The 70746-nt window shown below is 40.8% G+C and overlaps 3 protein-coding genes, 4 non-coding genes and 1 pseudogene across 11 annotated transcripts in view; 1 reads left to right on the forward strand and 7 right to left on the reverse strand.

The window, feature by feature from the left end:
• Positions 1-9637: 9637 nt before the first annotated feature.
• RFC4 (replication factor C subunit 4) lies at positions 9638-24177 on the forward strand. Of its 2 annotated transcripts, none has more exons than XM_046658897.1 (11): positions 9638-9872; positions 11310-11459; positions 13018-13096; positions 16193-16272; positions 18199-18318; positions 20532-20675; positions 20865-20985; positions 21662-21787; positions 23412-23492; positions 23568-23684; positions 23769-24177. In XM_046658897.1, exons 2-11 carry the CDS (start codon positions 11329-11331, stop codon positions 23862-23864), a joined length of 1095 nt encoding a protein of 364 aa, XP_046514853.1. In that variant the 5' UTR covers positions 9638-9872; positions 11310-11328; the 3' UTR covers positions 23865-24177. The 2 variants fall into 2 exon arrangements, with proteins under 2 accessions (XP_046514853.1, XP_046514854.1); XM_046658898.1 differs by having other exon boundaries at positions 9663-9725.
• Positions 23938-30261, reverse strand: EIF4A2 (eukaryotic translation initiation factor 4A2). 3 transcript variants are annotated; one of them, XR_006888257.1, is made up of 12 exons: positions 30140-30261; positions 29284-29329; positions 29068-29200; positions 28650-28789; positions 27699-27867; positions 27456-27565; positions 27083-27226; positions 26636-26773; positions 26299-26388; positions 26003-26082; positions 25440-25546; positions 24583-24721 (listed from the first exon to the last, which is right to left on the reverse strand). XR_006888257.1 is itself a non-coding variant. In XM_046658895.1 (11 exons), exons 1-11 carry the CDS (start codon positions 30166-30168, stop codon positions 24577-24579), a joined length of 1224 nt encoding a protein of 407 aa, XP_046514851.1. In that variant the 5' UTR covers positions 30169-30260; the 3' UTR covers positions 23938-24576. The 3 variants fall into 3 exon arrangements, 1 of the variants encoding a protein (XP_046514851.1); XR_006888256.1 differs by having other exon boundaries at positions 24584-24721; positions 25436-25546; XM_046658895.1 differs by lacking the exon at positions 25440-25546 and having other exon boundaries at positions 23938-24721; positions 30140-30260.
• On the reverse strand, positions 26135-26272 carry LOC124238795 (small nucleolar RNA SNORA4). Its single transcript, XR_006888395.1, has one exon. It is a non-coding gene; the product is annotated as a small nucleolar RNA SNORA4 (small nucleolar RNA).
• On the reverse strand, positions 26451-26582 carry LOC124238791 (small nucleolar RNA SNORA63). The gene has a single exon (XR_006888392.1). It is a non-coding gene; the product is annotated as a small nucleolar RNA SNORA63 (small nucleolar RNA).
• Positions 26864-27041, reverse strand: LOC124238754 (small nucleolar RNA SNORA81). The gene has a single exon (XR_006888361.1). It is a non-coding gene; the product is annotated as a small nucleolar RNA SNORA81 (small nucleolar RNA).
• On the reverse strand, positions 28891-28957 carry LOC124238757 (small nucleolar RNA SNORD2). The gene has a single exon (XR_006888364.1). It is a non-coding gene; the product is annotated as a small nucleolar RNA SNORD2 (small nucleolar RNA).
• A 6969-nt stretch (positions 30262-37230) lies between the features above and the next one.
• LOC124238650 (G protein pathway suppressor 2-like) lies at positions 37231-49211 on the reverse strand (annotated as a pseudogene).
• A 10288-nt stretch (positions 49212-59499) lies between these two features.
• Positions 59500-70746, reverse strand: part of KNG1 (kininogen 1) — a 20409-nt gene continuing 9162 nt past the window's right edge. Inside the window, exons 6-11 of one of the 2 annotated variants that reach the window (XM_046659894.1) lie at positions 64937-65021; positions 63890-64062; positions 63494-63601; positions 63291-63377; positions 61750-61827; positions 59500-59740 (exon numbers count right to left, since the gene is read on the reverse strand). In XM_046659894.1, coding sequence (XP_046515850.1) covers positions 59660-59740; positions 61750-61827; positions 63291-63377; positions 63494-63601; positions 63890-64062; positions 64937-65021 — 612 coding nt within the window. In that variant the 3' untranslated portion in view covers positions 59500-59659. Of the gene's footprint in view, positions 59741-59822; positions 61828-63290; positions 63378-63493; positions 63602-63889; positions 64063-64936; positions 65022-70746 lie in introns of those variants that run through there. The other variant, XM_046659892.1, reaches the window with a different exon arrangement.

The following is a 70746-nucleotide window of genomic DNA, read 5'->3' on the forward strand; positions in this document are numbered from 1 at the left end:
AAGCCAATTTAATGTATTTTACACACACAGTTGAGTAAGCAGATGTTAAAAGGAATAAGTCCACCACACACATAAAGCCTTATAACCATGTCCTTATATGTATATAAGTGCATATATTTGATCTTATTTTTTTCCTCTCATACATTCAGAAAACATTTCTGCAGTCCTGGCTCACTGGCCCCTCGCATCGTCTCCCACTTCTCTGCCCCTTGTGCTGTGTTCCCTAAGTGCCTTGACTCTGGGTCCGTCCAAATTTCAACAGCCAGCTCTGTTAGTACTGAGCTGAGCAATATCAGCACGCCCACCATTCTCCGTTCTTCCACTTGTGCACCACAAGAGAAAAGAGATGAGCCCAGACTGCATAAATTGCTGGGGAAAACTCACACATCCCCAGGACAGCAATGGCATTCTTTGTTCAGGTGTTGTCCCAGCTATGAGAATGACACCGGATGCTGACCTCCAGCAGCTCCTGCCACCTACACCAGCATACAGGCCACACTGCTCAGCCCAGCATTTGAGGCCCACCTCCCTCTCTCAATCTCATTTCCTTCCACTCCATCCATAAACCTCTCAAGCTAGGCTCCCAATCATCACTGAACGTGCTCCCTTAGAGGCAGCTCAGTGGTTTTCAGGGGTTCCTGGGTCCTCCTTTTATTACCCACGTGACTGGCACGAGTTGCTCAGTCTCAGGGATGGGCCTGCGGCCTTGATTTCTGTCCTAGTGCTCTGGCCCTCTGCCAGGCCTGGGGCTTTGCCTCGATCCCACCCCCCGCACTGTGCTGCCCCTACAAAGCTGCCTGCTGCCTGCTGCCAGCGCCCTTCCCCGGGGGCCTGATCTTTCTCCCAGTCTCCCTAGGCCTCCTGGTCACAGGGGTCAGGCCTCAAATGAGGAGGCTGTCCCAAACCACAGTGCCTGCTTCCCTCCTTGTCTTGCGCTGCTGTGTCCCACCCCTCGGGTTGCGCTCTACTCTTCCCTGCCCAAGCCCTCTCTGAGTCTGTAACTCCCTCTGGGCACAAGGTCCCTTCCGCCCAGCTGTCTCCAGAGGCCCTGTCTCCACATCCCTCAGTGGCTGCCAGAGTCCCTCCTGTCATCTTTGAGACTTGTGTTGCTGGAGTCCCTCTGTGCCTTGCCCAGAGTTATTGTGCTCAGCAACCCCAGGTTAAAGGTGGTGAAGAAATGAACCGGGGTGGTAATGTCGTATGTGCCAGAGCTTTGTAGAGTGCTAGACAGTCGTGAGGTCCTGATATTCCTGATCTCAGAACCTTTGAGACCTCCCTCCCCCGGGGCCTGATGCCCCCGAGTCTGCATTTGGCTTCTGAAGTCTCATCTCATCTCAGGAACCAGTCCAAGGCCCCCACTCCTCCTCCCTCGCACAGTGCCCCGAGGCCCCTCTGAATTCCTAGAGCCCTCGCTGTTGTCATCACTCCCAGTGACATTTCATCAGACCCTCCTTAGTGAGCCAGGCTCAGGAGACCCAGTTCTGCCGCGGAAAAGTCATGTGAAATTGATCCTCTGTCTGCCTGTCTGTCAACAGAAGGGGCTGGAACAACCCTCTGGGCCTATCTTTCAGTTCTGAGGTTTTATGTGTGTGGACTTTTTTCTCCATATCTAAACTTTATGCTTTTAATCCCCACCACAACCTCGATCACCGTGCCAGGCTCACGGGGAACCCTATAAATGTGTTTCTGGATTGATAACTGAGTAACAGTTTTGTCCTACTGATACGGTAAAGTGATTTTTCAATTTGGATACTCCTAAGGTTACATTTTCTTTCCCCATCTCATAACAACTGGATTGTTTTCTGGGAGAAATTTAGTTAGAATATTGAATTGTAGTCAAAGGCCACTGACCAAAACCTCCATATTCCACAAATTCAGATTCCCAGACACCAAACCTAGAGGTTCTGATTCAATAGGTTGAGGCAGGGCCTGGAAATCCGCACTTGTGACAAGCCCCTCAAGTGATTCTGAAGCTATGGCCTTGAGTCACCCTTTGAGAAACATTATTCCAGGGAGTAAGGACTTTTTCGGACAATTTAGAGTATAGAAATTCATTTCTGGGGGCAGCAAGTGAGGTTTTCTTCCTTTGTGGGGAAAATGTTAGTAGGTCTCCTTGAGAGATGGTGCTTTGAGGGGAGAGGAGAGCTTCTCACTGGTTTATGGATGTGGCAGGTTGGACTTTGAGCAATGCAGTAGCTAGACCAGCCCCTGCTGACAGACTCATGCACAGCGTCCATCTCTGCCACCACTGATCTCACTGTACCAACACGAGGGTGGCCCAGGGCAGAGGCTGGCTGAGGACAACTGGAAGAGTCTTTCTGTTTGATTGGTTGATTAGTGCCTCTCCCATGGGAGATGCTGTCTGCTGGGCATTAACATATATTACAAAGATGTTCACACTCCATGCCCAGTGCCTTGGTCCATTTGCCACATGCCTCTTCCCCACACACCTTCATCCCCAATCTTCCAGTTTTTTCTCCTTTCAAGTCCCTGAACAATTGACCAAGCTATTCAGCACTGCCTACAAGTCTCTGTGCATCCTTGCCTCGGGCCACTTCTCTCCCTTCACGAAGCGGATGACCTGATGCACTGTCTGATGCTGTCATTAGGAGAATACCCCCTCACTCCAGTCCCTGAGGGCCAAGCCTAGGTGAGGCGGCAAGACACAGCTGTCCATTTTAGTCTTGCACCCACAGACCAACTCACCCATCCACAAGCCAAGCTTAGCCTTTTTCCTCCTCTGTCAGCTGCTCATGGGAACCCTCCATGCAGTCTGTGGCAGGCAGACTCTAGGATGGCCCCCGTGAGCCCTGCCTCCACATGTTCACTCCTTGGGTAATCCTCCCCCCTTCAGTGTGCGCAAGTCTTGTGACTTGCTTCTAATTAATGGAATTTCAAAGGTGATTGGATGTATGTCACTATGTGTATGTGATACACTGCATCTGATGGTAACACCCATGTTGCAAGGACACTCACTGTGCCTTGTTGGTTTCGAAAAGCAAGTGGCCATGTTGTGAGCTGCCATATGGAAAGAGACATGTGACAAGGAGCTGAAGGGGGCCTCTGGCCAACAGCCAACAAGAAACCAAACCCCTCAATATGGAAGTCTGCAAGGAAGTGGATTCTGACAATAACCACGTGAGCCTGGAAGTGAATCTCCCCTCAGTTGATCCTCAGATAACATCACAGCCCTAGCCAATGCCTGGATTGCAGTTTTGTGAAAATCTGAAGAGGAGGACCCAGCCAAGCCATGCCCCAAGTCCTGACACAACAACTATGAAATAATAAATACATGTTGTTTTAAGCCGCTAGGTTTGTGGTAATATTATTATGCAGCAATAGAAAACTAATACACAGTCATAAATGTGAGCTGAGAGAGAGGCACTGGTACAAAGTGGTTGGTGACATGGGAGCCTGGGCCACCTGCTCATGCAGCTGTCTTGTGTTCTCTGGCCCTGCACATGGCTGTTCCCAGACTTACCACTCCCATCTTCTGATGGAATGCTACTGGTTCCACCCAACCTTAAGGCTCGGTGAGTTTAACAGAACCTGATGGACAAATCTGGACACTTGGTCACATGATGTCACATGGTTAGATGCTCAGTCTCTACCAGGGCCGAATAGCACCTAAGGACCTCTTTTCTGAATGATTTGCTGCTGCAGGTGGCATAGATTTGTGTCAGGACCCCAGGGGTTTAGGTTATGATTCTGTTCTTCTCCATGTGGCATCTTTTCTCACCCAACTCTCATACCATGGTGTCTCCCTGGTTGTACAGCACACTGGTTGTATTGCCCAAGCAGCAAGGATGCTTGCCCCTCCACCTGAATCTGCTACAGAACCCTTTCCTGCTGGCAGTTTTCCTTGTCATTAACAAGTGACAGTAGTATTTCTAAATATGGAATATGCTACCTCCAGAATACAAAAGGCCTGACAGGCATTGTGCTTTCTTCTTCATTGTGTGAGATGTAAGATAATAATTTGTCCTAATTTGGTGGGGATGGGAGGATATGTCCCAGCTTGCCCCAAACTGGATCTCTAAAAACTTCACTGATGCAGTGACCCCGACTCTTTGTTGAGCTTTTTTTCTGCCCTCTGGAGTGCATGCGTCTTACCTAGTCTTCCAATGTATTTGCCACTTCTTGCTCATGTGATCATTTATTAACCACAGGGTCTTCTGCAGAATGTCCAGATGGTCCAGATCCTTAAGACTGTATTATGGCAGAGGGCAGATTTAACATAGCTCAGAGGCAACACTGTGAATGTTTACTGTGTCCTGTCCTATGTGGATGTAAACTTCTCTAGTCCTTCTTCCTGATGAGGATAGAAAAGAATACACTGATCAGACTGATGGCCATATACTGTGTATCCAAGGCCATTTTAATCTGATGTAGCAAAGATACCATATCTGGCTCACAGCTGCAGTTGACAGGCTATGACTTGATTGAGTTTAGGGTAACCCACTGTTATCTCCAGGATACATCTAGTTGTATACAAGATGCCATACTGATGAATAGAATAAGCATATGATGAGGACCCCCAATCTTGCCTACTTTAGGTGTTCAAGGTAATATTTGCCTTGCCACTACGTATGGTATTGTTTTTGACTTCCTATCTTGGCTGGGGAGCGTAGGGTGGTTTCACAGGCTTTTACTTAACTTTCTCCACTATGATAGCCCTTACCACACAGGCCATGAAACCAATGTGGGTTCTGCCAATACAATACCTAAGCATGACCATTCCAAGTGTTCCTTTGGGAAGCAAGGAAAAGACCAGCAGGTGAGTCTGTGGAGCCACTGGACCTACCATGAGCCAGACCATTTATTACTTGACTCCTTTCCACCTACTCCAACATAGGAGTTAGGACGATGCTTTGGGTCCCTGGATATCTCAGCTCAGACCTTGTATCCAGTAGTCCTTGAAAGGTTTTGTATTCCTCTTTCCCTCAATATATAGTTACATGAGTAAGTGTCTTCGGGGAAGGACTGAGGAAACCATTGTGTTATATTTTTGCCATGGTGTTTGCAGGGTCCTTTTTCATGAGGACCTAGCTTCTCCATCAGTCAATGGGATTTGGGTGAGTAAACTAGCTCAGGTCTGGAAACTTAGAAAGTTATTATGACTTTTTATTATCATGGCTGCAGTCAGCCACCTGATCACCCATCTTTGATTTATTTTGGTTGTATAGATTGAGCAACACTCTTGTTTGCTGCCCATCTATCATGTCCCTCATGATGCTGTGCTGTATAAACCACCTCCCCAGCTCTGAGAGTCAGATCTCCCTAACTGCCTCTGACATTGCCACTCCTGATGACAAGTGTACCTACCTTGCTTTTGAGATTTAAGCATTTCCATCTGGCCTCTATTATTTTGGAATTCTATTGTCCCCATCAGACAATATTAGAAAACTCTGCTCTGTCCCAGCATCTCCTACCAGCAGCCTTGGTACAGAGGATGGCCGATCCCTGAGCTCCTTAACAACGCTGGAGCCCACCCCCCATCAGCACATTCATTGTCACTTTGGACACAAACACTGTATCCCAAGAACAGAGGGGGCTAGTGGTTTTGGCCTTACATAGTATGTCTCACTTCTCTGAGTCTTTTGATTGCTTCCCTCAGTGTTTATCACTGCAGTTCTGCCATTTCTACTTTACTTAGTGTGGCCATTGCTTTTTCCAAGCTTCTAGGGGCCAACCAAATACTGCCACCTGGGGTCTTTGCCAAAATATTAAATCCTGTGTCATAGGCTTATTCTCCCTTTTCCAACTTTATTTTCTGTCCCACTTCATCCAGCACAGTCCTATATATGCTCTCCTGCTTTACCAGTTCATGTTGCCCAGTCCTGCAGCTCCTTCAGCAGATAATCCTTTTCTACCTTTAGCCAGCCCAGCATTTACCCAGCGGGGCTACATTGTGACTTAATCCTAGCTATCACTCTGGCAGTCGACAGTGGAGAGTACGGCAGACCATCAGGGAGTAAGGGGAGATATGTGTTGTCTTACAGAAACCTCTACATCATTAAGCTAATACATGCATCCCCAAGAGAGAAACATGACCCTTTAACAGGGAAGAATGGGCTATTTCTGTAGATCAACAGCGTTCAGAGAAACATGGAAATTTAAGATTTTCAAATGCATTGACCCAGATGACTCCATTTCAAGTCTCAGCGTCTCGAATTTTTCCCATCAGGGCCTAGACCTTGGTGTAGCAGGCTTGGTAGGGTTGAGAGTTTAACCTTCTCTGGAACTCTGCTATTTAGTTGTTAGATCTGGCCCACAGATTTTTTTTGCCCTCTGGCTGCAGGATATGCAAATAATTTTATATGCTGCCCAATAGACCCGCTGGCTTTCACACTTAGTCTGATATTGGCAATTAATCACCTTCAGTTTTTCATTTTCTTTCTTTAATGAATTAATGAGGGCCCCCCCAAATGACCATCCTATTCCAAACTTCTTATAATTACTATTTCCTAAAACTCCTGAGATATTGCAGCTGTGGGTGCACTCCCTTCCACTGGCATCCCATTCCACTTTGCTGCTGATGAAGGTTTTAACAATTGCCACGGTATTCCAGGGGATCTCGGTGCTTCACTACTACCCGCGATGACAATTAGCAGCAGGCTGGCAGGTGATCCAACTTCAAAATTTCATCTTGGAGTGTTTTTCTAGGACCACTTCTTGTACCAACACTCATGGGTTGAATTCCGTAGGAAACAGAGTCTGAAATTTTGAGATTTGCATGCAGGTTTTTTATTGGGTGGTATTCAGGGGACCAAAACATGAGAGGAGTCAGGGAAGGGGAGCAGGACTGGGCAGAAGAAGTCATACTGTGATGCAGGCAGAAGAGAGATCTGGAGCTGGGACAACCTATGAGTTGTGCCACATAAGCCGAAGAGGCTAAGCCTTTATTCCCCTCCTAGACTAGTCCCTGGAAGTGGGCTGCCCCCACAGAAGGAATATGACTTTGGACAGTGTCTCTATTTGGCGGACGACAATTGCTGGAGAGGACTCAGCTGAGAGCTGTCAGCTGTTGACACTCCCAGCAGCTGGGGGAGTTAGTCTCAGTCCTGAAAGGTGGCACACCAGAGCATCCACTACATCAGCATTTCCTGATTTTACAATTGACACTGCCATCCACTGTCTAATCCTTCCCACTCCTGAGAGCAATTTTTAAAAATTTTCCATCCAAGTCTTTTCCTTTTCTAGTCGATCCATAAAACATAATCCAGGTACAGTTCTGCCTTGTCTGTTTCAAAGGGCAACACACCAGGTAGAGTTGTATTCAACTTTTGAAAGCTCTCTTTTAACATGGAAAAACTTCCCAAATCTCCACAAACCAATCATGGCCCAGTGGTTAAGTTTGCATGCTCTGCTTTGGCAGTTTTGCCAGTTCAGATCCTGGGCGCAGACATGGCACCGCTCAGCAAGCCATGCTGAGGCATCCTACATAGTACAACCAGAAGGACCTACAACTCTGTACTGAGGGGCTTTGGGGAGAAGAAGGAGAAAAAAAGATTAGCAACAGATGTTAGCTCAGGCGCCAATCTTTAAAAAAAAAAAAAGTACTATAATAGTAACTGAGTACCCATTAAAAAAATAATAATAAAAGCTATTATAAATTTAACTGGTTTAATCACATGAGCACCCATGCACAGTACAAAAAAAACGATATGTATTTATATAATGACCTTTTTGGTTCTGGTGACAGAGACAGTGCTTAGTGCCACATGAACTCATGAAACACCTGGGTCAGCTTGCTACCTATAGATGCGTTCAAGAATGGAATGGCTGGCTGAGGGGGTAAGTAGAGGTTGAAATCCAGCCCAACCTCTAATCATCAAGTCCTTCACCCCATCAAGAGGCTTAATATACTGGAGGAATGTGGCACTTTTTCTAAACCAATTGCCCAAAGGGGCTACCATTCAGGTCTCTTTTTCTACTTAGGATTAAGGCATCTCTATGCCAGCCCTGGACCTACCCAGTGACTAATTACAAGCCTAACTCTAGAGTCAGTCCTGGGTGTGGATTCCAGCTTAGTTTGCTGTTTGCTGTTAACCTTAGCCATCTAAACCTCAATTTCCTTATCTATCAAATGAGATTATTATACCTCCTGTGTGGTTGTGGTGTTTGTTCAAGTAGCAAATGAACACCATCTACCTGAAAAGATCCTTGTTTTATGAACTTTATTGCGGTATAATTTACATGCAATAAAATGTAAAACATTAAGTGTACATTTTGATGAGTCACGACAATGTAAACCAGTGATCAGACAGGCAACCTGTCTGCCTTTTGTACCATCCAGAGATTGTATCAGGCCCTGAGGGAGTTAGAAAGTAGCATAAACTACGCTTAGTTAATCTGGTTAACCTCTTAATTAGGTTAGGCCTGGGGCATATGTTTTCAGAGCATACTACTTCTGCATAACACATCACATTGTCTGTCACTCTCCTAGGCTGTAAAGCTACTGAAGGCAAAGACCTTCCAGCTTGTTCCCTGCTGTATCCTCAGCACCTAGCAGTGTGCGGGCATTTGCTGCAAGACTCCATAAGCATTTGTTGAAAGACAAACGCATAAACATGTAAAGTTAACAAGAAGTATCATGTTGAGTTTGTGTCAAACAAAATTTGGAGTCATTCCTTTAGAGAAGACCCAGGTCAACTTTATGGGTTAGGGTAATCAGTAAAGGCCTGCGCAGAAGGTAGCACTTAAGATGGGTCAGATTTCAACAGGATTTAGAAAAAATTCAGAGCTAAGACAGCAATGGGGAAAGATAAAAGGGGTGTCCTCAGACAGCTGCCTAGAGCCCACAGTGCACGTAGCTTGATGGGGTTAAACATTATTTTCAATGTTCTAACTTTTATCGAGCGTCTGCACCACCAGATTTCTGGACAGGGCTTCGAGATTAGAAAATGACCACAGCTGCACGGCAAGATCCTCCCCCCTCAACAACGGGCAGACACTACGTTATATAATGGTATAAGCCATAAGCACTCAGAAGGGGAAGGAAAGGCACCTTCTTCAGACGTCTCTGCCCTTAAGGCACACACGGTTTGCTCCGCGACGAAGAACCCGGAGGGGAGGACAGGGATCTTCAGGGTGGCCTCTTCTGGCGAAGGATCAACTCCACCCTCTCCAATCCCGGTCCTTCTCTGGCGGTACAGCAGGTTGCAAGCCGAACTGTGTCGCAGCAGAAATACAAGTGAGACGCCCCATGACTATCAGTGAAGCTCACAGTGCGGTACAGGTTGTATCCAAAAAGAGAGTGGATCATTTGAGATCTTTGGTGGTCCACGGAACGCATGTCTCTCCAGCCGCCCTGGCGGGCGCGCGGTCACACGTCCTCCCAGCCCACGTCCGCTGAGCACTCGGTTCGCGGCCCAGCGTCTCCTCCGGAACGGGTGCGCTCAAGTGCCCTTGACCTGCAGTCCCAGTTGGAGGGACGCACGGGGACAAGGTGGAACTGTGTTTACACCTCCTGAGTTATTCCCGCTCCAGTGTCTGCATTCCCAAAAGCCTGTGTCGCCTCATCTGTTTAAACACAAACCTGCAGCAGCAAACGGCTCCCTTACAAGGCGCGCGCGGGGGCCCGGAAGTGACGCGTTACGTGTCCGCGTACTCCCGCCCTGCCCTGCGCCGGCCGTTCCGTGGCGGGAACAGGGGTGACCGTGCAGACGGCTCCGGTTCTAAGTGTCGCGGAGGCTTCCTGGGCCTGATAGTCTCAGATTGGGGTACGGAGCTGGGACTTCGTGACCATCCCCCCCTTTCCCTCTCCCGGAAACCCCAGGAACGAGCCGGCGGCGTCCTCGCTCGGGAGACGAGCTGCTGAGAGGCCCAGGCAGTGTCCGGGAACGCGCGCGAGGACGTGGGGATAACAGGTGACGGACCAGCCGGAGAAATTGCGAGGGTTACCTTCGCCTTCCTCCATTTCTGCGGCCGTGATGCCCCTGCGATGTCTTCCACCTCCGTCCTAGCGCGCACAGGGGCCGGACGGGCGCCCCGGCCGAGCCACCTTCTGCTACCCCTGCCGCGCCCCTTCGTGCTCAGTACAGCATCTTTCAGAGCCCTGCTGTGGGCTGCAGTACGGTTTAGCAGCCGGTGGCAGGGATACAATAACGTTAAAAACCTTGGCGCTTTACAGATTTAACGATATATTTTATTTATTCAATATATACCCATATGGCAAGCACAGAGCTATGTGTTTGCCCAATTCTTTTTATTTAATTCAATTGCCTTATGCAATAGGCCTTAGCTCCTTTAACAGAAGGGGAAACTTAATCTCGTAAATGATAATTTAGTCGCTGTTCTAGATATGGGAGAGGGGAGAAATACAGCAGTAAAAAACAAAGAATTGCCACTAATGCTGGGAATTTTCAGGCAAACTAATGATGCATTTCTGTCTCTCAAGACAGCCTTCTGCTGCCCAGAAGAATATTCACCTGAATGTTAATAGTGATTATCTTCTGCGTGAGATTTTGCAAGAATTTTTAAAACTCCTCATGCTTTTCTGCCGTTTTGATTTTTTCAGATAAGCACGTTATCAGAAAAATAGCTGTTTCCATTTTAATAGAGTCCCCAGCCCTCCCTTCCCCACACAAAAAGGCCTCTGACATTGGGGCTGGCCCGGTGGCCGAGTGGTTAAGTTCGCGCGCTCCGCTGCAGGCGGCCCAGTGTTTCGTTGGTTCGAATCCTGGGCGCGGACATGGCACTGCTCATCAAACCACGCTGAGGCAGCGTCCCACATGCCACAACTAGGACCCACAACGAAGAATATACAACTATGTACTGGGGGGCTTTGGGGAGAAAAAGGAAAAATAAAATCTTTAAAAAAAAAAAAAAGGCCTCTGACATTAGCTCTGCCAGTCAGACAGGCCCTGGAGTGGAGCTCTAGGCCCAAGAAGAGAAGTGGAGCTTCTCACTCTGGTGCTGGCGCTCCTAATTGCCGAGTCCATTCCAGGGTCTAAGTTAGAGCTAGGCCCATGATTGAAATGGAGGAGACTATAGAGGCCCATAAACAGTTGGGCCTTAATGACATCATATTTATCAAAAAGTTTGGAACTCTTAAAAAATTTTCTGATGTAAGATTTATCTTTATTCTCTAATTCCCTCATTATAAATAGGTTCTAAGTTCCTGAAGCACTTCGGCTTCTTTTATGTCCCTGTAGCCCTCAGTACAGTGCGTTCAGAGAGTGCTAGGTCATGGATGATGTCTTGATTTAGTAGTTATTGAATATCTGTGCACAAGGTTGTGTGTGCTTTCAGGCTGTACCTCCTCATAATGTTTTCAAAAGAGCTTTTCCTTTTCTGTCTTGCAGCGGTCAGGGTGAAGTAACCATGCAGGCGTTTCTAAAAGGCGCATCCATCAGTGCTAAACCACTGATGCCCAAGGATCGAGGAGTAGCTGCCACTCCCGGAAGCAGTGGAGAGAACAAGAAAGCCAAACCTGTTCCATGGGTGGAAAAATAGTAAGAACTGTCGTGTTTTTGTGGAAACAGTTTTGAGCACTTTTATTACTTAGGGGGGATGATTTTCTCTGTTTAGATGTTGTCTTTGAAAATCACCCAATTATGTAAGTCGTAGAATCTTGGAACCGAAAGTTACCTTAGACTGAGCCAGTTTAATTCCTTATTTTATAGATGAGCGGAGGTCTTCTCTGTAACTCAGGACTATGGTTTTAGCGGCTGGGGGACAGCAGTGAAGAAAACAAGGTTTCAAAAGTTGTCTGTAAGCTCTTGGTTAGGAGTTCTACTTAAGTCTAAACAGTCTGTTCCCGTTTTCATTACTGATAGGTGGAGATTGTTGAGTTTTTGTTTGTTTATACATTTTTGGCAAAAACAGCACTCGAAGTAGCACTTAACCTTCAGTCAGCTAAGTAATACTATGACAAGTAGTTGTAACCCCTGGGATAGCCTCAGTTATTACCAAGGGTTTGCAGATTACTTATAAGCCAAATAAGGCCCTCGTATGTTTTGTTTGGCACCAACAATGCTTTTAAAAATAGGAAATTTTGCATAAAAATCTAGATTTTTTTTAATTAAAAAAATTATACAAGGGGAAACATAGATTTTCAGCTTCTCAGGAAATTAGGCAGCAGGAGGTACAAGTTCTCACATGACAACAGTTAGGTGGACTTGAGTACTGCTTCTCATTTTGGGAAGGTCATATGTTCCTCAGTTCACCACAGTCCCTACTTTTTCTCTTGCTTTGCACTCTGCCTTCTTCACTTTTGTTATCTGCCTGGCCCCTGCAGGCATTTGAATATGAGACCCTGCTTTATAACATACAGTAGTTTTCCTAGAAAACATGATCTGACATAAAATGCCTGCCTGGCATTGACCTGATTAATTAGAAAAGTAGGGATCAAAGAAGAGCTTTTGATTAGTTAACTAAGCACAAAGCCTAATCTTAGGATTGGGAGCATAACTTTGTTCCAGCTTCTCTTAAAATTACTACTTAATGATGTAAGATGAAAATTACATATTATTACACTTCATATTGGTTAAACTTACTTTGTCAGCCTTCAATGAAGTGAATAGGTCTGCTTTTTTTTGTGTATTTGGGTGATAGAAGAAATTGGTATTAACCGATGAATGACTTAGTAACTATATATATGTAACCATATTAACCAAAATAGTTAGCTATCCTGAGCTTACTAAATGGTTCTCCCTTTTCAGTTTAGGTTGTATGATCTTGTCAAAAATCACATTACTTTCTAAGCAAGTGTTCACTTTAAATTTTTTACCAGTTGGCCTTTGTGGTATAATAAAAAGTCCTTTTGCTTAATTTTTGTTAGCATAACAGATGCAAACTGCATTTGGAAAAGTGAAAAATTGTCTCATTCCTTCGGCATGTATTTGTTTAAGGTAAATACAAATAGGATTTCCACCTATTTTCAATCATGAAAGTTTCTCATTTCATTACCAAGATATGAGAATTATCATTGGTATTTTAGCAAAAGGAACACTTGAGACTTTTCTGTGGCTACTATAATATACTAAATAACCTCTCTTTTTTTTTTCCCAGTCGCCCAAAATGTGTAGATGAAGTTGCTTTCCAGGAAGAAGTGGTTGCAGTACTGAAAAAGTCTTTAGAAGGAGCTGATGTGAGTAGCAGATGATGTTTAATGCCATTTAGAGATTTAAGACTTAATTTATTCACCCTCTTTCTTCCTTTAGAACCTCCTGCCCCATTTAAATACTATGCTACATAGTATATAATAACCTTGATAACTATTTTAACATTGATTGATTAATTCAACAAATATTTATTGAGGATCTCCTATTCTATCCTATGGCATTATTATAGAGTACTCAAGTATAGACCATTGAGCATACTGGATCCTTTTGCTCATGAGCTTTTATTTTGGTGGGGAGAGACAGAGAATAAACATGTAAGCCAAATAAGAGAATTATAGATGATGATATGTGCATATAAAGAAGAGTCAGAGGTCTTTGAAAGTATAATGGCTAATCCTAATTTTCAGATTTGATTTGGAGGCTGGCCCCGTGGCTGAGTGGTTAAGTTCGAGGGCTCTGCTTTGGCAGCCCAGAGTTTCACCGGTTCAGATCCTGAGTATGGACACGGCACCGCTCATTAGGCCATGTTGAGGCGGCATCTCACATGCCACAACTAGAAGGACCTACGACTAGAATATACAACTATGTACTGTGGGGCTTTGGGGAAGAGGAAGAAGGTGAAAAAAGGAAGATTGGAAACAGATTTTAGGTGTCAATCTTTAAAAAAAAAAAGATTTTGTTTGAACTACAACACACAAAAATTGAGCATTTAAGTCTGCTTACAGTGTAGTGTCTCCTGCTGTGATATATGGGATAAAATATCCCTGAGTGACTTGCGTTTTAGATTATTCAGAGACGAGACAAAACCAGATGAAGAATTAGCAATTTAAAATTGTATATGATAAAGTGCTTTAAGAGCTCAGTGAAGGAAGGAGAGAAGTTGTAGATGAAAGTGGGATGTGGTTTCTGCTTTATTCCCAAGATTTGCTTCCTTACTCTCAACCTGGCTGCTTTAAATTAGAGGTTCTTTTGGTTTTTGCTGTTACCGTTCTCTTCCTGGAATTACATTACAACAGCACATATTTTGAAAGAAGTTATAAAACTATTTAAAATCTTTTTCTTTACCAGTATTTGTTCAGATTTGCACCAAATACCTTTACCTTTTAATTTTATAGTAGTATACAGTTTTAATTGCATAGTAATGTTTACATAGATGGCAGAACAAAATCTATTTTAATTGCTAGTATTCTCAACTCTTCAGGCAAACGTAGTGGGGTTATGATCCAGTTCTTGATTGTATACCATCCAGCTTAGGAGACTGAATCAAGAACTTTTCTTCTTTAACCTCTTGTTTAGTATTTTGTGTTTCTTTTCAGACTAAGTTTTGTAAAACTTAAAGATGAAGTAATTTTTTTAATTCTGAAGAGGAAAGGAAAATACTTCATCCCTTCATTTACTTTAAAAGGTTTTAAAGTAGAATTGTAATAGATTTTTTTCAGAAATCAATTTTAAGAACTGATATTCCATGTACAGTTCTTGAATGCACCATGTATCATACTGTCGTATAATGTACCGTTTAATAATTTTACCGTGTGTTAAAGAATTGATGTTATTGTTTGTGATAGTGACCTGGATGAATCGTTACAAATATTGAGGTATGCATGGATCAAAATAACCTTAAAAACTTAGGAGCCTAGGACTTTTTTTGTTTTTGTTTTTAAGTAGTGAATCTCACAGTCTGGATATTAACCTATATGTTATCAATGTAACAGTAATAGTCTTCTAATGAATATACTTATATGTTGGTTTATTTATTTGGCACATATTGAGTACTACACACAATGCTGAGAATACAAATGTGAATAGAACAAATAAATGGTTCTTGACCTTCTTAAGCTTACCCTCTAGTGAAGTAGACATGTATTTTACAATTAAACCCAACTATTAAATAAATAACAATAGATAAATGCAAATTGCATCAAGTGCAACAAAGATGGATGAGAGAATAATGGAGGAGACTCACTTTAGATTGGGTGGTCAGGGAAGGCTTCTGACTTGTGAGGAAGTAGGAGTTGGCCGGGCAGGAAAGAAGAGTGAGACCCCAGTTCATGGAGGACGGCATGTGTGCAGGCCAGAAAGTGCTTAGCTGTTGGAGGTGATTTAAGTTGGAAGCTAGAAGGTGAAAGAGGTGGCAAGCAGATCGTGGACGTCCTTGTAGGTTATGGTAAGCAGGGTTGGTTTGTTTGTTTTTGTTTTTCTAAGTGGAGTGTAAATAGTTTTAGGTAGCAAGCCAGGTGGCATCTGGTTTGAATGAAGAGTGAACAGATGGGAAGGGGAAGGGTTAGGCAAGAGTGGAATCAAATAAGCCATCCTATCTAGTTTCCTATGTGCAGTGATGGCCATGTGTGAAAGCACATACTGAAGAATGTACAGTTTCGTAAAGGAGCTCATTGGAATTCAGTACATTTATTAATCTGTACCACAGATCAGTCACCTGCTTGATAGGGGCCAATCTAATTAGACTTAAGGTATAAAAGAAGATAGCTAATTATTTAATCTTATCCTTTCTTCCTCTGTTGACTTCTCCCTGATACATGCAGGCGTCCCTACAGGGTGCGTAATCATGATGTGGAGCACTGCCTGGCACTTAATAGATGCTTAGTTTTTAAAATTTTTTCTTCTTGGAATTTAAGCTCTTTCAGAGCCCTAATATATCTTTTTTACTCCTTTTTCCTCAGTGTTGTCTAAATCCAGTTTCTTTTTGGTCTCTATCCCCTTTGAAGCAACTGACATCTTATAAAATATAAAATCTTTCCCAATCCTGAGCAAAGAGGTGGCATAGGGAACTGACAGAAGCCTGGGATTCCCTTCAGAAATAAAGCTTTCTAATTCCAGCTTTGAAAATTCTACCTAATTAGATTAGGTTTAGAGCAATCATAAATATTGATTCAGCTTAAGATATTAGAAAGATGTCTTGGGAAAAAGTGATAGTATTATGTGAAAAAGCAGGGTTTAGAACTATTAATACTAAGGTACCAGTTATATTAAGAAATCTTTATATTCAGATATGTGCCCTCTCTATTAGGGAAGTCATTGCACTGTTCCATAGACATTTTCAGTGATCATTTTCATCTATTTGTGCCAGAATACAATTTTTAAAAAGTAAAATTTAACTTCTGCAGCTCCCTAATCTCTTGTTTTACGGGCCACCTGGAACTGGAAAAACATCCACTATTTTGGCAGCAGCTAGGGAACTCTTTGGGTAAGTTGAAATCTCGCTCTTTTTTTAAAGACCTGACGTAGGATATTTCTGGTACTGCTTTTCTTTCTCTAAAAATTTGCATTTGGTTTCTTTGCAAAGTTGTTGCGTTTGTTTTTGCTTCTGAATTTTTTGTTAATCCAGTGGCCCATTTCCAATTTCTCCCCTCCAATAAATTAGCTTGCCTACATCTTTTGTAACCTTCATTCTGAACCTTATTCAAATGTTTGTGTGTATTACAACATTGAGAACCTTGTGATTTTTTTCATCACTTTTTCATTGTGATTTTGGAGCCCAGAAGACCCAACCTGTCACTAGTCATGCCAGTAGTTTCATCACTCTTTTAGTTAATGTGTTTACATCTCTGTCATTGTATGATGGAATCTGCTGTGCCTGCTGCTACTGACCCGCACCACCCGTTCCTAAGTTCCTTATTGCTCCGGACTTCCCAGGCCCTGCCTCTGGAGTGGTTAGGCCAGCTCCTTGCCCTCAAGCATCCTGAGTGTAAGCAGAGTGTGTGGTATGATTCCAGGTACACCAGAAGACCTCTGAGCCACCTTCATAGATTCCTTTTTCTAGATTAACTGTCTTGGCTTAGCCAGTTGTTATAGAGGAGCCCTTTACCTAGAGTTGGAAAATCCATATCAGCCCAGGTCTGATATCATGCAACATGCACCAGCATAGCAAAGGCTATCTTAAATTCATCAAGAGTTTTTATATCAGGCGTATGGCCAAAGGGTACATCTGAAATCCTACATTTGAAAATAATTAGATGCCTCTGAAACCACCAAATATGTAAGGATAATTAGTTCTATTGAAATGCAAAGGAAGACCAAAGGGGAAGCTAATGTAACCCTAAGATTCTATTTATTTGACAGCAACTTTTGTTTCTCAAGGAAATTATAAAAGAACTTTTTTGATTCTTCCACAGCTCAGTCAGTTAGATCCAAACTGAACCAGTCTTGTCAATATAGTTATAATGAAACTGTTAAGTAGTTTATTATTAGTTATGCTAGAGTAGGTCAGTCCAGATTATATAACTTTTAAAAATATCCTTTTGAAAATAATGTTTGTCCTTATAGAACTAAAAGAACTTATTTTAAGTATAAATTCCACATATAATAGTATTTGTGGTTTTAAAATGAAAATATATGCACAGAGCTTACCAAATGTTTATGCTCATAGAAAAATTCCTAGGATATCTTGCTATTTAGGAAAAATAGGAGAAAACTAAATGCAAACTCTTGTTTTTTTAGTAAAAATATATATATATATATATGTAGAAAAATGACTGGAAAGAAGTTTTCAAAACAATGATTTGGCAGGATGTGCCAGTTGATTTAATTTTCTTTTGATTTCTCAGATTTCCCTACTTGTGGTGAGCTACTTTTAATAATGTTTTTAAAACTCACTTAAGGAAAACTGTTCATGTTTGAATCTAGTAATTTTTCTTATAGCAAGCTACTCTATGGAAATAATTCAAAATATCTATATTACAGCATTATTTAAAATTGTAACATATTTAAAGCTATCTAAATGTCTAACAGTAGAAGAATGTTAAATGAATTAGGTAAATGATGGTACAATCATAGAACAGACTGTCATATAGCTATTAAGATGGTATTTACAGTGGTTCTGATGACATGACAAGATGATTATGATACAATTCTAAGTGGAGAATTGATTTAAAATTTTATACACTGTGTGATATCACCTACCTGTTTTTTAAAAATGTATGGAAAAAAGTCAAAGTGTTAACTGCATGTCTCTGCAAAAGAGAAAATACAAAAGTGATTGTGTGCCTTCTATCCATATTGTTTACTGGGTGGATTTTAAACTACTGCAAAATGTGCAAATGTTAAAATATGGTTTAAACCTGGGGTCCTTACATGCTTCATGATGTTTCATATTTATTTCATTTTGACATAGGCCTGAACTTTTTCGATTAAGAGTTCTTGAGTTAAATGCATCTGATGAACGTGGAATACAAGTAGTTAGAGAGAAAGTGAAGAATTTTGCTCAATTAACTGTGTCAGGAAGTCGTTCAGAGTAAGTAAGCTTACCTTCCCTTCTCCATAGTATGTCATTATATTTGTTTAAAATACATGTTTCTGCCAAATTTCCAACTCCTTTTTCATGTTAGATCATATTTTTATCTAAATTATTTAAACCCAGAAATGACCTTTCCATTATAATAACTAATTATAAGACATTTAGCTTTCAAGATCTTTTAACTGATACTTTGTCTAAGGAGTATTTATTAATCAGATTTGGTGGTACACTCATAATAAAGATCCTGATTTTTGCTGTTGTGTTATAAAAAAAGAAGTTCTGTCAGATATCTTAAGTTTCAGTGTCTATTTCATAATTAGGGTGATCATATAAGTTCTTGTCCAAACTGGGACACTTTTAGAGTGAAAGAGGAGGTATGATTAATAATTAAAATAGGACTGCGCTGAGTTAAACAGGGATGTTTAGTCAACTACTTATACTCCTTAGATGGCAAAGTTCTAAGATTAAGTTTTTAAATTAGGTACCTGGCATATATTTAAATTTATATCTCAGCATACTTAAGAATTTGTAGAGAGTGAATGACTAATTTTTGATATTCACCATGGATTTACGATGCATATAAATCATATGTCTGATAAGGAACTTAGATCAAGAATGTATAGGGGCTGGCCCCACAGCAGAGCGGTTAAGTTCACGCGCTCTGCTTCAGCGGCCCAGGGTTTCGTCCGTTCGGATCCTGGGTGCAGACATGGCACTGCTCATTAGGCCATTTTGAGGCAGCGTCCCACATAGCACAACTGGAAGGACCCACAACTAAAATATACAACTATGTACTTGGGAGATTTGGGGAGAAAAAGCAGGGGGGAAGAAAAAGAATATATAAAAAACTCTTACAACTCAATAAAAACACAACACAATTTAAAAATGAGCAAAGGATCTGAATAGACATTTCTCCAAAGAAGATACACAAATGGCCAATAAGCACGTGAAAACATGCTTATCAGCATCATTAGCCATTAGAGAAATGCAAATCAAAACTGTGATGCCATAACACTTCACACTCACTAGGATGCTCTAATCAAAAAGACAAAAAATAGGGGCCAGTCCTATGGCCTGGTGGTTAAGTTCAGTGTGCACCACTTTGGCTGCCTGGATTCATGGGTTTGGATCCCAGGTGTGGACCTCTACCACTTGTCAGCCATACTGTGGCAGCAACCCACATACGTAATAGAGGAGGATTGGCACAAATGTTAGCTCAGAACTAATCTTCCTCAAGCAAAAAAAAAAAAAAAACGAGGAAGAGGAGCTGTCCCCGTGGCCGAGTGGTTAAGTTTGTACACTCTGCTTCGGCGGCCCACGGATTCACTGATTTGGATCCTGTGCGCAGACATGGCACCGCTCATCAGGCTGTGCTGAGGCGGCATCCCACATACCACAACCAGAAGGACCTGCAACTAGAATATACAGCTATGTGCTGGGGGGCTTTGGGGAGAAGAAAGGAAAAAAAAAAAGATTGGCAATAGATGTTAGCTCAGGTGGCAATCTTTTTAAAAAAAAAAAGAAGATTGGCAGCAGATGTTAGCTCAGGGTGAATCATACTCAGCAAAAAAGAAAAGTATATACAGAAAATAACAAGTATTGGCAAGGGTGTGGAGAAATTGGTACCCTTGTACATTGCTGGTTGGAATGTAAAATGGTGCAGCCACTTTGAAAACAGTTTGGCAGTTCCTCTTAAAAGTTAAACATCAAGTTACCGTATGACCCAGTAATTCCATTCCTAGGTATATAGCCACAAGAAATGAAAACATATGTCTATTCAAAACATGTACACATGTTCATAGGAGCATTATCCATAATAGTCAAAACATGGAAACAACCCAAATATCCATCAACTAATAAATGGACAAATAAAATGTAGTATATTTATTTGCCATATTATTTGGCAATAAAAAGGAATGAAGTAGTGACCTACCACAACATGGATGAACCTTGAAAATATGCTAAGTGAAAGAAGCCAGTCACAAAAGACAACATATTATATATTCCATTTATATGAAATGTCCAGAATAGGCAAGTTGTCAAGACAGAAAGTGGAGATTGCTGATAGCCTATGGCTAGGAGACTTGGGGGAGAGGAGGAGTGACTCCCTAATGGGCACAGGGTTTCTTTTTGGGGTGATGAGAATGTTCTAAAGTTAGATCGTAGTGTTGATATGTGAATTATAACTCCTGTGTGTTTCCTTGAATCAGTGGGAAGCCATGTCCTCCTTTCAAGATTGTAATTCTGGATGAAGCAGATTCTATGACCTCAGCTGCTCAGGCAGCTTTAAGACGCACCATGGAGAAAGAGTCTAAAACCACCCGATTCTGTCTCATCTGTAACTATATCAGTCGGTATGTATGTTGCCCTGAAGATAGATGCTAGGCAGCCTTTTTTTGATAACACCAATTAGAGTTATCAAAATTAAATATTTCAAGGTTACATTAATTTCTCCTCGATCAAATCTTAATTTATTCTTGATAAAAATGAGTTCTTTGGGGAAATTCTTTAGATACTCACTTGTTTTTTCCAATATTTTACAGAATAATTGAACCTCTGACCTCTAGGTGTTCTAAATTCCGCTTCAAACCTCTGTCAGATAAAATTCAACAGCAGCGGTTACTAGACATTGCTGGTAAAGAACATGTCAAAATTAGCAATGAGGTAATTGATTATTACAGTATTTTAATTACTGATTCCTTTAATGAATGCATATGAGGTGGCCGTGAAAGTCAAATGTGTGTTGCTTCATTTTCTGTTGCCAATTCTTCAGGCAAACTTAAGCTAAATAAGCAACAGTTGGAATGTGTAGGAATTACAGGTTCAGCCTCTGTTACTATTATCTATCAATATTTCAGAGACCCACCCAAAACTGGGGCAGATTTCCTACATAAAATGCACAATCTGCAACAACAAATCTGCAGAGCGACAAGGTTGTAGTCTCCTAGCTAATGCTGCACTTCAGGAACTAATTTGGTGTGATGAAATCCTGGTACAGTGATAGAATATATAGGCCTCTTATTCATTTTAATAGAATTTAACCATAATTTGAATTTTCTTTGCTTTATGTAATCAAGAAAATAGGATGAGCAGTATGGAACGTCCCTTGTCTCTGCAAATTTCTTTGAGGCAAGAGATCTCTTTGCTGTCCTTCCATTGGACTAATGCTATCCATGAATTCTGCCACTGTAGGACTGATAATACTCCCTCAAAAATGGAAATAAATTTTGTTTTTCCTCACTAACTTCAAATTAAAACATAATGTTTTTCACTTTCCTTTATTAAAGTCAAAAAGCCTTAACTGGCCACCATAGGTAAAAAACCAATTTTTTCTTTCTAGGGAATAGCTTATCTTGTTAAAGTGTCAGAAGGAGACTTGAGAAAAGCCATTACATTTCTTCAAAGTGCTACTCGATTAACAGGTGGAAAGGAGGTCACAGAGAAGGTGATCACAGACATTGCTGGGGTAAGAGCACTGGATATTCTGAAATTCTTTTAGTTGGCTTTTAGAAAAGTTTCATCCAACAAATATATATGGAATGCTTATTATATGCTGTCTTGGTCCATTCAGGCTGCTATAACGAAATACCATAGGCTAAGTGGCTTAAAAACAATGGAAATTTATTTCACAGTTCTGGAGGCTGGGAAGTCCAAGATCAAGGTGCCTGCAGGTGAAGTGTCTGATAAGGACCCATTTCCTAGTTCATAGGCTCCTAGTTTATAGGCTCCTCATTCATAGATGGCCTTCATCTTACTGCAGTCTCCTGTGGCAGAAGGGAGCTCTCTGGGGCCTTCATAAGGGCACTAATCCCATTCATGAGGACTCCACCCTTATGACCTAATCACCTCTCAAAGACCCCACCTCCAAACACCATCCCATTAGAGGTTTTGTTTTTTGTTTTTTTTTTGAGGAAGACTAGCCCTGAGTTAACATCTGCTACCAATCCTCTTCTTTTTGCTGAGGAAGACTGGCCCTGAGCTAACATCCGTGCCCATCTTCCTCCGTTTTTTTTTTTAATATGTGGGACGCCTATCACAGCATGGCCTGTCAAGTGGTGCCATGTCCGCACCCGGGATCCAAACCTGCGAACCCCGGGCTGCCAAAGTGGAACATGCACACTTAAGCGCTGCGCCACAGGGCTGGCCCCATGTTAGAGAATTGTAACATGGATTTGGGGGCACATTTATTCTGTGTATGTGCCAAGTACTGTGCTACAAACAGTGTAATAAGGGAATAACCTAGGAGTATCAGAATGCTTCAGGGATGTGGCAGTCAAAATAGATTTAACAGATCGAGAGTCATGTAAAAACAAGGGGCATATCCAATTTATGGAAATCATCTACTTAAAAAACCAGAGTGTCACACCTCTGTTAGGATACTCCCATGTGGGGGCTCACCTCAGAATCACTACTTTCAGAACTTAGTTCCTGTGCTATTTTTCATACCACAATGAACCTGGTAGCATTAGTCTCTTTTAACTTTCTGGGTCTTATGGGCTTTTAAAGTCAATTCTGTTAGTGGCATCTTTAACTTGGAGAAAGGGCACATCCCCTTAAAATCTTTCAAACTGGCTGATTTTAACCACTGCTCTGAGTTGTTACAGCTAGCGGGGAGAACTTCAGCTACTCATCCACTGACCAGAGCAGCTGTTCTTGTTCCAGCATGGGCCCGAACTTGAGACTTGTTTAGGAGGAAATGAATTTTGTATGCTTCTAAAAGAGCCATTAAAGGATCTTAAAGCAAAATGTGGCCTGGTTGCATAGTTGGCACTGGACTGACATAAGATTGGCATAGTCAAAGGAAGAGGTTCTGGTTATCCAGAGAGCTTATTTCAAAGTCCAACGGCCTTCTAGAGTTCAGAACATGAACATAAGGCTTAAAGCTGGCCCTTTTTCAGCTTTCTTCCTTTGCCTTCCCAACTTAGTATGGATTCAGTGTGACAGCTTTGTCCTATGCTGCAGGACATGTGTCAGTGTCTCTTTTTATACACAACAGATTACCCAAGCATGGAACAAAAGGAAGTAGGTGTAGGCTTGGCAGAGGAAATGTCCAAACCATCTTTACCTGGAAACTATCTTAAACTTTTTAGGTCATACCAGCTGAGACAATTGATGGATTACTTGCTGCATGTCAGAGTGGCTCTTTTGACAAACTAGAAGCTGCAGTAAAGGTAAATCCAGTTTACTGGCTTTCAGGGGAGGGATACTTACACAATCATACCAAACCTCTGATTTTTCTGTTATAGGACTTAATAGATGAGGGTCATGCAGCAACTCAGCTTGTAAATCAACTTCACGATGTGATTGTAGAAAATGATAACCTTTCTGATAAGCAGAAGTCCATTATTACAGAAAAACTGGCTGTAAGTAGGCACTTTGACACATTGCAGCAAAATATTTCAACTATACCTGGAAGGGATATTTAATTTACTCATCTTTTTTTGTAGGAAGTAGACAAATGCTTAGCAGACGGTGCCGACGAACATCTGCAGTTGATGAGCCTCTGTGCTACTGTGATGCAGCAGTTAACTCAGAATTGTTAAAACCATATTTAGTATGCCATTTTATTGAATTTTTGTAAATATAACATGATGAAAATAAAATGACCAAAGCACCTTTAAAGTGAATATACAATTTATTTAACATTCAAACTTCATTAAGACATGTGCAATATGGCAATTTTACTGGGGGTTTAACCCTACCTAGGATATGATTGCTTGCTGGGGCTTAGCAACAGGGTCCAGTTCACACTTAGCACTAATTAAATACTTTATTGAATAAATACAATACCAAACAAAATGCATTCAAATGCTTTCTAAAAAAATCAATTTTAAAGGCCTTCCTATTCAGGCTAATGACAAACACAATAAAGGCAGATATGCTAGTTTAACATAATTGGCTGATTTTATACAGCACTTATATCTTTTAGTCCACAAGTATATTATTAAATGATAGAGAACATCTAATACAACCATTTCTACAGAACTAGGAAATAAATTTCTAAGAAAGAAAGATTTTACAGACCCCATCTTTAATACCCAACCCCAACAGTCTAACTCTAAAGAGGATAAAGCCAATGACTTTCCTCACAAGAGCTCACGACTAAAGTCGCTTTGCTATCAAAATCTGTATTTCTGATCCGTTATGAGCATTGAGACAAGATTCAAATATTCCCAAAGAAAGAAGCACAATGCACGTTGTGATCGCCTATTCAGCAACAGCGAGCACTGCATTCAAACTATCTCATCCCAGGAATTAAATAAGGTCAGCCACATTCATTGGCATTTCCTCCACTGTAGTATTGTAGAAAGTCTCAATGTCACGAAGAATCCTCTTGTCTTCTTCAGTAACAAAGTTTATAGCCACACCTTTCCTCCCAAATCGACCCCCTCTGCCAATTCTGTGTAAGAAAAAGAAATCAGCAATTAGAAGATGCTGCTACCTACATATTGCATGAACTACTGAACATGATGATCCACTTGTTAACCATCAGCTGCTGTTTAACTTATCAAGGTTATAGTTCGTGCTTCTAATTGGAGCACTAGCTGCTAATCAATATCTAGAGAAAAAAATCTTCCTTTGCAGTTAGTGCCAAAAGGATTCAAGGCTTGTCTGGCTGCAAAATGAGATTTTATCAGGTGTCTTGAGCATTACTATCTTTAAAGCAGATGACAGTATTGTGTTTGGGGTAGTGAAATTAAAGCCCATACCAAAGTGGGCCAGCCAAGAGCAGATGTCAGCCTGGGACAGATGTAAATACCAGGGATAAAACAAAAAGAACAGTTATGCAATCCATTTCGACGCACTTCTGGAACAGTAAACTGTAAACACAAATGCTGCAAGGTTAACTACTGTCTAAAACTTACAACTTTTTCCAGTGGGAAAACAAGTATTTGGTATGGTAACCCAAACTTATCACTGCTTTTTTGCTCAGTTTCACACGTTATATAACTCAAGTTACTCAAAAACGTGTTTACCTCCAAAACAGCTTTCTACCTGCCTGATGGAAACCAGACAAAACGAACCACCTAATACGCTAATATGCTAAAATGCCTTGGCTGGAGCAACTTTAAATATCAAATAATCATGACAAAAGAAAAACAAATATAAATACCGACTCGCTCTTTATTCAAACAGTGTGCTGTTTCGCTTATGATTCCACGTCCTAAATTACGTCAACGCCGTTTCTGAGCGCCATCTCGTCATCAACTGCTGCTATCGACTCCTGTATTTTTTAAAAAGTCTTTTTTTACATCATATAACAAAGTACAATTCAATTTATTTAGGGATAAAGCCACTATAACTAAACCAGGGACTGCTCAAATTGCTACCAGACAACACCAAGAAAATCCCAACTATAGAGGAATCACCAAGGAAGCACATGGACACAAGAGCATCACTAAAAATAAAGCTCAAAAATAAGCTAAGACCAACAGATCTACAACAACCTGATTTGTATGTATTAAGTCCACAATTTGGGCATCATTTATGACTGTTTTCCCACTGTGTATGACTAATCTTCCCAAATACAATTTTAGTTACATCTTACCAATTATGTCTTTTTACTGAATCAATTCCCTGATTTGAGGTCACCTTTCAGACAAATCAGTCAGTAGGAAAAAAACAATACGTGAAATGCATTTTACCAATGCAGTTAACTGTCAAAATGCCGTCTACTCACCTGTGAATGTAATTTTCACGATTGGTAGGTAGGTCGTAGTTTATAACCAATGATACTTGTTGCACATCAATCCCACGAGCCTGAAATACAATGGCATGTTGTTCAAATCCTAATTAAACTATACAGCCATGTAATGTAGGCCACAAAATAGTAGTGAACTACATTAAGTGGTATAGCCCACTGTGGAGCATGGCCTTTTTTACTCTCCCAAAAACCCTAAGTTGGTAAAGGTTATTAAAAAACCTTCCCACAAAAAAACACTTTTGGTATATTAAAAAGAGCAGTGAAAGACTTACCAACAAGTCAGTAGTGATCAGAACACGGCTTGACCCTGATCGGAATTCCCTCATGATAACATCTCTTTCCTTCTGGTCCATGTCTCCATGCTGCAAATTAAAAAACCTTAATTCAAGAATCACCAGTCAAATTCATATTTAACTTTATCAACATGTATGAGACCAAGCGTCCCTGGCTGCTACAAGAGTATAGCAGACAGGTATAGTTAAGAAACAACTTTATTTTGAGCAGGGGGAACGACAACACAGCACTTAACAGCTATATTGTAGTCTAAATCCTGCTTTAATGGAAACATAGACATTGTAAATACCATTACTAGGCTAGAACACCTCTTACCAGAGCAGAGACTGTGAAGTCCCTGGCATGCATTTTCTCAGTGAGCCAGTCCACCTTGCGTCTTGTGTTGAGAAATATAACAGCCTGCGTAATCGTCAGTGTCTCATACAAGTCACAAAGTGTATCCAACTTCCATTCCTAGAGTTATTTCCAAAAGAGAAAGTTATTAAAACAATTTACTTTCCAATTTAAATTCATTACAAATTCATCTGTTGGGTCAGCCTAAGGACATATTGCACCAAATCTTGAGACAAAGGACACTGGACATTAAGAAAGAGGTCCACCCCAGTCTTTACAATCTAGTGCAGTCACTTTTCTTCTTGTGTGTACTCTGCTAGCATTATTACAAAAACCAAGAAGTGATCCTAGTTTCTGCAATTTTAGCACAGTGCTTATACAAGAAGGATAAAATCTGGCTAACATTTTAATGTTTAACAAACAAATTACCTCTCTTTCAACATTAATATAAAACTGTTTGATTCCTTCAAGGGTCAATTCTTCCTTTTTCACCAGAATTCTAATTGGATCTCTCATGAACTTTTTGGTCACTTCCAACACATCAGTTGGCATTGTGGCAGAAAGCAACACAACCTGAAAAAGACGATGATTATGTTGTCACACAAGTAGTTAACACAATACTCAATTTTTCAATATGGAAAAAATGTTTGAGACTAAGCGTCTTACTATGAAATTATGCCAGACAGTTATGCATCCATTGCTCCAAGAAGGGGAAACGACAATACAACACTTCAGTTGTTTTGTAACAGTACCCTCATTAATTAAACCTAACCTCCAGCTATATGAGTGAAGTGAAGCTCACCTGAATACTTGTATTTAATTTTTGGAAAATCTCATAAATTTGATCCTTAAACCCTCGGCTCAACATTTCATCAGCTTCATCCAAAACAAACATTTTGATCCATTTTGGAGCTGTTAAAAACAAAGTCATACTATCATCTTTAGATTCTCAGGGATACTATTTAACTTTTTAGTAGCAGAAACAAATTACACTATTGTATAATTGTATATAATTGTCCGAATTATACTAGACAGCAATACTTACAAAGATATCTTCTATTTAGCATATCAAACACTCTCCCTGGTGTACCAACAACAATGTGTGGTGCTTCGGCCTGCAGTTTTTGCATTTCATTTCGAACATTGGTTCCACCGATGCAGGCATGACAAGTTGCTCCCATATAGTCTCCAAGTGCCAGAATTACCTTTTGGATCTAAAAGCCAAAAGCCTTAATTATTATCCAGCAGAATTACAGGCTCTGTGACTAAACTTCCAAAGCATAATGGCAAATATCTGGTCTGCAAATAGCTTTTATGCATGCACAGGACTTTACTTCCAAGCTTAAAGTGCAGACTCATCCAACTGCCTCAAGATAAAATTCCCTTTAAGTGTCTTTCTTTTCTTGTGCCCTGTCAAACTCGGGATCCTGTTGCCCCAGATACCAGCTGGGTTAAATGACTAAAAACATTTCCTACATTATTTTTCACTGTGTGGGAAAATGTAAACAGCCAACAAGCTCTGCCTTTACAGCTAAGACAAGCTGTTGATACTTCAATTTTTCCCACAGGGTACTATGACTTACATAACCTTGATCTTAAATAAAGCCTAATTTTATTACCAAGATTTACTTCAAAGCCAATATAGCAGTGAGCTTTGAAAACATAGCATGCAACAGATGCATCACAAACTACTGAGACAGTCAAATGAGAACATGTCACTGCAGTTTTCATGTTGCACAACTGCATTCGAACTCAAGAACGGGAACGGATCTCATCCACCCTGAACAGAAAGCCTTGGTTTCTCAGCCTTACACAACCCTGAAAACCATACCTGCACACCCAATTCCGGTTTAACTTTCAACACTCCCTGCATGCATGGGTAGTTAAGAGGGCTCTGACAGGACCAATTTACACTAAGCTTTAAATTCTTTCACAGTTGTGAAACCTGAAACCTATGCAACACGCAAGCAGTTTTTTTGAACTACACTATCAATACCTGTTGAGCCAGTTCTCTGGTGGGGGCCAATACTAGTGCTTGGGTCTCCTTGAACTCAATCTCCAACTGTTGCAGGATGGAAATAGCAAATGTGGCTGTCTTGCCAGTACCTGACTGAGCTTGAGCAATCACATCATACCCTAAAAAAAGTAGGATACATATTTACCGATCCCCCATCAAACCGTCACTTCTAGTTCACACCATGTATTCCATTTGGAACATCAATTATGCCCAAATAATCAAGTGATCAGCAATGAGTATTCTTCATTTCAGGTCAGTCCCGAAAGATGATTGCCATCATTTCACTTTAAGGAATACAAACAGGTGCTAGTCCCCCAGAAGTTATTTCCCCTTTTATGGTCCAGGTCTATGTAGAACATTGAGTTCATTTTTCAAAAGTGTCAACGAGTCCTTTTACCTTTGATGCAAGGAATAATAGCTCGCTGCTGAATAGCTGAAGGCTTCTCAAAACCATAAGCATAGATGCCCCGAAGAAGAGACTCCTTTAAATTCATATCATCAAAGTTATCAACAATCTCATTCCAGTTGCTCTGTAAATTTAAAAAAGAGGAGAAATGAATGGGATGAACCAAACCACCTTTCCAGAATTTCAAAATCCACCCACAACTCTTACCTCGATGACACCATCGGGGTCCATTCCCTCTGGGCCGCCATGTTCTCTACCGACAAGAATACCGCAGTTAGAGCACATCCCTGTCCCCTGCCCCCTTCAGCGCACATTACGGAGTCAGCGCTTTCAGAACCTCTCCCCACGTTACCCTCCCGCGCACGTGTGCACTTCCTAGAAGAGCTAAGGAAGCCGGTGGCACAGGACGCACTGCGCCTGCCCGGAGCTTGAGACCCGCGGACGGCCAGAAAGGCCCCGCCACGCCGGCCCTTCCCCCCAGGCCCGAGCGCCCGGCTCTCCCATCTTGGCGGCGGCCCGTCTCGCGAGAGCTCCACGCGCTGAGCTCCGCCCCCTACACTGCGCAAGTCGGGGTGATTGACGCGGGCCGAGGCCTGGCGAAGGCTATGCCAACGGTCCGCCGGCGCCGCCGCGGGCCGGCCCCATCCGCCTTCTACCGCGGCGAGCGGGCGCCGCCGTCGCCCTCCCCCACCAGCCCTGGACTCCAGGTCGCGCTGCTGGACGCCAGTAAGGCCTCGGCCCCGACTACACTGTACCGGGTGCGGGCTGCGCCACGGCTCTAACTAAATGTGCTCCGCTCGGGCGGGGAAGCCGCCGAGACTTCAAAGCGTCTTCGGGGAAAAAAAAGACAGCCTTTAGCCACTCCGTTTCCGTAGCCTCGTTTTGTCTCCCCGCAACCCGGGGCCTTACCTATCGTGGAAGCTTCTCGAAGGACACAGGGGTACTGTACCCCAAGAAAACGCCTATGAACCCACAGTTCCCTGCCTCCAACTCACCTACTACTATCTCCTCTCCTGCCGTACGACGTTCGCCACAAAACGCTACCACCGAAAAAGACCCATACCTGTTATAATCCGCAGAGCCACCAGACATGATCCGGAGAACCACTCAGCGCCCGACTGAAAAGACAGCAGGACCTCGCCGCCCGTTTTTTATAGGCTCGCGGCCGGAACCCGTTTTCTGCGGAGGAATTTTCTTGTCGCTCTTCGGTCAGCCACAAAATTATGATCCTGAGGTCCTTCCCTCAGAAGATATCCTAACCCAGTCGGCAGGAAAATCCAGATTTGGTTATTTCTCGATATTACAGGGTCGCCGGAAATCCCAAGACCCTGGGGGAAGTTTGGGACTCTTTGCTTTGCGGCGGAAGAATATTGCAGCAGACAGCAGCCCATCGCTCGTTCCCCGCCCGGCGTGCTCCTACGGGGTTTCCGCGTCCCCGACGCAGCGGCGGCCCGGGGGAGCCGAGCAGGACCTGGTGGCGGAAGCCTGGGGCGCGCTGGGCGGCCGGGCTGCTTCGCGGACTAGTGGGGCCGAGCTCGCCGTTCGCGCCGGCCCCGGCGTCGTAGGGGCAGGCTCGTCCACGTTCTGCTCTGGAGGGGAATCGGGTTATTCTGCTTGTTCCCACCGCTATTTAACTTGATGATAAAGAGCCGCCTGGCCTTAAGCCCGAGCGTTTACAATCCATTAAGATGTTGAAAGTGTCAAACTCCTGCTCGGGGAAAATGTCGGCTACCCAGCACATCCCAGAAAATCTGGTTTACCGTACATTGTGCAGGGCGAGAGAAAATGTGTAGTGTCGTCTGCAAATGTCCCTGGAGCAGCCAACTCTATTCTCGTGTTGCCTCTGGTCTTGTCTCGCTGTCTTTTTTTAAAAAACTAATAATTTTAACAGGTGTGAGGAATGCCTGATGAAATCAGTATAAACTTTTGCAAATGTGATAATACTAAGGAGGAGTAATTTTCCCTGTAACGCAAGATTTTAAATGATGCTTCTGGCAGATACAGCTCCTTGCCGCTTTGGAACTAGACGGGTTTTGGTTCTGGTCTATTTTGGTCATTTTTTTTCAAAGGACTTTGTTTTAGTTGCCTATACATAATGAATGTTGATTTACTGAAGTTCAGAACAATACAACCCTTGCTGCTTAAAAAAAACTGCATGACTCTTTAAGCCCCAGATGTTTTCAACTGTAGCCCTAACCCAGGCCTGTTGATAAAAACAAAACACAATATATTTAGTCATCCAACTTTAAAATACAGTACTACCCACGCTGCAACATGCTATCACGAGCACTCAGAAGAACATCTAATTCAGAAGATCAACCTAAGTTCTGATAACTGGAAAAACTGGCTCTTAAATTTCTATGTTTGTCTATTATATTTGATACAGTATCTGGTTATAAATACCACTTGTATGTCTTTTCAAAATTTCATTTATTTATTTGAAAATTATTATCATGCCAGGGACTGTGACAAAAACTAATACCAAGAGACAGAGTGGACGTGGCCCTCAGTGATGTTGCTCCTCACGCCCCTGTAATGTTCAAATCCAGATTTGAGGGAATGCCAGACATTTTTGAGAATGGCAGTCAGAGATCTTTCTTGTCTCATCCAAAAACCTACTAGAACTCTCCTGGGATCATAAGAAACTGAAGAAAATACTAAATCAGAAAAGTGACCAACCATTTAGTCTCCCTTGAGTCCTTAAGGTGAAATCAATCAACAATTAACACCTAATTGTTGAGTGTTTTCTTTAGGTTTAGCACTGCGAATTATGCTACACCCTGAGGAGGAGTTCCAGAGTCTCTTAAAAGGAAATAATCAAGGGCTAAACTCTGGTTTATGTCACAATTGCTGAAGGGGTTTCAAGGTAAGACAGCTTCATAGCCTAAAATCCAGTCAAAATCCAGACCCACATTGCCTGCAACCCCACAATGTATTTCTAGTAAATGCTGTGCTTACCACATTTGCATATACTTACTAAATACCATTAATAACTAATAAATGAGTCAAAGATCCAAAACGTGCACATTAACAAAGTTTTGCATATCAACACAGAGCACACTCTTCTGGTTAAGATAAACTTTTCTACTTACCTGAGATCTAAAATTAGACAACCTAGGGCCAGCCCAGTGGCACAGCGATTAGGTGTGCACCCAGCAGCCCAGAGTTCACCGGGTCAGATCCGAGCTGCAGATATGGCACCATTTAACAACCCATGCTGTGGTAGGCGTCCCACATATAAAGTAGAGGAAGATGGGCGTGGATGTTAGCTCAGGGCCAGTCTTCCTCAGCAGAAAGCCAAGGATTGGCGGTAGATGTTAGCTGAGGGCTAACCTTCCTCAAAAAAAAAATAAAATAAAATTAGACAGCCATCTCAAAGTCAACTACAAATCGTTCTTTGCTGACCTGGAGCAGATGAGGCCTAAAATTTATACTGCAAATGATGCTAAAAATCTAATTCTTTCCCTATGTCAGCCACCTAGTTTAGTTTTGCTCTTCAATAGGCCCAGCTGACAATTTTAAAGCCATCTAGCAATTGTAAACCAGTGTTCACCAGAGGAAACAAAGAGTTAGTACAAATTTGTCAGTTGGACATGGAAAAATAACAAAACCTTGAGTACGCTTTATGCTGGTAGTGACATCTTCCTCTAGAAAGTACCATATATTCTCTACATTCAGGGGATATTGTGTGAATCTTCGGGTTCTTACATTATTTTAAGTCTATCAGTTGATATTAAGTGATAGCTACCCATTTAAAGCAGTGTCTTGATAAACTACTGATAGGTAAAAGTTTGTTAAGTTATGTGTTTTGGATCTTTAACTCATTTATTGCTTATTAATGTCATTTATTACTAAACCACGGTATAATACATGGTGTCCTTTCATCTATAGTTTAAATGTTTAAAAAGAATTCCTTCGAGCTGGATGGAGACAGCCAGACAGCTGTGCTACTCGCTTCTTTATTATTCAGTTGCTGGAGGAAATTAGAGGCTAGATTCTGCTTGAACATAAGCAGTGTTCCCCGAGGCAATTTGGAAGGTGGCACTCACAGCCACGTTTTTCACAGTGACTTTTATCACCGTTTGTATGAAGATAAGTAAAGACGTTAATAGAGTTGAAGAAGATGGAGAAAATTGAGGAGGACCTCAATTTTAAACTCTGTTGTGTAACCAAGATATGGAGGTTTTTCTAGCTCTACCCTTGTGAAGAGTAAAATGAAAGTACATTATTGTGCTTCAAGTCAGTCCATCTAAAACTGTGGTATGCATAAAAATCAGTGGGAAGACCTACTTGAAATGCAGATGCCTGTGGACTCTGCCCTCCCATCCAGATTCAGTAGATCTGTTCTGAGGCAAAATTCTAAACCTGAAGAAAAGTTGCAAGAATAAAGCAATGAACACCAAATGTTTGTCACACTTACCAATTGTTCACAGTTTACTACATTTGTTCTCTCTCATATTTATCACTTTTTCTGAACTTTCTGAAAGTCACAGACGTATTAGTGACCGCTTCTAATCAGCACTACGTCCTAAAAACAAAGATATTCTTCTTTCATAAAACCGCAAAAATATCGCTGTACCCCTCCAATTTGCTAATGATACAATAATATCTACAAACCTATGCTCAACATTTCTCAAATGGCCCAGTAATGTTTTTTAGCCTTTTAAAAAAAGAATCTAATATCCAAGCAAAGATCACACATTATAATTAGTGATCCTGAATCTTTAGTTTCTTTTAAGCTAGAAAGTACCCTCCCCCGCTTTGGAGAAGATATTTTCTCATCAGAAATTCTATTACATATATACGTGTGTGTAAGTAATGTGTGTGTTGCGTGCTTGTGTGTCTTGTGACCTTGTTAATCTGGTTTGGGCTGTTTTTTTTGTCTTTTATTACATTGACATTTTTGAAGATTCCAGACCAGTTTGGTTTTGTCTCTTTGAATTTGTTGATTGTTCTCTCATTAGTGATTCAGTTTCAACGTTTGGCAAGAATGTTACTTATAGATGCCGAAGCATCCTCCATCCCTCACATCAGGAGGCAGTGAAGTTAGATTTCCTATTACCCCCAGGTGATTTTGATTCACGTTAGTCTACAGACAACACTTTTAAAAAACCTTCTTTTAAAACCTTTTGAAATTTTGTGCTTTATTTGAAGTCATGAAACTTTGTTAGAGTTCTGTGTTATCAGCTCTAATCCTTTATTTGAATGCTAAAACCATCAACAACAAACAAGTAGCTATTAAGGTCTGTAGCATGGTGCTGAGTCCTTACAGACATCAAGAAAATGCAAAAGGGCCTCCTTCTCAATTTGGGTCCAACGGAGAAAATAAGATAAGCATGTGAAAACAACTTGGAACAATTCTCAATCAGGTAATCGAAGATTAGAAAATTTGGCAATATTCAGTGGGAAAACACATACTCTTCTGTTGGTGGGAGTTTAAATTAGTTTAACATTTTTGAGGATATTTTGGCAATATGAAGAATTAGAATGCACGTATCCTTTGAGCAATTTCAGTTAGGAGTTTTATCCTATGCATATAATAACACAAGAACCCAGGACTCTGTGTCCTGTCTTGTCCCCCGACCCCGCCCTGACAATGAACAAGGACATTCAATCCTTTCTCATTATTTTAATAGCAAAAAAGCTAAAAAAAAAAAAACCCTAAATGTCTATCAGAGGGAGATTGGTTGCTAAATTGTATGCCAAGCATATTACTTAGCCATTAAAAACGTTGAGGTCCACTTTCACTTCTGGGAAGGCAGAATAGACCCACTTTTCCCTATTTCTTCTGCTAGGTACTATGAAAACCCTGGCCATTATATGTAAAACAAACACCAAAAGACTGAGAGGTGGAGAAAAGAAGGTGGACTGGCTAGTCACCTGGAGATGGACATAGTGTTGAGTTCTCTGGGTTTTCCTCTTGCCTCATATATCCCGGGTTGGAACTGAAGTTAGCAACCCAGAAAAGCTAATGAGCACAGACTAAAAAAAATGCTCCAACAAAAGTCTACTCTCTCTATCCAGAGGCCCAAGAGAGGGGCGTCCTAGGAAGACAGAAGAGCTTTAGAAAATAATCACTCTATTCCAGCCAAACACCATAGAAAAAAACTGTGGTCCTACCTACACCCATGCCAGCAAAGGCCTAGCAGGAAGCCTGTAAGTCCACCCATGCAAGGCTGTAATGAGGTGGCCCAACATCCCTACCACAGCCACGGTGTCAGGAAAGACCACAGGGGAGTCTGGACGTCCATTCCCATGGGGCAGCAACAAGGACACTCTTTCCCCTCCCACTGGGGTGGTGTCAGAGGAGGCCTAGTGGCAAATTAGGACATGAGGACTTTCACCATCACACAGTAGCAGGGAGGCCACCCATTGCTTTGCCAGTGGAGATCATACTGGGAGCTGGAACTCCCACCCCCACCCAGCAGTAACAGAGAGCACCCCCCTCAAGGGTCCACCAAGGCCAGCAGGGAACCTGGACTTCAGCCTCCTCCTGGCAGTACAGTGGCAGTGCCAGAGCAGTGCCTGAGAAAGGCAGCTGAAACAAAAGATTTAAATAAGATCTACTGAGCATGTGAAAAGATGTTCAACCTCATGAATCAGAGAAGTGCAAACAAAAACCACAATAAGATACCACTTCATACCCATTAGGATGGTTTATCATCAAAAAAGAAAACTCCATGGAAAATAACAAGTGTTGGCAAGGTTGTGGAGAAATTGAAACCCTTGCACATACTGCTGGGGATGTAAAATGGTGCAGCCGCTGCGAAAAACAGTATGGCAATTCTTCAAAAAATGAAACATAGAATTACCATATGATCCGCAAATTCCACTTCTGGGTTGTCTCAGTCCATTTGGGCTGCTACGACAAAATATTACAAACTAAGAGCTTATAAACAACAGAAATTTATTTCTCTCAGTTCTGCAAGCTGGAAGTCCCTGATCAGAGCGCCAGCATGGTCCAGTTCTGGTGAAGGGTTGCAGACTGCTGACTTCTCACTGTGTCCTCAGATGGTGGAAGGGGCTGGGGAGCTCTCTGGAGTCCCTCTTATAAGGTCATTAATCTCATTTATGAGGGCTCCATCCTTATGACCTAATCACATCCCAATGGCACCACCTCGTAATACCATCACTCTGGGCATCAGGGTTTCAATATATGAATTTTGGGGGGACACAAACATTCAGACCACAGCGTGGATATGGACCTAAAAGAATTGAAAGCAGGGACTCAAACAGATATTTGTCCGCCAACGTTCATAGCTGCATTATTCACGATAGCCAAAAGGTGAAAACAAATGTGGTATATAAATGTCATCAACAGATGAGTGAATAAACAATTGTGGTATATGCATACAACAGAATATTATTTAGCCTTAAAATGGAAGGAAATCTGATGTGTGCTACAACGTGGATGAACCTTAAAGATGTGTTAAGTGAAATGAGCCAAACTGTACAATTCCACAAATATGAAGTACCTAAAATAGTCAAATTCATAGAGACCAGGTTGAATAGGGGTTACCAGGAGCTGGGGGGTGGAGGGGAATGGGGCATTATTGTTTAATGGGTACAGAGTTTTAGTGTGGGATGATGAACAAGTTTTGGAGATGAATGGTGGTGGTGATAGCAATGCAACGTTGTGAACGGACTGAATGCCATCAAACTGTACACTTAAAAATGGTTAAAATGGTAAATATTATGTTATGCATATTTTACCACAACAAAAAATTAAGAACTTTTCTAGTCATTTAAATTAATCTATTAGAACTACCTAACACATGGTCATTAGTTTACTGATCAAAAAAAAACAATATGCTGAGGGAAAAAAAGGATCTAGAGTCACATAATACAAGTGCCCACGTTTCAGTAGAAGATCGCTTGTTATACCAAGAGTCATGAAGATCTCAAACTGAATGAAAAAGACAACAGATGCCAACCCTGAGGTAACACAGCTATTAGAATTATCTGATCAAGATTTCAAAGCAGTCGTGATAAGAATGCTTCAGTGACCAATTATGAACACACTTGAGACAAATGAAAAAATAGAAAAATTGATAAATTGGACTTCCTCACAATTAAAAACTTTTACTTTTTTTTTTCCTCCAGTGGCACATGGATTTTCTTGGCCTAAAACTGGGATACACGGAGGAGGAATCCTTACCCATGATGTGTTTGAGGGGTGAAGTTGTAGATATAATCTGATGGTTGTATCTGTACAGGGATCTGGGGGCAGGGAGGAGTCCAGGGGCTGGGTACAGAGTCTGGGGATGCATGGGGCATAGGAAGGATGACCAGAGATGGTTAGCGTGTTCCATCTGCTTTTGCAAGGACAGGGCACCACCAGGCTGCAGGAACCCTGTCTGGGTGGGCTGAAAGTGGCTGTGCATGACATAAGGCTGTGGCTATGACTAAGACAGGAAATGCTGAGCATGTGCTCCGGGGGCGCTGTGTGGGCCCTTAGTGAGGTGGGGACTGAGCAGTCCCATAAGTACCACCTGAGCTGCCTTAGAATTGCCTATACTCTCGGGTCCCTGTAAAACCAGCTGTTGAGTCTGTGTGGTTCTGGGTGGTAAGCACTTGGGGGTCCAAACATCTGTTTGGCTTTGTTGGCTGCCATGAGAGGGCCAGGTCGATTGAGTCCTCCAGGTCTCCAACAGGCCAAGGAGGTGAGTTCCCATGTGGCAGTCAGGCTCTGCCGGTACACAGCTGATGTCAGAGTGATCATGCCACTCTGCAACTTTTGCCTCCATTTTTCTTCCTCATGGAAAAATTCCTTTCTCTTGAGCTGTAGGAAAAGCTGGTGCTTCTCTTCCTGTCAGGCCAAAAGTTTCTCTGGCAACTTTAGAATTTGTTCCTTGTTTCCTCTGGTGACATTCTCACTTCCAGCTCCTTTTTCTTCATTTTCTCCTGCTCTTCCTTCATCTTCTGTCTCATCATCTTGTCCACCTCTTCTGCCTCGTGCCACTTGTGCTCCCACTCCATCATGATGTGCTGGTGCAGAGTCTTGGCCATGGTGTTGGAAAGCTCGGGGTGCTTCAGGATGCAGGTGTGGTGCTGGGTGCCCAGCTCTCTCACTGACTGCCAGACCTGGGATGGGGCCTTCGGGGAGGCAGGTATTCAGGGAGGACAGAGCCTGGCCCAGGCAGAAGCCCAACCTGCCAGCTACTGGCCCCCAGGGCACCACCGACAGCCCTGCCAGCAACCAAGCCTCCACTTCTTGCAAGGGAAAGCCTTTGCTCTCTGAAATGCTCTATTAAAAGGATGAAAAGAGAAGCTATGGAGAGGGAGAAAATACTTGCAAACCACATATCTGACAAAGCACTAGTGTCTAGAATATATTAAAACTCAAAAACTCAATAGAAAAAAACAATCCTATTAGAACATAAGCAAAAGACATGAAGAGACATTTCACCAAAGAGGGTATATAGATGGCAAATAAGCATGTGAAAAGATGTTTAACATCGGTAACCATTTGAGAAATGTTAAAAAACCCAAAATGAAGTATTACTGTATACTTATTAGCATGGCTAAAATAAAAAATAGTGACAACATCAAATTCTGGCAAGGATGCGGAGCAACTATATCCCTCATACATTGCTAGTGGGCACGTAAAATGGTACAGCCACACTGGAAAACAGTTTGGCAGTTTCTTACAAAACTAACTGCACAGTTACCATATGATGCAGCAGTTTCACTCCTGGGCATTTATCTGAGAGAAATGAAGACTTATGTTCTCACAAAGACTTGTACGTGAATGTTCATAGCAACTTTATTTACAATAGTCAAAAGCTGGAAACAATCAGATGGCTTTCAAAGGGTGAACGGTTAAGCTGTACTACGTCAATACCATGGACTACTACTCAGTGATGAAAAGAAAGGATCTGTTTATTGATACACACACAACCAGCATGAATCTCTAGACTTTTATGCTGACTGAAAAAAGCCAATCTCAAAAGGTTACAAACTGTATGATTCCATTTATATAACAAAAAGGCAAAATTATAAAAATGGAGAACAGGTTAGTGGTTGCCAGGGGTTAAGGAGTGAGTGCAGGCAGGGGAGAAGTGGATGTGGCTATAAAAAGGCAACAAGGGAGATTCTCATTGTGATGGAAGTGTTCTTATCTTGACTGTATCCCTGTCAATATCCTGGTGGTGATATAGTATTGTAGTTTTCCAAGCTGTTACTTACCATTGGGGGATTCTGAGGGGAGAGTACATGCACTATTTCTTACAACTGCATGTGAATCTACAATTATGCCAAAATACAAATTAAAAGTTTCGTTAAAAAATAATGAGGGGCTGGCCCCGTGGCCGAGTGGTTAAGTTCGTGCCCTCCGCTTCAGTGGCCCAGCGTTTCGCTGGTTTGGATCCTGGGCGCCGACACGGCACTACTGATCAGGCCTCGCTGAGGCAGCATCCCAGATGCCACAACTAGAAGGACCCACAACTAAAATATACAACTATATACTGGGGGGATTCGGGGAGAAAAAGCAGGAAAAAAAAAAGAAGATTGGCAACAGTTGTTAGCTCAGGTGCCAATCTTTAAAAAAAAAAAATAATGAGAATAATTGCTAAATGTAACATGGTGTTCTGGGTTGGATCCTGGTACAATAAAATGACAGTGGAAAACAGCAACAATGAAGTCACTAGATCTATGCATACCAATAGGGAAAGATGTTCAAGATATATTGTAAATGGAAAAAAGCTCATTGGAGAACATTATATTTACTTATTTATTTATTTATTTTGAGGAAGATTAGGCCTGAGATAACTGCTGTCAATCCTCATCTTTTTGCTGAGGAAAACTGGCCCTGAGCTCACATCCATACCTATCTTCCTCTACTTTATGCGTGGGATGCCTGCCACAGCATGGCAGGCCAAGCGGTGCCGTGTCCACACCTGGGATCCGAACTGGCGAACCCTGGGCCTCCGAGAAGCGGAACATGTGAACTTAACCACTGTGCCACCAGGCCGGCCCCGAAGAACATTATATTTAGTAAGATCCTATCTGTGTTGAAAATGGGTAGATATATGCATAAGTTCTATGCAGAGAACCATGTTGCCTTAGTTTTTTGGGCTGCCATAACAAAGTGCCATAGACTGGATGGCTTAAACAACAGGAATTTATTTCTCACAGTTCTGGAGACTAGAAATGCGAGACCAAGGTGCCAGCAGGGTCTGTGTCTGGTGACAGCTCTCTCCTTCAGTGGCGGGCAGCCGCCTTCCTGCTGTGTCCTCACCTGGCGTTCCCTCAGTGTGTTCGGGTGGAGAATGAGAGAGAGAGAGGAGGCCAGCCCTCTGGTGTCTTTTCTATAGTTACTTCAACCAAACGTTTCTAGAGGGAAGCTGATTTCCTCCAGAGGGAGTGCCTAAGTGAGAGAGAAGAAAACTTTTATTTTACTTGACATACTATTGTTCGGTTTATACCTTTTTGTACCACGAGCATATATCACATCCACAACTTTAAAAATAATAATTGCAATATGATACAGAGTGAACTGTGTTCCTCCAAAAGTCGTATGTGGAAGCCCCAGCACCCAGTGCAACTGTATTTAGAGATGGGACCTTTAAAGAGGTATTTAAGGTCAAACGAAGTCATAAGTGTGGGGTTCTAATCCGATAGAGGGCATCCTCAGAAGAGGAAGAGACACTGGGGTCGGCCAGCACAGAGGCAAGGCCACGTGAGGAGACAGCGAGGAGGCACCTGTCTGCAAGCCAAGGAGAGAGGCCTCTGGAGAAACCAAACCTGTAGATGCCTTGATCTTGGACTCGCAGGCTCCAGAACTGTAGAAAATGAATGCCTATTGTTCAAGCCACACAGTGTGTGCTATTCTGGCGTAGCAGCTCTGGCAGACTAACGGATGGTCATTCTTCACGTTCAAGCAAATCTAACTATGTCTTGCTTGATGCAAAAGATATGTTAGGGCATGATTATTTTTTGATTATAAGAGCATTTCCTTACCAAATGGCTAAGAGGTTTATTTTTAAATAATTTATTATTATGTGATTTAATTTATAAAAGTTATGCCACTTTCTCCATCCCTTTCATGTCTTAAAATTTACTTATCCTCTATGGATCAGCTCAAAAGCCTCCTCTTCTACTATACGCTTCCTAATTACCCTAAATATGAAGTGCTTTCTTTCCTTGGACTCCCAAGGCCTTTCCGTTGTACCTCTCTTATGATATTCTTCATGTTCTGGCTTATAGTTTAATCTATGTCTCACCTCTTCTAAATTGTAAGCATCTTTTTTTTTTTTTTGAGGAAGATTGGCCCTGAGCTAACATCTGTGCCCAACTTCCTCCATTTTATATGTGGGACACCTGCCACAGCATGGCTTGATGAGCAGTGTGTAGGTCCATGCCCGGGATCCAGACTGGCAAACCCTGGCCCGCCAAAGCAGAGTGCGCGAATCGTAAGCATCTTGAGAGGAGGAATTATGTTTTATTCATCTTTGTATCTCCCACAACATGAAGCCCAATGCTTTGATGTTTGTGTTAGTTTCTATTGCTGCTGTAAATAATTACTACAAATTAATGGCTTAAAACAGCACAAATTTATTATCTTACAGTTCTGGAAGTCAGAAATCTGAAATAAGTCTTACAGGGCTAAAATCAAGGGGTCAGCCGAGCTGCGTTCTTTCTGGAGGCCCTAGGAGAGAATCTCTTCCTTGTCTTTTCCAGCTTCTAGAGGCTGCACACATTCCTTGGCTCCTGGCCACATCACTCTGCTTCCATTATGGTCACATTTCCTTCTCTAACTCTGACCCTCCTCCTTCCCTCTTATAAGGACTTGTGGTTACACTGGGTGCACCTGGATAATCCAGAATAATCTCCCACCTCAAGATCGTTAACTTAATCATATCTGCAAAATCCCTTTTGCCACATACAATAAAATATTCACAGGTGTGGGGGAATTAGGATGAGGCCATTTTTGGGGGGACATTATTCTGCCTGCCACAACGGCCAATAAACTGTGTTAAACAGTGAATAAAATAAGAACTGAGGGGGAGACAGTAAAGAAATTATTAGAATAGAATAGTTGATCCAGAAAAGCTTTGAAGAAGTTATGAATTTTGATCAAAAAACGGCACAATGATTTTTTTGTTTCTTTTACTTTTAGGTGAGACAAACTAATGAGGAGATGTTTTCATTGCCAGCAGCAATTCTTTACACATATAGGAAGCGCTCGGATATTTTTGAATGAATAAATGACTAACTAGAAGAATGAATGATAGGACTACAAGGATGAAGGAATAGTGTCTAGTTCCTACAGCATTGTAATGTGGATATTCTGTTTTAATTCCTTTTAGAGAGTCCACTTGCTATTCAGATTCAAAAAGGACACATACTGATGTTCCCTCCACCCTGGGTGACCGCTTTTATCGCCTGGACTCGTGGGCCTTCATTCACTTACTGAAATGGTGATGGTCTACAAAAGGCGCTTTGAACAAGGAGCAAACTGCCTGGGCTGTAAAACCAATGGCAGCTCCACTTGCAATTTTTTATCTTCCTTTTTTAATGCACAAACAATAAATTTCAAAAATAAAATTTCTCCTGACCCTACTACATTAAGGAACGAAGCTCATTGTGGAGAAACATTTCCTCCTGTCGCTGCCCCATTGGCTGCTTCGCTGTTTTTCCTTCTGCTGATGTGACTTGCGAATTTTGTGTGGCGACTTTGCCTGTACTTGAAGCTGGGCTCGGAGCATGGGCTGGGCGGCGGGGGTCCTTGCATTGGAAGCTGGGGTACAGTAGACATAGAAGTAAAGTAGCAGTTTATAGCCCTTATTTCCTCAGTGTAAATCCAGCTATTCCTCAGTTCTTCAGACTTCATAATTTTTGCCATACTTGAGTACCATCTGAGTTATTTACCTAATTTTTTAAAGTTGATTTGCATTTTCTTCGCTTGAGTGAAATCACAGGTTTAATTTGTTGTATTTTTCTAATACTGATTAAAATAATTACATAACTATCAAAATAAATACTGTGTGTGAATATACTCCATCTGAAATCTTTCTTTTTTTTTTTTTTGAGGAAGATTAGCCCTGAGCTAACATCTGCTGCCAATCCTTGTCTTTTTGCTGAGGAAGACTGGCCCTGAGCTAACATCCATGCCCATCCTTCTCTACTTTATATGTGGGACACCTACCACAGCATGTCTTGCTAAGGGGTGCATAGGTCTGTGCCCAGGATCTGAACCAGCGAACCCCAGGCCACCAAAGCAGAGCATGTGAACTTAACCACTATGCCACCAGGCCAGTGCCTGAAATCTTCTGACTGTTTGGGATACACTGGTATAGACAGATTTTAGGCCTGCGGAAATCTGTAGTCATTAGTCAAACCATGGCAGAGGCAAATTAGATCTTGGTTTCCAGTTTTGAATTCTGAATGATGGGCCTGCTGAAGTCAGTGAATAGCCAGATAAATAGTAATTGTCAGTTGTTTCTGGTGAAAATTATTTTTGATTATATCAATAGGACTTTGGCAAAAAAAAAAAAAAAGAAAAAAATACCAACCTCCTAGAACTGCCAGTCTGCATCTTCCTGACTCCCATTGAAAGGCTGCGGGGAGGCGTAACAAGGTGACGCTCTCTGAGACCCTCTCCGCATGCCAAGGCCTTGAGTCCTCCCTGAAGGGAGGAGAGGGTCAAGGGGCAGGGCCTCCTTGCTGGAGGCTTGTATTTTTATTTTCCTTTAACATCCTTTTGAAAAGTAACTTTAAAATTTTACACTTAGCCTTGATCTAAATAAAAGAAATTATATAAGTTAAAATATCTTTCAATAAGCTTTTGGGGCAAGAAACCTATTATGGCAAATATTTGAAATCTTGAAAGTATTAGGCTGGTCATTATCCTCCGCAGTAAGTTGAGGAGTTAGGGATCAAGAATATGTACAATCTGGTGATATCAGGGATAAGGAGATCAGACCAGTGGAGGAAAGTTCTTATTTAATTGTAATTTATAAGGCTCTGTCTCTTGTTACATCCAATAAGAAACACCTAAAATTTTCCTGAGATGTCTAGCCCTTCTTACCTGTTTTTCCTAGGCTATTCATTCACGTTTAATCTCCTTTCTATTGCAAAGCAAATACAATTTTGCAGGGGTTTTTTTAATCTACAGAACATGTTTGCAATAGAAAATGGCATTTGTCTGCTTACCCTGTTGACGAACTTTAATAGCCTTGATTTAATATGACCTATCTTTCTGTGTAAACTGATGTCTCTCTGTTAGTCAATTAAAAAAACCTCAGACCCCGTGTCTAGCTGTCTTTTTGCTGGCTGTGCAAGTGAAATAAAAATGGTGGTGCTAACAAATTTAAATCTAAACACACTTCAAATCCTGGTTCCTGGACAAGGTGGTGCAGTGGCAAACTCGGCTGGCAAACTCCCTCCAGAAGGCACAGGAGAAGCTCCAGTCTGAACCCCTGACTCAATAAAGGAAGCGAAGGCAGAAGGTCCTCGGTGGCCTTCAGTGGGAAGCTTCCTGTCTTTCTTGCCTAGTTTAATTTGGGATCAGCTGCTGCATCTGTTAGACTCACTAAAATAGATAATGAAAGGGAAATCTATTAAATGAACTAAATGAGGTTCCTAGGTTAACAAGTACAGTCAGGGAGTGCATTTTCACATGAATGCAGATGAATCAGATCAAAGGCTGTCTGATTAGATAGATGTTTACCTGTGGGCAGTGGGAATCACTGTGGGATAGACGCTCAACAGAGTACACATTGAGGCATAATTACTAAATTTTCCTCTGGGGCACCTATTTTCCTACTTTGGCTGCCTTTTTTCTTTGCAGTGACCCTGGTTCCTAGAGGTAAAAAATGTGGAAGGGGTTGGATACTACAGAGATTAAGTGTTTTATCTCAAAATGCTTGCATTGGAATGTTTCGCTGGAGTGAATTGAGATGAGAGTTCCCCTGGCAATCCCTTAAGCTAACTAGTGTGAAGTGAGGTTTCAGAGCTTCCCAGGGAACTCTGCATAGTTTGTGGGTCTGGGGGATTCTTTAGGCTCCTAGGGGCATCAATGACCCCACCTTTGCTCCGTCCTGCCTTCCCCCTTCAAATGGGGATTTTTGTCCCTATATATTAAAGTCTTGACTTTTGGTTCAAGTTAGAATATTGATGTCTAACCTCTGCCCTCTCTTGAAAGTTCACTAAAATAATGGCAAAAAGTCTTGTTCAAAAGATCTAAATGCTCAAGAGAATTGGAAAAGGGACAATAATCTACAAAGCTTCTTAAATTGGAAAGCAAATGGGAAAATGATGATGAAATTAGCAGATGGGAGAAAGCTTACTCCTCAGCTGGGACTTGGGAAAGCTAATGATGAAGCCAGGTAACAGAGGGTTACTGTAAATATTCAGTAAGACCTTTTGACCTTGTTCCCAACACAGACATAAATGAAAAGAAGTTAATCTAGTCAATTTCCTGTTTTCTTGTTTAACGTGAGGAGTGACTCAAAGGTCACAAGGATTTATGAGCTTGTTTTACAGAAGAAGAAGAATGCCTTCAAGGAAGTTACAGTCACCAGATAACCAGCCCCCAGCTGCCACTGAGTCCAGAAGTCATATTGCTCAAGGACTTATCTGGAGTGAAAGAAACATGGATTACCACTTTGTTTCTTCAAATCTCCTCCTGCCAAGCCCCTTAGCCCTATAAAACCTCCTGCTTTCTTCTCTTGTTAATGCAGATTTGAGAGAACCTATCCTCCTGCCTTCTCATTTTGGCCAATTTGAATAAAGTTTTCTGTTTCCAAGCACTGATGTCTCAGTGATTGGCTTACTGCGCATCAGACACATGAACTTGAGATTAAGAGGTTTGGTATCATTAAGCAACCTCATTTATACTGTAGGACAACCAAAAGACTCAGGAATTGGTAGGACCATGTTACTTTGGACATGGGGATGTGAGACTAAAACATGAACACATTGAAAATCTGCTGAAAATGCAGTTAGAAACTGCCAAAGCAGAAAGGAGCAAACACATTTCTACCCTAGGACACCTCCAGACTCTGCTGAATTCCAGCAGGGCAGACTAAGTACCAGCTCTCTGCCAGTTCTGGTATAGAACCCTGTGGCTGCAGAGAAAACTCAGGGTTAAAAATGGAGAAAGTGACATTTCAGGCTGAAAGGATCAGAAAAGTCCACAGGCCAATTAAACCTTATGGTGACCAGGAAATCCTGAGTTTCCTTTCAAGAATGGGGATTCCTTGAATACGAAGAGGTGAGGAAGAAGAATCATGTATGGTCAAAAGCAATTGCCCAGGGTCTCAAGCGTGGGGTCATAAAGAAGAGTGGCAACAATGTCTCCAGGTGCTCATAAATTTGCAGGATTTGTACTCTACCATTCATAATGCCAATCAGAGGCCAAGGAGTGAATCCTGGCCCTGTCCTGACAGACAGGCCCACCACGGGATCCTGGAATATAGATGGGAGGACAATGTCTTCTCAGATCCTCCCTGTGCACATGGGGCCAACCTCCCACCTCTTGAGTGTTAGTGCTAGGCCTGTACCAATCATATTCCCTTTGGGGAGTTTCTCTCCCCGGCTCCCCCCCCAACATGTGATCTACATGGAGGATTCTCAGGTACCCGAATGGGAGCCCTGGAACATGAACACTCCAAGGTCAAGTACATTCCTGTTTCTTCCCTTTCTCCCAGGAGCCTCCAGCTCCCAGCAGCAGCCAACCTCCTCTGACTCTGATTCAGATCCTGAACTTAAAGAAAATTAGAACCTGGATCCCAATTTTGTCTGAAAGACAAAGGAATAGTACAATTCTACACAGCCATGACTCCTTTTCCCCAGCCCAATGTAATGAGGATAAATACAAAATTAAATTAGAAAAAAAATAAAAAAGCAGTTAGACTTAAGGAATTCCTTCCTGTATTCCATGTAGGTAGACAACTTTCTCTCCTTCACTCTGACTACTCTGGGAGTCTGTTCCTCAAAGATAGTGAAATAGTAGTCTCTGGATTGAGGGCCCTCATGAAGCAGTAACTGAAATTTGGTTGTCCACGTAGAGAATTGTGGTTTTACCACCTCATATAGTTAGACTTGGGGAAGGGTCACGTTCACTCTCAAAGATTTACCTACTATCTCATAAAGAGGATTCGGCTCTGCCACAGTGACTCACTTTTCTGTTTTATCTGCTGCTACACCATCAGGCCAAGGCCTACCACAAGTGTACACTAGACAACCTATTCTGTTAGTGTTGGCACCAAATCAAGAGTTCTGTTAGGATTACGGTAAATTTAACATTCAAGTAGGAATATTGTGTAGGCAGTCGTATATATGAGTCTGGGGACCTGGGATGTGATGGGGAGGAAAAGAAATCAGATCATAAAGTCTCTGTCTAGGAGTCAATGGCATACGTATGACAAAATCATTGGACTGGATAGTGTCACCTAGAGATTATAAAAGACTAGGTGGCAGACTGAGTCCAGAGCAATCAACAATTAAAGGTCAGCAAAGGAGTGAGAGTCCACAAGAAGTCTGGGGAGAGGCCAATGAACTAGGAGGAAAAAGAGGGGAGTGTGATAAACCAAGAGAACAAAGGGTTGCAAGGAAGGTGTGCTCAACTGTTCAAATGCTACTGAAACATTGGGTCCACGACTACTAAGAGTTGACCACTGGGTTTGCAAGATGAACGTTATTGGCAAGGTTGACTGGAGCAATTTCAGTGGTAGGCATGAAAACTTGATTTGTGTGGATTAAAGAGAAATTGGGGAGTTAAGGTTCCACATGTAGTGGACTGATATGATCTGAAAATCCACTTGTAATAACTCCCAGAAATGCTAGATAAATTATAACAAGAATTATTTTAAATTCATAGCTGAACTTGAAAGGAAAAAGGGCTATTGCAGATACCCAAAATGAAGAAGGAAGTGAAAACAGGACTAGTAAGCTTACAAGCTAACTCTATGGCTACTTAAGGGCTAATTGGTTTCCGTAATCTAGGGGCTTCATTTTTAAAAAATTAGCTTTTTATTTTGGAACAATTTTAGGTTTGCAGAAAAGTTGCACAGAGTTCCTAAACATACCCCTCACTCAATTTCCCCCACTGTTAACATCTAAGATTCCAGTTCCTCATAGAGACTTGGAATTTTAATTTATTCTACCAGTGAAGTCCCCCAAACCCCAAACTGAGAATTTAACATAAAAATGTGTCCCAACATAGTCACCCCCCAAGACTCTTGGCAGAAGTCAACAGAACATGGATCTGCTGGGACTCTTTTTCACCCAGGGCACAATGAGTTCTCTCAGGAAAAAGCAAGCCCTGCTACAGATGAGCTCATAATCAAAACATACATGGAAACAATTCACCATGCATGAGTGTCAGTACTTATAACAAGCAGTGGGATTCAGTGGCTGTGAATTTGGGACAATAGAAAGACTATCTGAAAGACAATATGATATAAGAACATTTAAAATGACTAAGACATAGAATAATCGAATCCCTAAGAAAAGAATAAGACACTATACAAAGAGGAACAATTTGGAAGGAGGATGGGTGGTGGGTGAAGAGACCTCCTCCTTCTCCTCTCCAGTCTTTGTCTCCCCCTCCCCTCCCCTCCCCTGTCCTCTCCTCCTCTTCCTTTTTAAACACCATAAATGTGGGAGAAGAGCCAAAAATCCTTTTCTAGCTTAATAAAAAAAATTCCCAAGTATTTATGTCTTTCATGAAAAAAAAAAGACAGTAATTTAAATATTATTGCCAGACCACTAATTTACTAAGAATGACAACCAGCAAGAAATCAAAATTTCAGATAAAGGCAACTTATACAAGACACAACAGCAATCTCTAAGCTAATGTAGTTCCAACTCATCATACAATTTTTCAGCCCCTAATTCCATCAAAGTCTACTAATCCATTTATGTAGGTCCCAGCTCTCAGGGGGAGTACAGTTTGACGGCTTATTTTTGCCTACAAGATTTTATCCTTGTGATTTCAGTGTTACAAAATATCTACTAGGGGTCCCTTAATGTGAAGGTTTTTGCAGGCATCACTTCCACTGGGACGTCTTCATCTTTTGTGTCACAAATACTTTCCTCACTATGTTGATAGGTTCACCTTCACAAACTCCTCTGGCTGCATACCCAGTCTTGAGAATGGCAGCAGTATCAACATCCCCCATGGGCATCTTCTAATCACATCCACTTTCACTTCTAGCAATATCACTTTTCCTTTCTTTGCTGCACTTTCATCTTTGTTGGACAATTCCTTCTTTCTATCATCCATTTTTGTAAAATGTCATGTGGGTTTATCACTGGGAGACAAAGGGACAAGTATATACTTGGCTAGGCTGCGTGAGCTGAGTAACAGATGCACAGTGACTAATCATCAACAGCCTTTGAAAGAATTGATGTGATTGGCCACTGATCATGACGCACATCTGTTATTTCCTTAGCGCTTCAAGGACACTGAAGTTTGTACTATGTGATTACTCACAGGCAATATACTGTGGTAACTGAAATTTGCACTGTGTTGTTGAGTGACTTCATTTAACTACAGCATCTAACTGAAATTTGTGCATATCAGAACTACGCAAAGCGAGGATTACCTATACTCATTTCCTGATGAGAAAGTGATCAAATTGGTTTCTGGCCTAAGAGGTTGTCAATATAGAAGTTCTATGTTAATCGTTTTATTGTCTTTGGAATCAGTTCCCTCGGGTCAAAGGTGGCCAAGGCCAAACCTTGATGCATAGCAAAGGTACCTCTGTATTTAAGTGAAACAAAGTACAATCTATTTTAATAGATACAAAGTTTCAACTAAGACTTTTCTGCTAACAGGCAGACAGTGTCCCAGTGGGAATTTTCCTTTCTTTCTTAGTACTTCCCATCTCTCACTCCTCTTCTTTCAGTCATCAAAACAATTCTTTTAATCAGACATTCTTAACATCATTTTCATCGTTGAGGGGCTGACAAAAGAGGGCAGCTTTTAAAAGACTGTAGAACAATTGTGGAAATAACTGCAGCATATAAATCATGCCTGTTCACTCCTGCACTCCCTCCTTCTTGGCAAGGGCTGACCTGGACAGGTGAGGGAGCCAATCCTTGTCACTCTGGGGAGCAGGAAAGACAGTTGGGGTGAAAACTACATCCTGTAAGTGCCCAAAGCTTCTGAATTTGGGGTCAAATTGTAGAAATAGATAATATATGAAAAACTAGCCCCAAGAGACTGGACAGTTGATAAAAATAATAGCAAAGATGCCTGAAAATTAAAAATGGATATTTTATAATAGTCACAGAAATCAGTGAAAACCGTAATTCTTTTAGCAGTGTGGAACCTGTGTTGTTTTTACACTTGTGTACAATCATGTAGTATTTAAAAGCATCACAAGGATCAGTATAAATATTGGCACACTTGTGAAAAGTGAGAGACCACACTCAGAGGTGTGACAACAATTTTTGGTACCATGTCAGAACTTAATTTAGGCAAAGAACTTTTACTTGCTTCATATTGACAGTAGATGACATACCCAGAGACAAATTTTCTTTTCCCGAACTACAAGTCATCTCTCCTGTTATATATAATTTTAAAAAGTTCATTAACCTTAATATAGCTTTGATATATACATATGTACGCACACTTATATAGTCATATAAGTTTAAGTGACAATACTTAAAGCCTTAAAACTCTAGCTTTTAGAAGAACTTCATCAAGTATATCATTATTAGATGTTTATATTTATTTTATCTTAATTTGAGTAATCTGAAGGAAAAAAGTGCTCATGTATAAATAAGAATATATATATTTAAGACACGCCTAGGTGTTGTGTGGGAACTATGTATTTTGTTTTTTATTTCTCTCTGTATTGGGAGACATTTCTCCTTGGGTTTCTCATGATTCTGTGTGTTTTGAGAGCAAAGGCAATGACTAACTTTGTTCTCGAATAGCTTTCAAAGATGTTTATACAATGAACAGGGCTGGGAGATAGAAATTGTGTCTCCTTCTAGAGTAAGGAGCAATTTTGTTTACTGTGTATTATAATAAAGATTATTTCTCCTTCCAGTGCAAAGTTCAGGCAAACTTACTGCTCATTATAAAATAGTTTCGTTCTTTAAACTCAGGGTTCCTCTCCTGTAATGCAATCCACTGTGTGTGTAATACAGATGCCACCTGACCCTCTTCGTATCACCCTGTGGGAACTGGGACTTGGAGAACTGGTGACACGCTGGGATTGCTGTGAGTAATATTGTCTCTGACCCAGGGATCTTGTGTCTTCTGCCAGCATCCATGAAACCATGGAAGGCTAACTTGTTAGCTTGAAATTAGAGCAAAATCTTGGATTCTCCATAGACCTTGTCACTCTGAATTTTAATATTTTTAAAAATCCCCAGGCAAATACTGATTATTAACTAAGTATCAATAATCTCTTAGTCCAAGTTCCCAAAGACAATTTGGGACTTTAGAAAAAAATATTAAGTTGGCAGCAAATTTCAATATAATACTGTTTTTAATCTTTTATCAGAGAGAGATCACATCTTACAAGTTTACACATAAAGGGTAAGTGGAAGAACTCTACAGCCTCTCATAAATTACAATATTGTCTGCGGTTTTCAAGAGCAGTTTCTAATGACACCAGTCATTCAAATAAAACCTCAGTCTAGTTGTATGCCCATATTTATGTTTATATATCTTAAAATGTTAGTGTAAGTAATAATAATTCATAAGGCAAGTGTTTGAAATTTTGAACCTTTCATTTAATTTACCATTTTATAAAATGCTAAAGTTCTCACATGAGATAAAACGCTATGTTTGCATTTTTATTTCTCACATGGCAAAACCAGGAGAAGATATATGCCTATCTTTCACATCCAGAATATACAAAATAATTTTTCAAAGTACTTGAGTAGTATTACATAAACTTGGCTTATATTTTACTTTTTATTCATCTATTTTAAAACTAATATGGAAGCCCTATAAATCTTGCTTAAAAGGATTTCTTAAAGTCTTTTCCATTGGAAGCTGTGTCTTTATAATTAACCATTTTACAGATGAAAGGGGTCTCCTGCATTTCTTTATCTTTTCTTTCCCTTTTTACAACTACTAATTATTGGCTTGACGTCAATTGGTCTATTTTTTATTTTATAACTAAGAGGGACATCAGGTCTTTCAATGAAAGTGAAATTTCCCTTTTTCTCTTCTAAAAACATTTTTGAGAATGTTTATATTAGAAAACAATAGATGTACTCTTTAAATTTTTATTAATAATTTAGTTATCTTTCTATCATAATTTATATGTTTTAAATTTTATTTTGTTCGGATATAGTTTTAACTCTCATCTAAGCTTCAGCTTTTCTGCTTGGAAGTCACCTTTTTCTAGAAGAAAAACCTTTTATGTTTCAATCCTCTGAAGACTAATTTTAACCCACTTGCTGCATTTCTATCAGCCAAGGTGTAATTTCACTGTAATTTTACCCAGAGAGAGAGTGACAACAGGGCGTCCACCTTTCCTCCCAGCCCTGAAAGTTTTTTTCAGGCTACTGTCTCCCTTTTCTTGCGGATCTTTATGATCCTTTCTCTTAGCTTCATATAAAGTCTTAGTGGTCTTCTGAAACCACTTATAGGAGCCCTGTTGAATTGGAGATATTTTCCTGGACTTTATTTTCTAATTTCCTCCCTGGGTGAGTGACCCTATATAATTCAAAGCCTTCTACCACGGGAGGCTCCCGTCCTCTAGTGTCTGTGGCATATCCACACAGTCTCCCAGGAACAGAAAGCTTTTACTGCCAAAGGCATCAGAAAGGCTACAGTCCCTTTTGGGGTCCTACTTCCTCCTGGGGACATATGAACTTTCACATAGGGAAAAAAAAGTCAGAGCCAGATGACAAAAGGAATTAGTAAACTCTTAGGCAGACTGAAATTACATCGCAGCCCTGTAAGAACAAAGGAAAGAAAGGATGGGAATGTATTCATTGAAGAAGAGAAGGTACTTTTTCCCAGCGGCCCCGAGTTCACCTCTGCATTTATCCTCTGGGGGGCAGCAGTTCCCTGTAAAGGAGGGAAGATGGGCTTGGAAAGGAGTTAGGCACCTTGTGGTCCATTTCTTATTTTATTAGTGGTGAGGGAAAACTTGCTTCTTACAGGGCTGGAATCTCACAAAGAATCCTCACTCATCTGAATAAGATTTAAGCTGAATGACTTCTCGCAAGTGTGGAAACACTTATTCAGAAGGTAAAGACTGTTGACTCCTTCTGAGTCAGCTACTCATAGATGGGTCTCCACCTATTTTATGGATCCACCTTTCATAATATCAGCCACAGGGCAATACAATAACAGCAGCAACAAATGCCCTACCTACTGAATTTTCTTACCCACTCTAGTCTTTGAGCAATGTATCATTATTAAAAGGTATTCATATATTTATTATAATTCTGAAAGATTTATGGGAATCAAATCTAATGACATAAAAAAAATACTGCCATATTTACAGCATGATTCCCTTTTTGGAATACACATACCTACAGGCATTTGGAGAAAACATTTCTGGAAAGTTATAACCAAAATCTCAACAGTAGTTTCTTTTGGCTGATGAGATTAGTTTTTTTCTGCTCCACATTATTCTGTATTTTCTGAATTTATTCCAATAAACATTAACATATATTATAAAATAGTATATAAAAAGAATGAACACATATGTCAGGGACCTTAGAGAAAAATTAATAGTGAATTTCAACATTCAAATAAATATTTAAATATGAATAGCCTCAATCTTAGTCCTGGATTCTCCTGTCCTATGTTCTGGCTTTTATTTATTAATGTTTATATAGCACATGTAATTAGCATAAAGTTGTTTTGTGGTGGGTAAGACTTCAGAACCAAGCTGTAGAAGATGTTCAAAACAGAGAGACTAAATGCAGAAAAAGGCATCTGCTCGTTATTCTTTCAAATCTGAGCAAATGTCATGGCCCATATCTTTCTCCTTCTCCTCTTGGTCCATCAGGTTCTAAATTGTCTCGTTGTAGAGTTCCAGACTGTTGGAGGAGGGCGGGCCATGCTGTCATCTCGTTCTGCCCTCCTACCCAGCTCAGAAATCCTTCCCACAATACCTCTGACTTCTTGCCTCTCCTTCAGCACCGCCAGAGAGGTGGAGCTCAGTGCTTCTGCCTAAAATGCGTTTCTCTCTGTCTGCCTGGAGAACTTCTACTCATCATTCCATATTCAAATCAGGTGGACTGTTTCTGTGAGCCCCATGTGGCACATGGGTGCCATTGGTGGTGATGACTGTGGATTCTGTGGTCAGTGAATCCTGCCTCTCCTACTAACACTTGCTGTGTGATCTTGGTCAGCTTATCACACCTGTCTAAGCCTTAGTTTTCTTACCTGTAAAATGGGGTTCACAGATATCATAACATGCATGGGGTCTTCTGATGGTGTCTGGCACATAGCAGGCAAGTAATAGATGGTAATTACTGATGAGGATTTTTAGGCTGCTTAATTTTAAAATGGCTTATGATGAGGATTTTTAGGCTGGTTACTTTTAAAACTGCAGATGAGAATCAGGCTCCGAGGAGTGGAATTTGCTTGCCCTTTGATCAGAGACAATTGCATTTGTGAAGGAAATCTCCATGCCTCCCTCTCTGCGCCAGGAGGAAGGGAGGATGGCCTTATCTCTGGAAACTCTTAATGGGGAAGGCAAGAACTTAAGTCATTTACTGTCTGGCAACCTCATGTAACTGACCCCCCACCCCAAAATCCTCCTTTGTCTTTAGTTGAAGATAATATTTGAGCGGTGACTTCTGCCATTTACTCAATCCGGTTTGATTCTTATCTAAAAGTTGTGGGACCGCCCCATGGCCGGACCCTACCGGCACTGGTACCATTTTAACTTTTTTTCCTTTGTCTTGTAAAGAGATGACTCACATACCCATGCCTTAAATTTAGCCCTAACCCTCAACTCGGGGCAGCAGCAGGAGCTCTGACTGCCCGTGGGTCCTGTCCCCATGCACCAGCTCTGCCTGCCCATGGGTCCTGTCCCCATGCCAGCGGGGGCAGCAGCAGCGGCTCTGCCTGCCCATGGGCTCTGTCCCCATGCCAGCGGGGGCAGCAGAAGCGGCAACAGCAGGAGCTCTGCCTGCCCATGGGTCCTGTCCCCATGCTATTCTATACTATTCTCTAAATAAAAGAGCACTACTGCCAGATCTTAAGAGTCTAAGAAATCTTTCGACTCCTCGGCTCACCGACCCCGCATCAATTACTACTATTGGTCACACTAGTCGTTTCAATCCTGACCTGCATGTTAAAATCACCTGCAGAGCTTTTAAAACATGGTTTAGTAGGCTAGATGCTCCTAGCAAGGTAGGTTTTAAAGGCTGTCCAGCTTCTAATGTATGGCCAGGCTGAGAACTGTTACACCAGCAGTTCTGAGGGTGTGGCCCCTGGTCTAGGAGCACCAGCATCTCCTGGGGAGCTGTTAGAAACTCAAATTCCAGGGCCCCCACCACACACCTACTGAATGAGAAACTCTGGAAAGGGGCCCAGCAATCTGGGTTTTAACAAGCCTTCCAGGAGATTCTGATACATGCTAATATTTGTGAACCACTGCACTAGATTGTAAGCTAAGTGTTTGTCTTGCTCAATGCCAGATTCCTAGGGCTTAATGCTATGCCATATAAATTCGGTTTAGTTCAGTTCAATTCAAGAAATGTTCACTGAGTGCTAACTTCCTGTTAAAGCTCTGTGTCTCAGCCCGGGAACAGGATGCTGTGTGCCCTCTCAGCTTGCTTACAGCCTCTCAGACTTAACTCTTCCTTCCTGCTCTCACTGCACCTTATGCATACCTCTACCCACCATTGTCATCTTTATGCTGATTTACATATATTTTTCTATGTCTGTGTCCCCCACCAGACTGATCTCCTTAGGGCAGGAGCAGCCTTTACTCATTTTCTTAGGAGACGCTCCAATGCAGTTGCATTGCTGGGCCTGGTTCTGCACTGGAAACCAATGGAATGTGTTCCCCTAATGTAAAATGAGAGGGGAAAAAAGGCTGGTGTGTCAGTCAAGATTTGACGAGGGAAGCAGAGCCACTGTGAGTGTTATAGGATAAAGGATTTATTTCAGGAATTAGACTTTACACCATTGTGGGAGGAGCTAGGAGGTAAGATCCAGGGAAAAGGAGCTGGGGAATCAGAAAAGTCACTGATCTGACCTCCTCAGGCATGGGTGCTGGTGGAGAAGGCAGAGCTTTTAGGGAAATCTGGACAAGCAGATGCAGTTGCCAGAGGTAAAGTTAGTGAAGAAATATGCTGCAGCTGTTGTCCTGTTGGGCCTAGTGTGGCAGTAGGTCAACATGGCCAGCTGTGGGAAGAGAGCCACGTGTGAAACAGGGAGGACGAGGACAGGCTGGACCCCTTCAGTACCTCTATGGCATTGCTCACTATATCTCGCCCCATGGCTTTCAGAGAGTAATGGCCCTGCTTCATTCCATCTTGTCAATCACACCCAGATTTCTCCTTTGAACAACGCTAACCCAGAACCATACAAGAAAGGGGCTTCTTGGAAACATAATTCCTGTTTAGCCAAGTTGACAAAGTACTAAATCACCCAGCTGGTAAATATTACTTACCTGCAAAGCTGGGTCTTATGTTTTTTCCAAGAGCTACTATTTCATCCATTTTTAATAGCCATGCCAGAATAGCGTTATTTCCACATGCTCAATATGGTACCGTCTCCAAATGCCATAGAGAGAAGGCGAAGGACCGGGAAGCTGTTACGACAAAAGTCTTTTGCTGGATTCAAGTTTCTAGTTCGGAAGTAGAAATAGAAGTTAAGATTACTTTCGGAGAATAATTTCTTTCCTTTCTGTTCTTTTTGATATAAGGAGTCCTATAATTGCAGTGTCCCAAGAGCTTAGTCCAGAGTACCTAATGACACTCCCCTGTTTACATAATTTAGTAATATATTCTGTATGTTCTAATAATGCAATAATAGCTCCCCTTTGGGCCAGCCCCGTGGCCGAGTGGTTAAGTTCGTGTGCTCCGCCTTTGGCGACCCAGGGTTTCACTGGTTTGGATCCTGGGCGTGGACATGGCACCACTCATCATGCCACATTGAGGCAGCGTCCCACATGCCACAGCTAGGAGAACCCACAACTGAAAATATGCAACTATGTACAGGGGAGGCTGAGGGGTGGGAAAGAAGATTGGCAACAGTTGTTAGCTCAGGTGCCAATCTTTAAAAAGAAATAGCTCCCCTTTATTGATTGCTTGTCATGTGCTAAGCATTATGCCAATTAAAGGAATTACCTCTTTTAAATCTCAACACACCTATGATGTGAGTATATTATTAACCTAATATTCCAGATGAGGAAACTGTTGTCTTCAGAAGTTAAATAAATTGCCAGCTTTTGAACTCAGGCTGTCTAACTGCGGAAACCCTGATTCTTAACCACCTCACTATACTGCTTCCAATGTTAATATACTGAGCAGTACCTCCAATTAAAGTTTTGCAAAAGACAGAATGGTGTTCAAATGGAGAGTCTTGTAAAATAAAGACTGAAGGTAAATAATTTAACAAAAGCATTTTTGCAAGTTGTTGAGATAATATTTTGCTTTCTGACCATCTCATTTATTATAGAGAGAGACATTGGGACTTCCAGAAGAGTGGGTTGGTGTCGTATCTACTGGATCCTCTGAAGTCTTGTCATAGGAGCCCTAGGGACATCTGGCCTCTCCCACAAGGTAAGGACACAGAGCACCAGCAGAGGGAGTGGAGCAGCAGTGCAGGACAGATTGAGATGAGTCTAACAAACATTAAGTCCTTTGAAACCAGGCTTAGAAGCAGGAAATGGAAGATGGGGTAAAAAATCAATAAGAACATCTTGCTTGAGGTGTTAGGCCTAGACAATATGAGGAGTGTGGGTTGGACTTGATAAGAGGAAATTCGTGCACTGAAGAGAAGTGTAAATGGATGACGTTCCAGAGCCAAAGTCATAAACATGGGTGTGCCTTTGGCTCCGGAGTGGGAGGAGGGTGCTGATATTTAAAAACAGTGAAAGGTAGGTTCTGGGTCACAGGAAACTCATGATTATTTTATCTTACAAAGGACTGAAATGGGAGTACTTCATGCTGTTGAGAGTGAGAACTGTAGGCTTTGTAGGCCAGTCTGGAGCAATCATTCTTCTGTTAAATGGGATGACCTGCAGATACCTGGAATACTGCCTTGAGTCCAGTCTCATCTCTCTAATCAGTGCTACCCAGAACCTTCAGAATAATGGGTCTTAACCACTCTTTTAGCACATCTTAGCTCAAGAAATGTAAAAGGCACTCGACTGCCTACTTGAATCTAAATGCCCAGTTGGGCTTCATTTTATCTTTCCAAGTTGGTCTCTCTACCTCTTCAACATCTTCCTGTCGCATTAGTCAGGTCTGTTCACTCCTCCACAAATGATCATGGCCTGGATTAAATGTCTGTTCCATATGCTTTAGTCTTGCTTCCCAATGTGATTGTAAGCTCTTGAGAGAAAGGATTTACGTCTTTTGAAATTTATTTCTCTTCTTCTCAGGACCTAGCGCTAGGCATATGGTAAACAGTCAGTGCTTGCTGCTTGACTCAGTTATCCTTTACCCTGAGCAGTGTTCAGAACAGCACCAGCCACAATGAGATCTTTCATAAGGGTTTTGTTTTGAAAGGATCATCTCAGAATCAGAAATTATGTTGGTGTGTTTTTTTCCTAAGGACAACATTGATAATGAAGCCTCATGATCATATGGCGTAATGGAGTTCAAAAGGTTTGAGTTTGAACACCAGCTCTGTCACATATTAACTGAGTGACCCTGGGCAGGGCACTGTGAGCTACAGTTTCCTCATCATAAAAGGTGACCACAGGGACATCAGAGTGGTTGTGAGGATTAAGTTACACACCAAAAGGAAATTGTCTAGCATGGTAAATGGCTATAATAGACATTCAATAAATGTGTTTCATTACAGGAAATTTAAAATCTCGATCACTCTTTATTCTACCGGCTTTCTATTTTCTCCTTTACCCTGATCAGAAAGATAATTTTAAATTTTATTTAAACCTTTTTGAGGTTAGATATTTTCAGATAATGAGAAGTTGGTAGACCTCATATTAACAAAGATTTTTTTATTTCCTTTTTGGTAATTATCTTGATCATATAAAACAAGACAAATTACTCTTGGCTTTGGGCTGGGAATCAGGAGAAGGAGGAAGGAGGGAAGGGAGAGAGAATCCTTAGATTGCTGGTGGAAACACGACCCACTGACCCTTGATTTGGTACCCGTGACAAGGTCTCAGTGGTAGAGAAGCCCCACCGAAGGGATTCCTGCCTTGGTGAGCAAGAGTGCTCCAGAGTTGGGCTATGAACATGGGTGGTAGAGCCACTGCACTGGCTCTCTCATCAGCTAGACTCTGCTGCAGGGTGGGAGTGGCTAAAAGGAGACGGCTGTGGATTAACCAGGAGTGAGAACATGAAGACAGAACTTTATTTCACCCAGCAACAGAGTGATAAAATGGCGTTCTTCTCTATTTAAGTTCTATCCCATCTTCTTGTCCTTCCACATGGGGTTGCTGACAGAGGGTGTTGGGGCTATTGTGCCAGGTGTGGAGATTCTGCTCACTGGTCAAGAGACCTCACTCTCAGATGCTGGCTCTGCCCCTGCCTCTCGAGGTCGGCCCACATACTCGCAGGGCCTTAGGTGCTTCTGTAAGTATAGTAAAACTCTGTTAATCTGATGTGATCATTCAATAAAACACAAGTGAAGTCACCAGTTGACAACATGAGACTTTTTCCTGACATCATTGATTATTTATTGAAAAGTACATATAATACTTGAAGTGAAATAAAAACTCAGAGGCTTAAAAGCATTGGAAAAATTGAAAGAGCAGTGACACGTGCATCCACAAGATAGTGCGGCTGTCCAAAGCCCTATCTGTTTCGCTAGGCAAAGCACAGCCAGGGTTAAAATGTATGCCTCCCTCACATTTTAAGGCAATTAAAGATAGTCATCTTATTCTCTTTTGCAAAAATCAATGTTCTTCAATGTCGTAGCAAAAAGATGACATGGTTATAAAGTGAGACTAGAGAGGAATCTCTTTATAAAATTTCTGAACAAAATTTGTATCATATCTTGTGATATTCCCTTGTCGATTAAAAAAAAGGTGTCCTTCACAAGCCTGCCTTTATATTACTTCCTCTGCTTTGCATCATTATCGTTAAACTCAGGGCTGCTGAAAACTAAGGATTACTCAATCTAGCCTCAGCAACAAATAAACAAACAGAAAACTCCTGTTTGAAAGCCTTGTTGCAAAGAGCGGTTAATGAGTAAACAGAAATTATTGATTTACAAGAAACACTCACCCAGAAAGAGAATTATCAGAATAGCGTTGTCAAATGGGAGTAACTATTTGATGTAACTAACCCCCTTTGGAAACAGAAAGTTAATTGACTTCTTCCTCTCCTCCCTTTGGCCAATGTGTCTTTCTTTCTTATGGTCTCTCTTTAACCTCTAGAGGTTTTATTATTTTTTCCCCCTGTTAAGAATTTCAGCATTCAGTCTCTTAATTTCCCTTATTTTCACATGTGGTCCGGGACCAGGTGTCATAGTTTATTCACATTGTCAAGAATCTTTGTATGAAAATCGATGACGTACGTTATTAAGGTACACATTCATTACTAGAAAAGCAAATTGCAGTAGGCCATAAGACACACTGGTTTGTCTATTTTCTGTGATAGTTAAGAAAATTTGTGAGGAAGACTCATAAAGGATTTAGAATTCTGCACACAGTTTTAATTTGTCTGTGGAGATTGATCATGTCCCCACTGGGAGTCTGACCACTTCTCTCCAGGCTGCTCTGAAGCTTCATGCTTTTTGGTGCATCATAGCAGGATATTTGGACAGTGTGGAGAAGAGATGATGAAGTGTTAAAGAAAAAGCTATGGCTGCATAAATTAAGAAAGAGCATCAGAGAGACTGAAATCATCAAATTCTTTCACTTCCACAGTTGGATTCATTCTATCAACTGGCTTCCAGGGGCGTCCAGGACATTTTGGGGATGTTGTTTCTGGAAAATCAGATATGAGGTTAAATGAAAGGCTATTTGGCTCTATCTGGATGTCAGGGATCCAATCATCATCACTCTCTGTAGGAGCTGGTAGTGTATGAGGCATCAGAGGAGCAAGGAGATCTAAGTCCTGAAAGTCCGGAAAGGTAACTGCTACCCCTGGCTGGGCTAGGGAAGGGAGGGGTGTTGGCCCTTCTGTCTTCTCTTGTGTCTGTGCAGAAGAGGTAGTACTATCTTCAGAAGAACTTGCCAAATGCTCTGTTTTCCCACCATTGTGCTTTCCATTGTTTTTTGTTTTATTTTTATGTTTTCCATGGCCATGACCACGCGCATGTTTATGTCCATGGGCTAGGCCATGTCCCTTTTGATGTCCATGGCCAACGCCATGTTTACCATGGTGTTCGAGATCATAGTCAAGTTTCTGTTGATGCCCGTGGCCAAGGCCATGTTGCTTTTGATGTCCACGGCCAAGGCCACGTCCCCTTTGGTGCTCATGGCCTTGGTCATGCTCATGTATATAACCATGGCCAAGGCCATGTTTTATTTGCTTTTTATGACCCCAGCCACGCCCACGACTGGGTCCTTGTTCTTTTCCCGAATCCCGCTCTTCATCTTGTATGGGTGCCACGGAAGTGTTGGGTAGACTTACAGTTGTTCCTTCTTCTGTTTCCATTACTTGTGCTGTTCGGAAAGGTGAAAAACCTGGAGGCCTTTTCAGCATTGAGATCTAAATGGGAAATATTAAGATGAATGTATTACTGTGAAAACCACACTATCAATGAAGAAAGAAGGAACTGAGACCTAGCAATGCTATCTCGGTTTATAATGGGACAAGTCTTAGCCAGATTTTAAATACTACATTAATATTCCAGAAAGGACGAAAATGAATAATGTTTTTTCTTGTTTTGATTAACTTTATAATTTGTGGATATTAATTATTGTTCTTAGTAATAATCTAAGCTGGAGAGCTTTTTTTCTTCATCTAGAAAAATTGCGTGGTTGAACTACATAATCTCTAGGGTACCTCCTAAGCCTATGATTATGTAAAGCCATGGCACATTATTTATTAATTGATACTAATTCTATTAGGTCAATTATTGCTTTTATCCTAAAAGGCCCTAAGTGGCTTTATGAAGTAAATGTATAGGGAGGATAAATCCACAATCATTTTGTTGGGCTGAAACACATTAGGACTTGTTCATAAGCGTGAAACACAGCCTTTGTATAATGTTTATTTTAGACTATATACATACCACCACATGACAAAAACCTAAATCAGAAAAAAGTGAGAAGAGGCATCTTGCGTTGAAGGTATGGAATTGTGGATTATATCTACTTACACTTTCACTACTGGTGAGAACGTGACGGTTGGGAGCAGTGTTCAGTGGTGCAGAGAGCATGATCTTTGGAGTCAAACAAGCCAGACCCTACTGGTTATCAGCATCATCGTGAGCAGATTGGGCTCTGATTTGACCTAGACTTGAATCCAAGTGCCACTAGCTTCATTTTTCTCATTTGTAAATAGGAATAATAGCAGCACCTGCCTCATAGAGTTGTCAGGAGGAAAATATATGTGAAGTCTTCAGTACAGTGCTGGGGACAGAGGAAGCACTTGATAATGTTAATATTTACTCCGGGACCTCAGCATCTTTGTAATTTTTAGTGTCTCATCCTAGACAATGGGGAAAGTATTACTTACTTCCCAGGGTTCTTTTAAGAATGAAAAAAGATAACGCAAACTAATGCTTCTCAAACTTGAACATGGGTATGAATCTCCTGGAGATCGTGTTAAATGCAGATTTTGATTCAGTAGATGTGGAGTAGGGTCTGAGATCTGCATTTCTCCCAAGTTCCTTGGATGTAGGCAGAGAGGAGTGGAGGGCTGTGCCTCACCTCACGCACACCTTGAAGATGCATCGCTGGTGTCAGCTCTCCACAGGAGGCACTACACCTCCCTAAGAGAGAGCCTATTGGACCACGGGACACTGACAATGTGTGAGGTTAGTAAGAGGACCGCTGCTCTCCTTCCTAGCCATAAAAAAGAAAGATCAGCACAGAAATGTGAGAGTTCTCCCATTTTAGAAAACATAGTCTCCCAATTCATTTAAATAATGGTTCACTTTCAACCCCAAAATACAACTTTTCAGAATGAGCAAAATTGACTCAAACTGACTGTAATGAGAATCATACCTCTCTTCGTGGTTGACAGTTGACAGTAGGGTAAATTTTTTTCTCCCAAGGTATCAAATAAACATCAGCATTACAGTTTAGAATTTGCTATCCATGAAAACAGAAGCCAAAAGAGAGAAAAGTATTATTCATGAGAAACTTAAACAAGTATAAAACATCAAATAGGTTTCCAGGGAGTGGTAGATAGTTGTGTTATTACTCACTCCAAATTGTTTGGTCTCACAACTGTTGGTCAACTCTTCATTATTTTCCTTGGAACATGTGGTTTCCGTGGCTGTGAACTCAATAGAAAATCTATGTCCAGCCACTACCTGGAAAATTAGTTAGCATAAAGTAGAAGCTTAATTAATAGTGTCATAAATTATATGTTTCTACCCTAAGGGCTTTCAGGGGAGAATATTGACATTTTAATTAGACGCTGACTTGTCCATGATCTCATGCCAAGCACACAGCAAGGTTGGGACTTGAAATTCAAATCTCCCAAGTCCTGTTCACCAGGTATAGTGTTTCCCAATCCAGGGCCAAGATCAGTGGCAAAACTGGTAAGCAATTTACATGTGGCCTATAATATCACTATTTTTGTAGCGTAATGTACAGACCTGTACTGTTGCTTTTTTCACAGTGTCGATCTTGAAATAGAAAGTTCCATTATTCTCTGCATTAAGCTTTGCAATGGAATGATTCAGAGGCTCCTCCAGCTCCGGGCTGTTGACAGGTATATCTATGGGGCAGCCAGGGCAAATCTTGGGAGGTGGTTGTACAAAATCCTCCGCTGAAAGAATCAGGTTTTAAGTCAGTGTGTGCATTGAAGCAGCAGTCTAGCCTGGTACCTCTCCCACACATGATCCAGCATCCATTTATAGAGGGCCACGTGGCACCCAAAGGCCAAGTAGTGGGTGGGTGGAGGTTGTCTGTCTGACCTGCACCTTATTGTCTCTCCTCTTTTCCTCTCCTCAGAGCCAAGTGCGTTTAGGGAAGCATTCAATCAGAAGGTGTTAGTTAGTGACTCAATCAATATGCTGCACTTAGTTCCCAAGTTTTTGCATTTTTGATGGAAACCGTAAAAAGCAGTGCTTAACATAAAGGAATCACTCTCCAGTGGGAAAATTTTAAGTCCTATGAATCTGGTGTGCAGGCAGCTTGTGTAACGCTTCTCATTGTGGAGAGTATACAACTATCTTCCAAGTATGAGAAAAGCCAACTCTTGGTATAAGCAATCCTGACTTGACTCTAAACTCACACTATCTCCCATTTGCCCCATGTAGGAAAAAAATCTTTAATTGAAGGATTAAGCTCTGAGTGTATAAAAAGAGATACAGCTACCCCAATTTACAACATCTGACGTAGGGACATCTTGTGCACAAGGAAGACAAGCTGAGATCATACCCAGAGAGAAGCTTCGCCCAGAGAACATAAATTTTCCCTTCTGTCACCATATTCCCTTCTGGCCACTTGCAGAGGAGTCTCAGCTGCACCCACTGCAGCACAGCTGAGCAGAGACAGGGTACAGTGTTCTCAGGGAGGTCTGTTGGTCATACAGACTGTGGCATATCATGGGAACGAAAACGCAATTTGTATGACAAGTCCTAGCCAGTTGTCTGGGACCAACGCGCACTATTAGAGCACCCACACGTACTATCCCATACCTGGAATGATGTGACAGCTCTGGGTCAGGGAAGCGATTCTTAGCTGAATATCCACGTGCGCTCTATCCGTACATTCACCAATATCCTGGTTTTTAAAAAGTGTATAAGTGCATAAATTAAACACATTTTTAAGAACCTTTAAAGTAAACAAGTAAAATAAAAAATAGGGTGTTGGCTTTACAAATCATCACATAGAAAAAAATAAAAGCCATAGTCTAATTGCAAAAGAGAGAGTAAGAAACAATTAGGTACTAGCATCAACAAAAACAACAAAGACACTTCCACAAGCACACGGAAACATGAAATAAGGTGACAGGAGTACCTCAGATAGAAATAATAACCATATAAGTGAATGGGTAAAACTTTCTTTTAGAAAGGCAAAGGTTTTTAAATTAAGCTAAAAACAAAATCAATGTATTACATCTTCAAAAATGATCTCTTGTAATAAAAATGATAAAGAAAGATTAAACATAATGGATGAGCAAAGCTATATGAGGCAAATATGAACCAAAAAGGAGCTACAGTATTATTAATATTGGACAAAGTAAAATTTAAGGTAACAAAAAACTCATACAGGCAGTAAAAAAGATAATTTTATTTTTATAAAAAATATAGTCAACAAGTGTGGAATCAAAATACATAAAGCAGAAAACAGATATACGAATAGAAATGAATAAAAATAATTGTGGTGGGAAAATTTAACATACAACTATAAATCTAAGACAGACCAAATAGATTAAAAAAACAATAAATAAGGTCATAGAAGACTTGAATGATATAACAACGATTTAAGTGGTATTTTCCTATGGTACACATGATTTAAAATGATACTTTCATAAGTATGATACAAATATTTTTAATTGCTTTTACACTAGATCACAAGAAAGGCTCAATAAATTTTGCAAGTCGAAAACAATACTGGCCATGTTCTTTGACTTCAGAACCAAAAAGAAAAAAAATCACATAATTTTAAACAAATAAACAAACAAAAAACCGACTACTTGAAATATAAACACACTTGCCTAAATAGTAAAGGTCTTCCTTGGATCAGGAAAAAAATAAAAAACAAAACAAGAAAAATGAGAATTCCACATAATGTTGCCAGAACAGCATTCAGAGTTCACTCATGGCTTTATAAATTTCATAATTTGAAAAGAGAGGCAAGAAACAAACAAAACAAAACAACTCCAACTCTGGGTGTTTACCTCCAGCAGTTAGGAAAAAAAGAAATAATAGTCTTAAGGAAGACAAGAAGGAGAAAACCATAAAAATAAAAGCAAAGCCGATGAATTAGAAAACAGAAGGTATTTGCATTAATAAATCCAAATGACCATTCTTGGTGTAAGGAAAGAAAATCAAATGCAAAAAAAGTCAATAAAACAAAGGATACAGAGAAGTGTAAAAATATAAGAGAATATTATGAATGAGTATATGCTAATTTAAATCTCCAAAGAATAGATACTTTTCTGGAAAACTATAAATAACCAACACTGACTTAGGAACAAGAAGAAAACTTGAATGGAACAAGGACCAAACAAGAAATAGAGAATGCTATCATTACTCTCAACTTCTATCCTACTTTTCACCTCCAAACAACATAAATGTTTTATAGATAAATAATTTAAAAAATTAAAGAAATATATATGTTTCCATGCTATATAAACTCTTTCTGAATATAGAAAATAGTGGCAAACTACCCAACTCATTCTATAAAACTATAATCTGGGTACTAAAAGCTGAAAAAATAGAATGCACATACAAACACACCTAGAAAACTGTTAAATCACTTTCACTTATAAATATAGATGTAGAAATCTTAAATAAACTAGAAATAGAATCCAAATGCATATTTAAAGGATAATTAACACTAAACAAAGAGTTTAGTTTAGGAATCTAGAGATTACTACTAGGAAAGTTGTCAAAATAACATAGATTAAATTAGAAAAACATAATATAATATTTCAATATATATTCTAAAGCATTTGCTAAATTCAATGCAAATTTCTTATTTAAAACCAAACTCTTTAAAGAGCAGAAATATGAGGATGCTTCCTAACATGACAAAGAATGTAGACTAGAGAACAGATTTTTCCTAAGAAACTGCTATGGGATAAAGATTATTGCAAATTTATGTAGAAGGAAAGAATGTTGAGATATCTGGTTATTCTCTTGAAAAAAATCAATTTGGATACCCTACAAAATATAACAAAATTAATTCTACACAGATTTGAAAGCTTTTAAAAGTACTGACCACAGACAAACTAGAATTAAAAAAATAAGGTGACTGCTGAGCAAATGATGGAAGAATTCTAAAGGAAAATATTGGTAGATTTGATCACCCATAAAGAAAAACTATTTGTAAGTCAGAAATACCATAATAAAAACTAAATAAAGTAAACAACTGAGGAAATATGATAAAGCACTGATACCTTTAATATACAAATACTATTTTCCAAATTATGAAGCTTTATCCCAAAGAGAAATGGGCAAAGGATATGGAAGACAATTCATAAATTCCACCCATAAATTTATCACAAATGTATGAAAATATGATAAATAAATGCGTATAAACATTTTGATTGAGAAAATGAAAACTAAAAATGTTTTTTTCTATGAAATTAGCTAAGTTTAAAAAAATAATACTGATTCTACTGAGGGTATACATTGCTGACAGGATGTAAATTGGTATACTTGGCAAACAGTTAACTTGTATATATCAAGAGTTTTAAGAGCTTTTTACAATTTTATTCTATGTGCAAAGCTGGGACTTTATTCTGAGGAAAAAATACCAGATACAGAAATAGCTTTATCCTCAAAAATTTGAATTATTAATTATAATAAAAACGAAAACAACTCAAATGTCCAAAAATAGGGAAGTAATTTAAAAAAATAATCTATGATATCTTCGCTAGGATATTACACAGTTATTTAAAAAGAAGTTTATCAAGAGTTTTAGCAACATAGGAAAATTCTTAGGTGAGGAAAATGTAGCATGTAAAATAATTACAACTATTAAAAGACAAAAAATAATCACCAAAAATTGTCCATATTCCCCCCGAAAAAGACAACAGGGAAATACACTAAGATATCTTTGGGTATGTAGTTCAATATTATTTTTTTTCCATGTTTCTGTACTGTCTTAAATCTTTCTATAAATGTATATTTCCAAAAAAGGAACATATATATAGTAAAAGTCATGTTTTTTAAACATACAGGGAATGCCACACTTATAATACCTTGAGTTTGGATGGGGAGAAGGATGCTGGAAGTAGCTCAGAGGTTTTCAATTCTATCAGCATATCTGGTTCACCTGGGAAGCTGTTAGATCCTTTTAACTGCGGGGACCCACCCAGACCAATTAAATCAGAGATCTGGCATAACGCTAGCCAAATGATTCTCATGTGCAGCGGGGCCTGAGAACTACTTATGAAACCTCTTAAACCAGTGCTTTTCAAACGTTAATGTGCAAATGAATCATCTGGGAATCTGGTCAGTATGCAGATTCCACTTCAGTAGGCACGGGTGGCGTGAGAGGCTGCTTTTCTAACGAGCTCCCTGCTGACGCTGCTGCTGCTGCTCCTTTGAATAGCAAGGCCTTAAATCTCACCAACTAGGGGCAAAATATTCATTTATATTTTATGTTCTTTAATTATTATAACAACTCTATGAGATAGATGCTATTATTCTTTACTGTTTTACAAATGAGGAAGTGGAGGCTCAGAGAAGTTATACCAAAAATCTGTTTGGCTTTGTGACTCCAACTGGCCCTTTGCAACTCTGTTGCAAACAGAGAACTAAATTGAGGCCTTACTAATGGACGCAGAAGGATTAAAGTCAGATAATGTTTAGGTCTCTATAACCTCAAGTGGTTAACTAAGCATAAAAAACAAAAGATGTTAATAGATGCTTAAAAGCATCAAACTGACAAATCTAAATAGTAGCTAGAGAATATGCTTTCAGAGGGTTCCTCTCTCTTTTCACTATATTTTCTTATTATGGTCAAATATATATAACATAGAATTTGCCATTTTCACCATTTTTAAGTGTATAATTCAGTGGCATTGATTATATTCACAGCGTTGTGCAACCATATCTATTTCCAATAATTTTCGTCACCCCAGACACAAATTCTGTACCCATCAAGCAATAAATCCCCATTCTCCCCCCCCCTAGTTCCTGGTAAACTCTAATCTACGTTTCCTCTCTACAAATTTTTGTATGTTAGGTATTTCCTATAAGTGGAATCATACAATATTTGTCCTTTTGTGTCTGGCTTATTAGCATAATGTTTTCAAGGTTCATCCATGTTGTACTATATGTCAGAACAATCTCATTCCTTTCTGTGGCTAAAGAATATTCCATCGTTATATATATATAATATATATATTACATTCGTTTATCCATTCACCTCTTGATGGATGTTTGAGTTGTTTCCACCTTTTGGCTATTATGAATAATACTGCACTGAATATTGGCATACAAATATCTGAGTGCCTGTTTTTAATTCTTTTGGGTATGTACTTAGGAGTGCATTTGCTGGGTTATATGGTAATTCTTTGTTTAACTTCTTGAGGAATTGCCGAACTGTTTTCCACAGCGGCTCCACCATTTTACATTCCCATTAGCAATGCATGAAAGTTCCACTTTCTCCACATCCTCCTGATACTTGCTATTTTCCAATTGTTTAAAATTATGGGCATCTTCTAGGTGTGAAGTGGCATCTCATTGTGGTTTATATTTACATTCCTCTGATGTCTAATGATGTTGAGTATCTTTTCATGTGCTTATTGGTCATTTGTATGTCTTCTTTAGAGAAATATCTATTAAAGTCCTTTGCCCATTTTTAAATTGGGTTGATTGTTGTTGCATTGTATATGCGTTCTTTGTATATTTTACATATTAAACTATTATCAGATACATGATTTGCAAATATTTCCTTCCATTCTGTGGGTTGTCTTTTCACTCCCTTAATAGTATCCCTTTTACTTTTCCCCCCAATTATGAAATAAATACATACTTGATTAGAAACATTGGGAAGAGTTGAAAGAGTTCCGAAAAATATAAAGAATCAGAAAAAGTACTGATAGTTCCAATTGAAAGTTAACTGTATAATTTTGCATATGTTTCCCATCATTGTTTATATTTACATTTTCTTTGTACGTTTGAATGAATCTTATGTATAGTTTTGTATCCTGATTTTGTTGTTTTTTACTTAACATATTATAACCCTTTTTCTAAGTCACTAAAAGCTCTATAAACATAACTTTAATGGCAGCACATATTGTACTGTATGGATGTACTGTAATTTACTTAATTATTCCCTAATGTTGAAAATAGAAGCTATTTCCAATGTTTTTCTATTAATAATAATGCTGAAAGTAACATCTTGCTGTCTCGGTTTCTCATTTTCTTCCCATATAATAGAATCTTAGAAGCAGAATTTTTAGACTAAAGGGCTTGCAGCAATCTCTAGCTTAAAGCACAGTCTTCGGCTAAAATGCGAACATCCCTGGGAAGGTCATCATGCCTTAGCCGTCTTAACGTGCACTAACTACTGCCACCTTGACACACTCTCTTTCAACATATGTTTGGTTCAGATAACAAGATAACATCCTAGAAAGGGTCATTAAGGGACAGACACTCAGGATGTGTTTATTAAAGATAAGGTATGCGAGGGAAGGTGAGAAATAGAGCAGAGACAAATTTGAAGTGAGGAATTGTCTTGGATAGAGCTCAGGGGCACATGGGGAAGAGAAGGAGACAGGAAAGCGTGAAGACATGAAAAGACAAACTTGACCATGGCATCATTT

Source organism: Equus quagga, chromosome 4 (assembly GCF_021613505.1).
Source record: "Equus quagga isolate Etosha38 chromosome 4, UCLA_HA_Equagga_1.0, whole genome shotgun sequence".
Taxonomy (NCBI): Eukaryota; Metazoa; Chordata; class Mammalia; order Perissodactyla; family Equidae; genus Equus; species Equus quagga.

Excerpts from the sequence above, each read along its gene's own strand:
- RFC4 (XM_046658897.1), top strand. The coding sequence starts at position 11,329 with ATGCAGGCGTTTCTAAAAGGCGCATCCATCAGTGCTAAACCACTGATG. Across the intron at positions 20,676-20,864 it reads ATCTGTAACTATATCAGTCG|AATAATTGAACCTCTGACCT; the intron begins GTATGTATGTTG and ends AATATTTTACAG. Across the intron at positions 23,493-23,567 it reads AACTAGAAGCTGCAGTAAAG|GACTTAATAGATGAGGGTCA; the intron begins GTAAATCCAGTT and ends TTTCTGTTATAG.
- EIF4A2 (XM_046658895.1), bottom strand. The coding sequence starts at position 30,168 with ATGTCTGGTGGCTCTGCGGATTATAACAG. Across the intron at positions 29,330-30,139 it reads GGCTCTGCGGATTATAACAG|AGAACATGGCGGCCCAGAGG; the intron begins GTATGGGTCTTT and ends TCTTGTCGGTAG. Across the intron at positions 27,868-28,649 it reads CCAGAGAACTGGCTCAACAG|ATCCAAAAGGTAATTCTGGC; the intron begins GTATTGATAGTG and ends TTTGGCTTTTAG.